This window comes from Dufourea novaeangliae, unplaced genomic scaffold (assembly GCF_001272555.1).
Source record: "Dufourea novaeangliae isolate 0120121106 unplaced genomic scaffold, ASM127255v1 scaffold447, whole genome shotgun sequence".
Lineage (NCBI taxonomy): Eukaryota > Metazoa > Arthropoda > Insecta > Hymenoptera > Halictidae > Dufourea > Dufourea novaeangliae.
The window spans coordinates 18,433-87,651 of NW_015374316.1; the positions used below are offsets into that span (position 1 = coordinate 18,433).

Genomic DNA, 69,219 nt, shown 5'->3' on the forward strand with positions numbered 1-69,219 from the left:
TTCTTTTTAACGAAACGTTGTCCCCCCACCTCGACCACGGTGTTAATTATCGTTTCATCTGCCGAATGGAACACTACATTCAACGAGAATACCTTTGTCGGTTGTACTCTCTTTCCTGAGAGAATACCGCATTCCCCGAGTACTTATCGGTGCTGCGGCGGTTGGGACGGTAAAGCACCCTTTGAACCCTTGTTCCGTCATTACGCGTAATGTAACTTAATCGTCGGAAAATCGGTCGCCGTGGAGACCGGTACAGGAGCCATCGCCGTGTTTGAAAGCGGAAGTTAAACGCGTAAGAGGATCCTGCTGTGCACGAAATAAAGACAGCAGGAGTGGGAGGACGGGTTGCGTCGCTGAAATGTATTGTACATGCAAATTGTATCAAACTTGGACACGAAATGATTTTACGAGTTTCAAACGAGTTTCCTCGCGCCCCCGAGAGCTGCTTCCCTATTCAGTGGCTTTTTTTTTTCTTACTTCACGGAGAAGTTTCTGTATTCCCTGGGACGTTGCAGCTGCATCCAGCCGCGAACAACGATTAATTCTCCCCTTTCCCTCGGACGAGAGATCGGGCCACCGTCGAAATCGTTGGTGTAGAATATATGTTAAAGCTCCGATAAAAGAGGAGCATCCGCAGAGGCGAACTCCCCGCGTGGGGATCGTTTATAACAACCGTTCTGGACACGCTGGAAACACAGACGAACGAACCGTGATTCCACTCTTTCCACGCTCCGCGGATCATTTATTAACCGAACGCCAATATCGATGCGTTTGATTTATGGACGGCGGTCTTTCTTGGACCTTTATACACCTCTGCCGAGCAGTTTCGCGATGCTAATTGGATGTACGCGGTGTCCAGCCTTGGGATTTTGCACGTTCGTGGATTTCATCCGGAAAAAGCCCGGCGGAAGAGACGAGAGAGAGAGCTTAATCCGCGCGAAATCTGAATAATCTGCAAGTAGCGGCTCGCGCTTGGCTCTCGCCATTCTTATAAAAAAAAAGTCTGAGATATCCCTTGGAAAATTCAACGCCGTCGTACCTTGCATCCCGACAGAGCCGTTTTAATTGCAACGGTATTCCATCATGATAATATCGTTTTATAATACAAACGCAAAGAGCACGCGACGAAAGACAGAGAGTTTATACATTATGGCACGATAATCAAAGAGAAACTCGGGAGGGGTTTGCAAGAGAGATGAAACATCAGGAAATGGATGAAGGATGCAAATATAGGATACACACGTTGGAGAAATATTAATATGCGTTCCCGTTTCGCAGAAGAAGGAACGTTACAGGCGTATCGAGAGCCGACATAAAAGTGAACGACGTATCGTGGCCGCGATCGATTCCGAGAGAACCGTATTTTCCATCTAATTTAACCAGAATGGGGGAGGGGGCAAAGCGATTCCCATTAAAACGATGCATTCGACAAACGTCCACTCGTTTCAAATAATCAGCCATTCCAGGCTGATTTTCGAGCGTGTTCGTTTCCGCCTCGAGCCTCTCCCTCCCCCTCGATTGTACGTCCAATCGCGATTACTAGATGGCCGATGGGAGAGACAATCGAGTTTGCGTAGCCTGTACACGCGAATCGACTGCCGTTTCCGTCGAAAGTGGGCCACCGGTAGCGAGCAAAGGCGCGCCACTTAATAAGCGAATAATTCCTCCGCGCTGCGTCGAATTCGCCGCGCCGGCTGTCTTCTTGTCGAGTCAGCGCCGAAATAGACGATAGAGAGAATACACCCGACCCCAGGCGAGTTTCATCGTTGTTCCTTTGACGAGTCACCGTCCTGCCCGGCCGTGGTTAACTTGATTTTCCTCCGGAGGAAAAGTCCGCTTCGTTTTACACAGCGGAACCGGCCAACTGCACCGTGAAACGCTTGCGTTTCGCAGTTCAGCTGCGCGCATCGCTTAATGACTCTCACGCCCGGTTTTTCCCTTCGTTCTTTTATTTTTTTTATTTTTTTTTTTAATTGCTTCACCAATTTTCCCGTGTTACGCCCCAGGAAGCTCGTCCGTTGTTTCGACCGGACCAGCGTCTAGAAACGGCCTCGTCGAACCAGTTTCGTCGTTTCGAGTATCTACACGATTTTTGATGATATTCAATTTTATCTCAAAGTACACTTACACGATGATATTTATCGCACGGTGTGGTATCGTATAATAAGCCGGTAAACAATCCCATCGATTGATCGGTGGCGTTCGCACGCGCGACTCGCGTCCGGTTTTATTTATAACCCCGACCGGTGGGAAAGTTAGAAAGCAAGTTGCAGCGGCCGGTGCCAATATCCCCGGGACTAATGACTCTGAAATGAAATTTTTTCCGTCCCGTTATAAACGAACATTTGTCCGTGTTCTGGACCTGCGAGCAGGGCTACGGGTTACTTGCAACGCCATCAGTGCGGTGTTTAGACGGCCAATACGGAATACAAACGACCGCGCCATAAATTTTCCCGGCGCCGATCTACTCGATCCACTGAACAGATCGAGAGGTTGAACCGGCGCGCGGCGATCTCGATAAATGTTCGTATGTTAATGGCAGACGGCCGGCGAGCCTCGACGCGGTGTGGCGCACGCGTCGCGATTACCTTTGAATATTTCAGCCATTCATTTGCCTGGCGAATGGCTGACCCGAATAGCGAACGCGACCGCTGTCGAATCGGCCGCCCGTCGACGTCGTCGCCACGATTTTCGGGGGAACGATTTCAGCGACCGTTGAATAAGCGAGTTCAGTTTCTCGGCTTCGCTGCAGACGCAACGGCCGCCGTTTATGCTGGAATTTATATCGTCGTCGGAGCACGAGATTCCTCCGTTTTACGGTCCTTCAAACACAACCCGGCCGGCGGTGATAGAACAAAATGGAACAACAACCTACGCCAATAATAATAACGGGTTTACGCGTTCGGTGTCGGCTCGCATTGTGGCCGCACAATACGCGAAACTGTACTCCAGGTATTTCACCGTGGCTGTCTAGCCCAGAGAATAACGAGCCTCGCCCGTCTCTTCCTCTCTTATTCTACTGTTTTCCCAGCCAACCGCCACGTCCCTTTCCGCCGTTGCTATTCCAGCCAGCTTCTCAGATTCATCCGTTTCTGTGATGCTTTTCATAAATTATTTAAATCAATTATGTTACCCGCTGCTAATTCTGCAGCAGCGCCGTCCATTTCCCACGGAATATTAATCCTGCCGACGTGAAAGGAAAGTCGTTCGGTGGAAATGCTTCTCGAGACTTTTCCAATGATTGATACTTCTCCTCATCCACTTCCAATAGAGATTCTCCTGGGCGGTTCAACGGGTCGGTGCCTGTAACAACATTCCAAACTAATGATTGTCTACGAACTACGGGAGGTTGTTTTGCAAATTTCTGCAGTCGCGAACAAGGCGTATGGTGTGCAAACAGATGGGGGCTAAGAAATTATCGCACGGTTGGGGGAAGTTAGAGTCTCTGTGGTGGTGGTCGGACGAGGGAACAAGACCAGAGGGGGGGATGGTTTTGGTGCAGCAAGTTGCATCCCTGTTCTTCAGACGAAGTACTTCTTGACCTGAACTTCCGCTCTATTATCACTCAGTAGCCTCGAGTGCAGCGAAACGTTTACTGTTCTCAAACGACGCGCGCACCTTTCTCTCCTAGGATCGAGAGCCTCCGAAAGACGAATTCCTCGACGGGCGCCGGTGGGCGAAAACTTTAGCGACCTGTACGTCGAGAGAAAAACGAGGGTCTTTGATGTGCAGAGGAGCATCTGTCGGACCGTCACCCGGTGTAGTCAGCAGTTTGACTTAACTGGAACAAGCGGCACCGAGTGGCCCTTGACCCCTTCTAACCATTTTCTCGTTGTACGATCATTCCGGAGTGGTCGTCTCGTGTTTAACGTTCTCTCGTCGTCCGTTTCTTCCGAGCCCTCTCTTCAGGACTATAGCGATTCCGTGTCGTGTCCGTCTCGAGACGAAGGGCCATCCCGTCCAAACGATCATTCAGAGGAACGAGTAGGGGACGCGTTTTGCCACTCGGGGGATAAAAAAAAATGCAAGTCTTGTTTTAAATAGGCACCGCGTAGAAAAAACTCGCGATAAACCGTGGAAATTTACGGGCCAGGCTGATTTATTTTGCACGGTGTTTAATGGTGTCAGCGCAACGGGAAAAATGTACATTGGTGGGTGGAAGGGCGAAATCTCTGCAGGCTGGCTCGCCGGCTACGCCGTGTCGGAGACGTTCCATTCCCCGACATACACCGGAAAGGAATTCCGTAATTAACCGGCTCTGAGTAATTAATGGAAACTTCTACGTCCACGGTGGGGGGATTCTCTTAAACTCCTTGGAGAATCGACGGTTTCCGGAAAATATTACCGGAATTAGGGATCGGAACGGAGCTACGCCGAAACGGGGAACAGTCGCCTCGTTTGCCCCACAGTGTTGGATTATTAATTTAATTAATTAATTTTACTCGGTTTCGTGCTTCCCTTTTATCTTTCGCGTCTAGCGATGTTGGTTTAGATTCATTTAGTGTTCGTCAACATGCTCGCGCAAACATTTGGCATTTGACTCTGAAATCCACGGTAATGTATTTATGCTATTAAAATACAGCGTCACGTTGGATCTCTTTCGAGACATCGGGTTACCTATCATGAATGCAACTACCGTTTCGAAGTGTACGCAAAGACGCAGTATCGTAGTGCACACTGTGTGCATGCACTTTGTGGTCTGCGTGCACGTCCGACAAACTCCGACAGTCTGTCTCGCAAGCGGTACACGTGTTACACGTTGTGTCAGACACTCTATTCCAAGGCGTTCCCTCAGAAACAGATCTCTGATTGTTCACCGTCCAATTACCCTGGGGATCAAAGTGCTTTTCCGCTGTCTGCGAACCTGTTTACAACTATGAAAAGTAAAAAGTTATTACGCGCTATCCCGCGGTAACTCGAGGCTTCGGTTGAAATTTAAGAAGGCTGTATTCTAATAGTTTCGCGAAAGTCCTTGGGAGGATACTTATTTGTGCCGGAAGAGAGGCCATGCTGCAGGGTTTTTAAAGAAGTTACGCTTCAATGGGAGTCCATCAGCTTCCTGAATGGGGCTGTAACAGCTTTTAGAATTCTATTAGGGTTACCAACTGTGAGACAGCGGTGAAGCTGTTTCCGCGAGGGCGTTGCCAGATTATCTCGATCACAGCGTCTTTGAAATGTTTCTTCGTTTCCGCGTGTTTCCGCGATACACGGGAAGGGCATGCACACCAGCCCTCGGTGGAAATTTTCAAAAATGTCTCCCTGAACAGAGAAGTTCCAGGACATTTTCAGCAATCGTAACTGGAAACTCTATTTTGGTCTCCGATCGAATCGCAAAGTTTCTCGGGCACGCACGTCGAACATACGGAGCGTTGTCTGTCATTTCATTACGCAGGGAGGGCTCCTTGAAGCGGTACAAAGCCCGAGAATGTTTGACGGAATTTCCTAGGGAATTCCTCGAACGTTTGACTGGGGGAACACATTTTTGCAAATTGAAAGTCACTCTAAAACACGGCGCTACGTAAGAAGAGTGAAATCGATGAAACCCTTGGCGAGATTCTCGCAGTTTCCGTGTCCTCCTTAGTAATGAATTCCAGCCCCGATAATTGTCGCGATTACATCTCGCGAATGCAGGCCACGAAATTCATCGAAACTAATTCACGTAGGATCGTACGTTATTCGCTCGCCTTGTCTCCCAGTGCATCGAATTCGACCAATTAGCCGCGGTTTCCTCCCGATAACCGTAATTCGATACACCTCCTGGATCTCATTAGATCCACTTAATTGGGCTTAGTTCGCCAGCTACGAGAATTTGTTTAGCTTCGGCGGCCCGACTGCTAGACACAACTTCCGTGGATCAATCGCGACGTTTGACTAGCACTTCCTCCGAACTTCCGTTGATCCAGTTATCGAAAGGAACGGAACGTCGTGGCGCGAGATGACGTCGGGTGATTCGCGAAGAATTGAATTAAAATCGAGAAGGGAATCGAACGGCAAGTGTCTCCCAGCGATTCTATTTGCCAGACGCGCGAAGTAGTTCTTTTCCAATCTCAAAGTATACGAAAAATACGCGAGGGACACAGAGGGTGATTGGACGGGCAATACGGTTACGAGGCACGACACGTTCGCAGCTCTATGGGCACACTCTTCGGGGTTGGAAACGAGCGATCGAACGGGGGGCGGCCGAGGCTGCGCTGAACTGAAAGTCGGACCTTCATTGGATTTAGAAAAGGGACGGCTTTGCGGCCCCAGTCTGTTCGGTAGGCCATTTAATTGTGTGACATGCGCAACGAAGAACGTTACACGTTATCCTGTTTCACTGTTCTCTGTATGAGGTCTGCTTCGTCTGACGATCCTGTCCTAGCGGCGGCCATGCATCACGATTACGCTATTCCAATACGAGAGAGGGATTGTGTTTTTCAAGAATTTACGGCGAACCAAGAGTTTCCAAAAGTCTTTCCCCGATGAAACTCCATTGTAATATCGTCCCGCTGTATTCCCGTGATCGATATTCCCGTGGAATCGTGCGCGTTTCGACTTCCCATCGGCAACTTCCTGAACGTCTTCGCATCTGCGCGTGTGCGTTTCACACGCTCTCACCCCCACCTCCCCCGCACCTCCCTTGTCTTCTATGTATTCCCGATGTTAGGAAAATATAGAGGCGCCCAGGGAAATGGAAACAGCGCGTTTGTACAGCCGCTAGAGAAGTCTCGGAATCTCATTTTCTCGCGAAATAACGCTATTCGATACGATGCTTTCTTTCCTCACGCCGCCTACTGTTTCGATCTATCCTGTCTTCTTGGTTGAACGGGTCTGCCACCTCTATAAAACGTTTATTGTCGCACCGTGGAAGGGACATTACGTCACGCTCGCGTTTCAGAAATGTTTTCAGAGCACATTTCGTTGGTCCGCTAGAGTGTCCTTTTGATTCGACGCGTTTGGTAAAGGTCTTGATTCCGCTCGAAAATGTTCGTACACGCAGCTCGATCGGAGCGGTTTCACGGTTTTGTTTGTGGAGCTTTTGTGCTCCCAACGTTTCATCGAAGTTCGAAAATACTTTTCCGATGTTTCACGCGAATCTCACGGGTCGACAACGTTCATAGAGAGCAAATACCAAGGCGATTATTTCAAAGAGCATTAAATGTTTCGGGATGGCTGAACAATCTAACCTCGTCTCGACAGATGACACTAGATGTAGAGGAGTCAGCCTCTGGCGACAAGCTGGTAGAAGTTTCTCCTGCGAGAGCTTTTTACGGTAGTTGTGGCGCTACGATTATATAAATTTTCAGGCTGGCAAACAGTTCGTTTGCCCTTTGACCAGCCTCATCCCTGAATCACAACCCAGCGATCCGACAGGATTCTGCGCCACGGGCTATGCAGTTTGGCGAAACATTCTGCCCGGAATATTACTCTCGAGAATTTTCCCCGTGCTGTAAACGTTGTTGCGTCACATAGCGAGAGAAAATTCCCCGGGAGCTGTGTACCAAAACACATAAAACACAACCACGCCTGGAACGAATCCTCGGAGAAGAGGCTCGGCACGATCGAGCAGCCTCGATCCTCGTTCAAATGAGCGGAAATATCGTGCGGACGTTTCACGGGCTTGGTCATGCGTTAAAGGTCCCGTGTTTTCATGGAAAATTTCGCTCTTTAAACGAGCTGAGAACTTGGCTCTCCTTACGCGCCAGACGGATCCTGCCGGGGGCTATTAATTATTGGAAAATTCAGAGTCGAGGACTTTGTCGAACTTGTCTCTTTTTCCGCTGGAAAAACGCGGGCATATCGAGTCTTCGTTAGTTCCATTAGGTGTTCGAACGAAAATGTCTATAAATTCCCTGTGCCAGGTGTGAGCTTAGTGCCGCGACACCAAATGGTTTTGCATCGATGAATCGCACAATGGATACATGAACTGACGCGAACACACGATAACGGTGGGAATTGTAATTGCGATTGAAGACGGTTTATCGGGATAGACGTGCTCGCCTGCTCGTCGGTCATTGTTCTCCCTCCCTTCGTGTGACCGGTTCGTGCGACGCCGATCGGCGAATTATTACGTAAATAGGGTCTGTTAGCCGTGAGAACCCGCAAATTAGTTGGACGTAAATTGCCTTCATCTTCGACCGCGTTTTCGAGGCGAACGGGCAAGCGTCGCTTTCAAGGTTTCCGCGTCATTTATTCGAACGGAATGTGGAACAGAGGTTGCTACGAACCGAAGGTAATACCCGTAGAGCTAGATGACGAACCCTTTGTTGACCGTTGACTCTCTGAATCCGTCAGGACCCGCATTCCTCTTCGTCGTTGGAATTTTTCTCGGTTGATAACAGTCGGTGAGCGCCATTCAGCTAGTAGATATGGTCAGTGCCTTTTCAAATTTAATGTTACAGTTAAAGTGTGTCAGCTTTGAACTAGTAAAGTTGCTTCGGTGATTTATCAACCGGCGAAAGAAGGATAAACTGTGATCCATTCTCTCAAAGATAAATATTTCGTCTATATTTTAGTAAAAGGTAGAATTGTTGGGCAAAAATGAGGAATACGCCGAGATGAACAATTCCATACTGATTTCAAGCGATCGTTACAAACGCGTTCGCATTAAATAACAAACGTTACTCGTAATATACGGAGATACCTATGGCTTTTGTTGCAAGCGCGACAGCATAATTCGCGTTGTACCTACAAGGGCGAGCACACAATGAGTCCGTTGAGTTTGTAATTAGCGCTATTAAACTCAAAAAGGTCGCGTAATTGAATTGGTCATTCATTATTTCACACTCAGCCCGTGCGCATTCTACATTCAGCGATCGATCAGAAATCCATGGATTAATTAATGACGCTTGTTGTTCGATAAATCTGCCGCGACCGTTGCGATACAGCAATGTTTTCTCGTGCATGTACCATATCGTTTAATAACGGGAGCGAATTTTTGCCGAATTTTGCGCGAACGAAATCAGTGGATTCGTATCGAACGAAAAAAAAAAAATTAATCAGGGTCAGTGGTATTCCGTGTCTGTTAAAAGCAAAGGGAGAGAGAGGGAAGCGAAAATGGTAGGCCGGTAAAAGTTAATTATACATCGCTCTGAGCCACTGGCTACCTGTATCGAGGATCAAAGTCAAAAACGTTCCCGCGATCTTTCCATCGGGGCGCATTCGCGAAATTTATTCGACGCAACGGTGGACAGGAACACGACCGGCAACGGATAAATTAATTAACCGTTCAATTAACTAATAGCGAAGAGTCATCGACCCCGGGTGGTGCCTTCGAAAGTTGGCTGTTGCGCCTCGGGGGCTATGTGGGGGCCCGATAGCCATTTTTGACCGGGCCGTTAAAACGAACAGCCGCGTAAGGCGTTGCCACGATGGCGGCGCCGGTTTAACGAACCTAACGGAATTATTAATGTCGAGAAAGTTTCTTATTAACGCCGCAGATGCCGCAATTTGCGTTTTAGCCGATGTGCGCGCACGGGACGGCGGTTAGTAGCTCGAAAGACCCGAACTCAGCCGGGTTCGATTATGCAAATCGGACGCCCGTGATCTTTGCCCAGACCGGCCCCCGTTACGTAAGACACGCTAAAACCATAACACCGAAGCCCCCGATGCTCGAAAGAATCGGCTTCGGTAACCCGACTTTTCATCCGCTTACGTCTAAGCGAACGTCAGGGGGCGCGGCTGCCTACATACGGAACAAGCGCCGTGTTAAGCCGATACTCGGATACACAATGTGTACATACCGGTGGTGTACCTTCTGAAGGATATCACGGGAGCATAGTAAGGCGGCGAGAATGTAAATTTTCATTAAAATCTCGGCTCACGAGCACCCACGTTCCAGCGGTTCCGCGATTCTGCCGCTGATTGCGACGAGCTCCAGGCGAGAGGCGCGTACCGTTTGATTACGGGGTAGGTGAGAGAACTCCCGGAATCTTTGTTTCTCTGCGTTCACCCAATACCAAGCATTTTGTTCTGAAATTTATTAAGCCTTGAACCGAGCATGAAGGGGCTCTAGTTCGGGATAGCTCCGTCTCGTTAGGAGTAACACACGGGCGCGGATGATCGTTATTCGATACGAAAGGCCACGGGAATACGCTTTGTCCGGGGAATAACTTCCAGGTAGGAAACGTCACGCTCGTTGGACACTCTCGGGAATTTCCGCGCGGCGAGTAAATGAGGGAGGCCGATAAAAGAGGGGTCGGAAAAGGAGAACGGGGTGGTGCCACGTAATCACCGTTACTCCCTTGTTCCCGTTGAATCGGCGAACTTCCGCGACAGAAGTTTAATAAATTAACCGGTAGGGAAACCAACGGGTTCCAAACGTATAAAACGCTTGTCACAAAAGAAGCTCCTCCCTCGACGCAACCTCCTCGAAAGTCGCAGAATCGCTTTTCAATCCGATTAATAATTTCGCCGGCGTCGCTTGTTACGTTACTGTCGAGTCTCGTTCGGGTTCATTATACAACGTCAGGTGCGGCCCGAGAGTGGATGCATCCTGCGTCGACGACGACGACGACGACGGAGCTCGGTTCTTGCGGGAGTGTCCTCCAAGCAACCGCAGTGCAGTTGCAATTTCAATGCGCTGTGCCAATTAATGCAAACTCGTGTTCGAACTACCGATGGTTCGTGTTAACAGCGACTCAGCCCGTCCCACAGAGTACTAATTATCGATATTAAAGGCCCAACGGAATCACGTGTCACCAGGAATATTTTTACTCGAATTTTAAACGTTCGTTAATCCGTCCAAACCTTTTACTGTACATTTAGATTCTCTTTCCAGTACAGATGAATTCTTCTCACGCATCCAAAATATCTTCTTGTACCCTATGCAAAGGTAAACGAGTACGCTGTTTGTGAAATTCACGAACAGATTATCCGAGACAAGGGACAGAAGGAAAACGAACGTTACTAGAGAATGGGAAATTTGTAGGTCATACTGAGACAGCCAGTGGCGAGCAAATTCGAAGCTTGCCCCGCGGCACGCGTGCATACGTTCGTTAGCAAGTTGCGCTTATGAATAATTAACCCGTGCCCGGAAAACTGTTAACCGAACAATGCCGCGGCAACTATCGAGCAAGTTTAATTATCGAACAGAGTCGCGTGGGTAGACCGTTCCTGGAAGCACGGGACGGTCTATTCCCCGATATTGCCCATTCGTGGCTGCTACGAATTCGAGCTAGATCAATTGCTAATCAGTGTCACCTTCACGGGAGACGGATGGTTCATGGAAATCGACGAAATCTATCTGACATCGATCGCTACTATATCCGTGATGCTTGCGCGCGTTTAGATTGTTACCCAAGTAGATTCAGATATTGAAGGACGGACAAAGGTTGAAAAGATATATTTGGGGCGGGTGGAACTGGACAGAGACGAAATGTTCAGGGTACTCTAGAATTTACGGTCGTCTTTGGAGAGAAACGAAGGGACACAGGGACGACGCGTGCGTGTTTCTTGTCGCAGAAAATTGTGGTGGATATTTGGATCGCAGACAGCAACGCGTGAGATTAAGGAGAATAGGTAGGAAACGGTGTCTCTGAAGAATTGTGAATCAGGAATGGAGGAACATTGAGCGAGGTGGAGGCGCGTCAAGGATGATGAACCAACGCTGAATGACCTTGAAAAAGATTTCTCTGGAGCATTGCGTACTTAAAGGCGGTAATAACCGCGGAAATCGCTGCGACGAAGAACTCATGGACCGTAAACCGTGCGCAATCCGTCGCGCGATGCCTCCGAATACGCCCGTTAACGTTTGTCCCCTTAACTGCGACGAAAGTAATCTTACGGGGCGGTCGATGTATTCCCCAACAGGAAATGAAATTACACGGGCAATGCAGAGAGACACGAGCTTCCTTTTTCTGTTGCAGAAGCGGTTCTCCCGGGAGGAGAGCAGTGGGAATGAGCGACACTCGGTTCCCCGCTAACGAACACCAGCAAGATCGTTTTCTACGCTGGTTAAATTGAATCGGAAGACCCGTTGCGCGGTGGTCGCGCGACGAGAGACGGCCCAGAAGACGACGGATAAGGGAAAACAAGATTCTCATCCCCTGTTGCTGGAACTTTTTCGTTTCGCTGTAATCCGCTCGCGACACCCGGTGGCGGGGGTGAAAAATCACCGACGAGGTCCCGGTCAGAAGTTACGAAGCCTCCTCGGTTCGTTCTGCTCGGAACTGGTTCCGATAACTGCTCGCCCCTAGCTGATCCGTGTTCCGTCTCTTCGGAGCACGATTACAGAAACAGTCCAAAGACGTATCCTCGTGTACTCCAGTAAATTCCGTTCAAAGTTCATCGAAGGACACGCGCGTTATACCAGGAGTTTACGGGCCAAAAGTCAATCCGTCGCGCGTCGGTGTGAACTCGAGAGACAGAGAGAACCGCGAATGGTCGTTATTAATTGGCCGATAGGATGCCCGTGAATCCAATTAACCGACCGTCTTTGAGGGGACTGCCTTGAGTGGCCATTCGCTCGAAGCAAATTACCCTTCCTGTTCGCGTGTTCCGGTTTCAGGGATCAGCTTTCGGAAGAGATGCGAGGCACCAGCGCGCCGGTTCCGCGTCCCGATCCCAACGAACTCGATTTCAGGTCCGTCGACTTTGTGCTCGAGGCTGTCTGGATCCCTGTACCAGGAGGTTGTTCCGGGGCGAACCGGTGTCTAATCAGTGCGGAGTAAATCTAAATTGAATAGTAATTGCGAATCGGACGGGGCCGGTGGTACGTGTCTCTCTCACCTAGCCGCAAACCGGCCCAGAGATCGATGCGTCTGAGCCTGAGCGTTCACCGTCCGATAGGTCCGGAATAGTACGGCGTGTTGCGGTTACACCGGTCACGAATCTTCCTAGGGGGTGATATGCGAAGCTAGGAGGACGATGACGAGCGAGCTGAACGTGACCAAGGTCGAGAGTTCGACCGGTACGATGAATTTCGTATCAACGATATCATCGTCCCTGTCGCCGCCCAGCGCGGTCGCAGCCGCGATCAGCGCTGGCACAGCGATTCCGACTAATCCGTCCACGATAGTAACGATTGGAACCGCAACGGTAACCAGCACCGCTAAACCCGACCATCACATCTACAACGCGACTGGCTACCTCGCGGAACACGACGAACTCGATCACAGTAAGTAATAAGAGCCTGTGAATACGGTTAATGCGCGTTATACCGGTCAAAGCCGGCCTTAATGGGACTGCATTAGTGCCTTCCTAGTCCCTGAAACGCCACTCGCCCAATCATCCTCGGCTGTATCTCTAGCCTACTTATACTCCAAAGCTTCCCCAGGCCCCTCTTTTCGTTCCTTTCGTTAGTGCCATCCTTTTCAGTCACCGACGAGTGGGAAAGTCCCTTTGATATACCATCGATTGAAAATTGCGTTTGGAATTATACGACTGCCACGGAATAAAACACGATCACTGTCGGGCGAGATGATTCAACGAGTCCGCTCGAAAACAGTCCCACAGTTTGTGCGTCGTCGGTGGCGAACCCCACGATTCGATTGAATTAGCCGAGCTGTTCAATTTTTCCAACAGCGGCGTTTATTTTCCTCGCATCGATTTTTCATGCGGAATATGCCCACGGCCCCCCGGATATCCGTTTCCAAGTTGGCACTTATTTACCGGTCCCGTTCCGAAGGTCGAACCTCTTTCAGCGAAGCACTCGAGGGCACCCCATTTCGTCGAGTGTCAAGAGGATTTTCGGAATCGGTCTAAATGTTGTCCGTTCATCCCCTCGTACTCTCTCACGATCTGCTGACCCATGCTATCCACGGATTTCCAGATTTTCTTTAGTTTTCCTTTCCACGGTAACGCGCAAAACCGCCCCTAGCATCGCTTAATCCTTTCCAGTTCCTCTAAATTTATTACTGGATCGTTTCTCGACTTGTGTCCCCCATTGGAAAAATACCCTTCCGGATGCCACGTTCGTCGACAATTCTTCTATGGATCTCGCTGGAAATTGAAGGATTAAAATGTTCGGAAGTTGGTCGTCCGTTGTTTCTCCGGCACTCGACCAGGAGTATTGATTTTTAACTTATACGAGGACTGTTCTCTTTTTTGTTCTTTATTTCTTATTCTCAATGGAATCTACAATTTTTTTATACAGGCGTAAATTCATCGAAGCTACTTTATCGAGCAGCAGTAAACAGAGTTAGGAATTAACGCGATTCCCCTCGATCGCGTTTAACTCACGCCGCTAATAACGTTTCGGTACGTGGACTTTTTACGGGATACGTTTCGATCGGACGATAACCCGCTATCAGGAGCCAGGGCTGCTGCGCTGAGCGCACATCCCCCTTCTCGTCTCGACCGAACAAAATCTTCCCATCTTCGTCCTTGTTCGACCGGTCGACTGCGACACCGACGGAATACTAATCGTAACGCTGCGGTGTACCAAAGTCGGATCGATACCATCCGCGCGCTACAACCGTGATATACGACGAAATTCAGTCCCACCCCCCGATTGAAGCTTTTTGTCGTTAGATATTCATGCTCTTCGCGAGCCACTCGCATCGCCGGCTTTTTTGCAATATTTATGAGCGCGATCTATCATGCATGGAATGAAGGAGAGATGGGAAAAGGTGTTCGGGCGATCGAGCACCGGTTTCTTTTTTTTTTTTAAACGTAACCGTTCGGCATAGTTTCAGAATAGTTTGCTATGTTGGCAACCAGATCTGGAAAATCGCGAGTATTTTTAATCGAACGTCCCGTGAATGTATTTAGCTCACCTTCTTCACCTGGATCTCCATCTTTTCTTAACGGACGACTGGTTAGTCGCTCGAAGCTGGAAATACCAAGTAGATCGATCACTTTGACCGATGCCATCTGACAGTTTTTCGAACAGTTTTGCTCTTCGACTCGACCATAACGTTCGACAGCAGTTTCAGAATATCCATCTTTGCCTTGATTGCGAACGGTCTGCCGAGCTTCCTCAAGCAACGAGCAACGCTCATCGAGAAGGATTCAATGTGATCGGATTCGGTCTCGCAGGAATTGGTACTCGATCGTGTGCCGGGTAATCCACAGATTCTAAATTCGCGGCACTTCTCCTGTTACACGAATGAATTTCAAACGCGTGGTTTTAGATATTTATAAGCTCGGTGCAATTAACCCTTTCGTTTCGTGGATAATCTCGGGGGATGAGGTAATTGGTTCTCTGTATTTCCGATGGGCTCGTGAAACCAATCTCTGTAGCAAATTAAGTCCCGCCAGAAAGGGTTAATGCACCGTTTGAATCTTTGATCGACCTGTCGTGTCCCTGTTAATTCGCCGGGGGTGGAGACGACCCCATGGCGTTTCAGCTTTTCGTGGCAGGAATTGGTACTATCGCTGACAGTGAGACCGACGCTGATGGAAGAAAATCTGTCCAACTCGTTCGTCGAGCATGTTCGAGGGTGAGTTTTCACCTCCGGCAACGAAACCGCTAGGGAGCTGATCGAATTCTGGCTGCCGAAGGCTCGTCCAAAGGGCAACAAACCTCTATCGTAGTGGTCTACGATGTTCATCTTCGACACGGGGCAGTCGGAATAGTAGCAATTGGAAGGTTCTCGACATGGATCCTCGTCCGTTTCCTTCGAATCGACGATTCCTTGGTCGATGTTCTACAGGGCCACGGGAAAATCGGATTTAACGGCGAACCGTAAATTTCACAAGAGGGGAAGGGGCAGGATAATAGCGCGGAAATTGCACGGAATAGGAAATCTATTTTTAAATATGCACGGTCGGCGTTTACGCTGTGCACTTTTATGCACAGGGCTCCGGGCCAAAAGTGCTCGTATATCGTCGTTTCGGTGGTCGTACGTTAACTTAAAAAATTCTCTTGTCTCCTTGCCGCGCGGCTGGGATACGGTTACGATTATGAGCTACCATCGGGAGTCTACTTACCCCCCTCTAGACCAAACCCGCTATAAAAACGTTCGTAACTCCAGCCAGTTTCGGTATTGGACCTCGTTCGAGAGCGGAGGCACCACCGTTGTAATCGGAGAGCCAAAATCGTTTCATAAATTGCAACGACGAGGGAATCGCGTAACGAGAAGCTACAGAAAGGTTATTGGGGGGAAACCGTCGAGCACCGTCGATGCTAATGGCGTAACGAATTTATCGATACGAACGTGTAATTCGATCGCCTCGTCGTAGTCCAGGTACGGGTAGAGGAATCGATGCAGATCGTAGAACCAGGGTAACGAGATGTCGTGGCAAACGCCGCTCGACTCGGCCTCCAGCAGCTTTTTCAGTTCGGCGACGTACAACCGTCGCATTTCCCGAATTTTCAAGATGATCCTAATCAGAGTCAACCCCGGCAACGCCATTGCCTCGCAGATCTGGCTGTAAGCGCGATGCCTGCGCTTGATGTCGAGATAATGTTGCGTGTCCTTCTTCCACAGACAGATCGATTTTCTGTATAGGGACACCAGCTTCAGGAAATGACAATTAATCCATTGCTCCTCCTCCAACGCCTTCCTCTCCGCCAAACACTCGCTCATTTTAGTTTCGAACGTTAAATCTACACGTTTATCATAATTTTGGTGATCGATAAAATTAAGGGCGTTGCTAATTTAGTTCCTTCCGAACACATCGTCGAGATAGGATGAAAGTTGTAGGTTCGGTTGGGTTGTAGGCTGGAAGATTGAGGTTACTGCTTGAAACATTATGTTGATTTTTTTGTGGCAGATGACAAGAAACGGGGTTAAGCGAGATGCTGAAATAGGTCGGAATTACTTGGATAAATTTAAACGAATTTCATCGTGTTATCTCCTTAAAGGGTGCTTCGTGGTAATCGGGAGAGCATGCGAGCGAGTCGCACGCCGCGAGGATACATATGTTTATTCATTATATTCGTTTGTATAGTTCGTGTATTTTGTTTGGTGGCCAACTACGTGGCCGTGGCAATGACCTGAGTGGAATTTCAGAGTGGTGGGCTCGCTATCCAGTTCATTATTCTCGCTACCCATTCAATTTAGTCACCGTACGAATTTATTATTCTATAGCCTGCGAAGCATGAAATTTTGAAAGTAACACCCCTCGCGTTTTCCAGGTATACTCGCTGGTTTCTCAGACATACAGACCGTTTTTCTAGCGTGCATCTCGACGTTGCTGCCGCTGATCGTCGCTCTGGGAATTGCCTTCGGCGTCAGGTAAGACGAATACAGTTACCTTGGCGACGTATGCATGTGTCCTGAAAAACGCCACAAATTTCCACCTCTGTGCTCCACTAGAAACCGTATGTTTCTGTTTTATACCTAGAAAAATCTTTCTTTTCACACGGGAAGAATAAAAATAGAACCATTGAAATCATTTTTATTAATGTTGCTCTTTCTACATAGATACGTAGGCGTGCTTCTTAAATCTATAAGTTACTTCCCATCCCGATAGTTTACGACACATTTCTCTCTGTTTCGTCGCGCCATCGCGGGCACGCGAATTCGCCGTTAAACATCAGAAACAAGATTCGTCTCTAACCGCGCAAAGAACAGCTCGAAAGACCGTTAAGTCAGCGAATAAGTTAACGGTACCAGAACAGTCGCGTTATAACTGCGAACATGGACGACACGCACGCTGTTGCTTCGCGAAAGGGAAAGCCGGGGACGTTGATTAATGGAGCAATTAAAGACTAAGACAGCCCCTTGCGCGACTCGATCACCGTCGAACTCGCGACAATAACGCCCACGTTTGCTGGAAACTCGCGGGTTGATCGATTGTTGTCTCAGATCATAATCACCAATTTCTCAGATCGTCTCAATCGGCCTAAATTCGTGTAATTCGTATAATCCGCTCTTTTTTGCAACAAAGACTAGGGGCTAACCCCCGGAAGATCCTTTCTATCGTAGAAACGTGGAAAAATGTGTCTGAACTTGCAGGACACAAAAGGCTTTCACCCTGAAATTGCCGGTGAGAATATAAAATTCAGATTTTTCCCCGATCCCTTGATCCAGAGAAATTAACTCCGGCCTGAGTGCCCGGCTCGTTAATTCCGGCCTTACCGTAAAAACCTGTAGTGGCTCGTGGATTCGTGCCACTGGCAGGGGACTCGCAAATTTTCGTCGTAACCAATGGAAGAGCCCAAGTAATCCCGCGTTATTGCTGAAATTGCGGTGGTCGGTAGAGGATTACGTCTGTTCGTAAGGGGTGGTGCAGCGGCAATTTATTCGATAGTTGTTGAACCACGCGCGAAAGTATCTGAAATTATTCGCCGGGATCGACGAAAGACGAGCTCGGAATGGACGGGACGGGTTTCCGCGATTTCCCGGTGAAATAAATTGGCGTCCTTGCACTGAGACGCCGTGGAACGCTGGTTCGCGAGACGCGTCGACTGTAACCGCGCACGCTAGAAACTACTACTAATTTAAACGGAGTCGTGTGTCGGCGATTCGTTGAAAGCCGAGCTCGTGTCGCGAAGGGGCGATTCATTTTTAACTATTTCAATTTCCCGGCGTTTCGGCGAGCTCAGAGGGCCGCTGTAAAGAATTACCTTTTGTGGCCTGGCAACTTCCACCGCCGTTTTATTCTCTACTTTATTTTCTCGCACGGTAAAAAGGAGCAACGCGCAATTGTTAGAAAGTTCTTATAAATAGCGGTGTTCCTCTTTGACCGCGCTACTATGCCGCCATGGATCGTTACTGTAATCACGATGAATGCTTTCGTCGTTAAAGTTTCGAGGATCGGTGTATATCCCCGGTCCCGTAGCTACCAGACGCAAATAGAACGTTTTGTTCTGTCTTGTAGGCACGTGTGGAGGAAATATCGGAACAGACGAGACAGCTCGAGTGGATTGCCCTGGTACAGAAGTGTCTGCTCTCGAGACAATACCGCCGAATCCTTGCATCATCGGCCCCACTCGGGAAGCACGACCATACAGTCCGCCACGAGGATTCTCTCGGCCCAAGATGTGAGTACATTTTCACCCTATCGGAAATGCAAACAGAGAGACAGAAATTTTTTCGAACAGGAGGATTTATACTAGAAGAATGCCACACTAGAGAGAAAGAGAGACAGATCGTCAGGGTTTAGGTCAGTGAACAGGCTGCTCAAGGAGAGGTATGCCCCTGACGTGTTCGGAAATCGATTTTCCGTCGATAATTCGGTCGCGGCCAATGTTAATTCTGACTGGGTATCGCGCATAAATAAAACACACACACTCACACACACATCGGGCCCAGCTCCTCGCAAAATCGAGCCGTGTTTTCGAGCGTGTAAAACGGAATTCTCGCGCTCCAGTTGCCGCGCGAGCTCCCTGGTTCGGGGCTCTCGTGACTTCGCGCGCTCGCTCGTTCTCCTCGACGAGTCTCGACAACAAAACCAGCTCGCGCGCGCCTATTTTGCTTTTCTTTTTCTTTTCCTTTTTTCTTCTTTTTACACCGATGCGGGCTCGTTTTCGCGGTTGGGACTGCGACAAATACAGCGTTAAATCGTCCAAGGTCTCCGGTCGGCTGTCTGAAAAGAGGCGTATACAAAAAGAAAAAGACTCGTATTCGCTGAAAATCCGCTTACTCGCCGTTCCGTAGAATTCTCGGTCGCGACGCCTCCGTTGGGATTGCAGCCCCCCGCGCTGCGTTCGCACGTTCTTAATCCCCCCCCCAGCCTTCGCGTATCAAAATCCTCTTCCTCGTCCCGATCCCCATCCCTCTATCCCGTACCAGGGAATTACTTTCACGCGGGACATCGCCGAAAGTGGCAAGTTCGCGTGACGTTTTTCCAAACGCGTCGGCCTGAAACTAACGAGCAGGACCACGGGACAGTGGGTGGAGGTGGAACGTCGGGGAAAAAGATAATGGACAACAGTCCCCTCCCCAACCCCTGAATCGCTTGTCCGATGAATGGACGCGACACGCTGCAACAATGCACCCTCGACACTGTTTTTCCATTATGCGGCATTACCAGCGGGCTCGGGGACATTTTTCACCTTTTATTTGCTTGGATTTTTGCCGACGTGAATTCGTTTTTTTTTCATCCCCACCCATCCTGTCTAACTTATTCATCGATCGCGAACGGAGCGGATAAAAAGTGAGTTCGGTGTTACTCCGAAATCCCTTCCGGTTCGTCCTTATTATTCCGGTTGAACCAGCGCGCGACTATGCCAGAACTTTGCGCCGCGGACCACGCAATTATTCCCGGTTTAGCTCGCGGTCTGGTATCTCTGCGAAAACACTTGTTCAGGGGAACGCCACAGTGGTCTTCGACGTGAGTAAATCCGTGGTTGAAGGGAATCTCAGTCTTCCAACGTTCACATTCTTCGTCGTTACGCGATTCCGGGCGGTTTGAACGAAGCTTCTTTGAATTTCAGATGAACTAACCGCCAGGCTCATAAGTATATTTGAGTAACGTGGCGGAGCGACGAAGGTCTGAAGTAAAAAATCAGACTGCGCCCAAGTGCAGCGGATTCTTCGTACCGCTTCGTTAGGTGGGTTTCCATCTCTCAGGCGTCTGCTGTCTGGTTGAGTCACACCGTTCTCTCTGATTCTGCTCGGCCAACGATCACGCTAGGACGAGATAAATCTGTACGAGAGAGGAAATTCTTTTCGAATATTTCCTTGAAATTATTACAAATGCAAATTCTCTTATCATCGGACATTTCGATGAAAATTTAAGTACGTTATGCGAAGTCGTAACATCAATGGCAGCTGTAACACGGAGAAAAAGAGAGATAAAGGAAGACAGGATTGCATCAGCGTCTATCGACCTCAGCTCACACGAGTTCCGTTGCTTCGTTTCGAATCTATCGAGCTGTTATCGGACCCCGATCGAACATGCAAAACCGAAAGCGGACGGACGGGCTGGCAGGCACGATCGGAGCCAAAATTTACAACGGTACGAACGGCTTCAGGTACGGGTTTTAACGATGAACGTGTTGCTCCGTGGTCACTGCTAGCGCCTGCTGTCCCTGCATCGACTTCAAACCGAACAATGTAGGTCAAACGAACGACTCGCAGCCAAGGGGCCGCCTCGAGTCGCTGAACACACGGCGCGAGTTCAACTTTACGACCGCGTTCCGCCCTTTTACGATGACTTTTCATCCTCGCAACACGCCTCCCACCATCTCTTTCTCTCTCTTCCACGGCTTCAAACATTCATGCCCGGGTGTGTATATACGTACTACCCTTTTTCTTCTCCGACAACGAACGAGGACTTCGACTCGACGCTATCCGTGGGTTCAACCAGGGATGCTGCATCGTTGAGAAATTTTAATCATAAATATGGACGCGTTACTGATATTTCGTGTCGACTCGTATAAATTTACCGTAAAAAACACGAGTACTAATTACGAAGCATTTGCAACTCTTGGGCTTGAAGTGGATCTAGACAACGTCGATGTTAAAAGACTCGTAGCGACGCTCTAAAATAAAGTCCCGTGGAAACTCTCTTTTTTGAAAAATATGTAGCCTGAACGAAGGAGGGGGAATTTTTATTCGTCGGCGAACTTTGATCGCGTTCAAAGGGGTCGGTTTGTAAAAAAGAACGAACGACTCGTCGAAAAAGGGATGTGAACGCGAACCAATTTTGGTAAATGACGTTAACTGCTCGTTACTGTTTTTCGGGAAAACGCACGTGGAGACGTGTGTTTCGCGTGAAATCAACAGATCCAGCGGTGGGTGAAAGAATTGGGAAAGAGGGGGAAGGTAAGAGGAATTGAAAATAGAAAACGGTTGACGTTGTTTCCCTTTTTTATTTCAATATCGAACAACGGAGCATGGTTGATCGTTTGTGACGCAGATGGCGTGGATCACGCCCGAGCTCCATGGATTTCCACCGAAAAAACTCACGATACGCTGGGCGAGGGATCTATTAATTCTATCGGGCCGTTCGGTGACACGGTACACTGTTCGTTCCCCGACTCGGTGCAACGCAAGGTTCAAGTCGGGCTGAAAATACCAAGAGCGATCGTTCTGGCGGCACTGACCTGATTTTAATTTCACGCGTGCTCGATAGCAGTCACCGGACGCTTAGACGGGTCCGCTCTTCGCTCACCTCGACTCGCTGATTTCCTCTCGCGCTCGTGTCGCGGCTTAATCGTAGGAACGTTCCACCGAGCGGAATCTAAAGCCGAGCCTCATCGTTTTCTGCGCGACTACGTATCAGATCCAGTTCAAACATTTCCTTCCTCTTTCGAAGCAACTACCACGTTAACGAGGAAATATCGTTGCCCGAAGGGAACGTGGTATGGTGGCGCGTCAAGTAGAAAATTTACGATTTAATGAAAAGGAATAAACAACGAGAACGATGCCGTGGCAGTCAAAAAATTCGTGAACTTTCGGACCACTTGTCGGCCAAAGTAAAGAGACCCGAAGCAAACGAGCGGCGTCGGTGTTCTTGATTTTTCATTCCGTTCGGTGCACGGGACGCAGAGGCATGGGTTGCGCTGTGCACTCCGGGGTCAAGGAAAATGCGGACCACCGGCTGAAATGGGAATTACCCCCGGTCGACGTCGGTTTTTCGCAGCGTCAGTGTTCTCCCCCGACACGAAGCGGTCCTCTCCGCTTTACGAGCGCACCTGGACGAACAACGGGAACGTTGCCGCGGGCGAGCAAAGAAAAAGAGAAGATAGAAAGGGTTCTCCGGCCGAGAGGTGTCTCTCGTTTAAACAGCGAGGGATGGTTTTTGAAGGAAATTAAATTACTGTGGACAGAGGAGAGGGGGCAGGAAGCGTTACGTACGCAACGAAAAGGTGCGTTTCAGGAACGAGCATTAATTCATCGCGTTGTCCCTTTCGACTCATCCACCTTTTTTTTTCCTACGTTCACGACGTCCCCCGACGTGGTTGCAGGTAAAAATTTTTGCAACTCTTCCGACACGCCATCGATGCGTGTTTCGAAGCGTTCGGCTGCCCAACGGTCGAGACACGAAAAATGGGGACCGGTAATTAAAGAAGCGGACCGATGACAAGATACGGAGCTTCGTCATGATGGGTAATTCTACCTTTTCGACGTCCTGTCACAATCCAGCGAATGAAAAATTGTTGGCTTCGGTTCGAAATGAAAAATTGTAACTGCAGCCTGGAATCGTCAGGTTAAAAGGGTATGAGGCAAAGTGTGCAGCAGCCTGTTTTCCTCGAAAGAGGGTGCAGAGTTTCTTACTTTTAAACCGCGAGCACGAAAGGACACCGTTCCACGATTCGTACGCGGCCGCGGCGGGACCACAAAAGTTGTGCGGCACAGCAAAGCGCACTTTGTCCGCCCCTTTTGCCACCGTTTGCCCGCCCAGCAGAAACCCGTAGGGCATAAGGGCGGCTCGCGCATTGGCGTCGCTTGAGTAGTTGGCCAGGGGTTTTCAGTGATTTTAACTCGACGACCGAAGAAGTAGAAGAAGAAGAAGAAGAAGAAGAAGAAGAAGAAGAAGAAGAACGGCTCTGCACGGGAACGAAGGAAGTGTGCTCTCCCTTTGTCGATGCGGTCCGTGCCAATATTTGCCCCGGCACTTGGCGTTCGTTCGCTAAACGATTGGAATTTGCTCTTTCTAAACCTGCAAAGAGAGAAGGAGGGGGCGGGGAACAAGCAACGGGAATAAACCGCATCGCGTTCGGAAATATTATCGTGACTGGAGGAGACGTGGAGAAGAGTGCGTAGCCAAAGCAGACCAAAGAGACATGTAGCAAACGAGACCGCAAATCGAAATAGGATAACGAGGCTTTGCAGAAAATGCAGTCCCACCGACGGATCATCTAGTTGATCGCGGACAATGCGTGCCAGATGGCGAAAGAGGTGCACCGCACCCATCCCAATTTTTTTTTTTTTTGTCGTGAGCCGTGCTGCACCCATTCGAGTGCTCGAGTTACTAAGTAGACAGCTTGTACGCTCATTATCTATCCGGGGCTGGTTTTTTGGTAATCGGAAACCTGGAACCTGAGGTTAGACGAGAGATCGCGTGCAATAGGCGTGCAGAGCGGCGGGTATACGTGTGCTCACGACCGAGCATTTCGACCCGTTGCAACAGAGACCGCGTGTTTCGGCATGCCCCCACGGTAAATTGCATAAGCCTCGTCGTCGGGGGCGTTAATTCGTCCGTCCTTTGTCCTTGGATTTCGTCTGTCGTGGCGCAACGCATAATTGTCCGTAAACCGTACAGCCCCGATAATCCCGGTAGCCCGTTTTAATACCGCTAAATGTTCATTAAACGCGGGTCTAAGCGGCCACTCTACTGTGGTCCCGGATTTTCGCGATCTCCCTTTGTCCACTTTACACAAGTTTCGGTCTGTTCGTTCGATTTAAGGTGAATTACAACTTCTCGTCACGTCTATGACTAATGATCGGTCGAAAATGGACGATGGATTCGCTGTCTGTGGTGTGATGATTTCCCCAATCTGTCAGTGCTTCTGGGACTTCGGGAACGAGGGATAGGTTACCGTACGGTTCAAATTCCTATACGATTTGCATGCTGCTAGAAACTCGAACGCTGTTCCGGAGACGATCGATCACGCGACACGCATCCCATTGAATCATCCGTTTGCTCGGAGTCGTTCGATAACGAAGGATTACTGTAACGTTGGTTCTAAGATTAGATTTCGTGTAATCCGTAAAGAACAGTGATACCTGAAGTGCAGTAGAAAACCAACGATTTCCTTTTGGAAAAGGAACTGCAAGATTTTCGTCTCATCAGCTTTAAGGTATCGATCCAGTAGATTCGTGCTCGCATTAACGCAGCGACTCGATAGAGGTGATTCTAAACCCCAAGACAATGTATCTACCTAAGCATTCCAGAGAATACCTCGGTAGATGCATGTCGGCCATTAAGTTCCCGTTTGATAGTTTAATCACGACCTCCCGGTGTGTCTCAGTCTTCCATGTTCTACCTATTTTAACCCTTTAAGCGATATTCCGTAATTTCGGACCTGCAAACGGTTCTCGAGGGAGCACACTAGCCCCGATAGCGTTTCGCGTGTATTACCACTGTACTCTGTACACCGTCAAAGCGATGAAAAGTCACCCCCAAATCAACGATACAGTCTTGTTCGTGGCTAACTGTAAACTCTAAATCTCCTGATGGTGACTTACCACTTTGCATACGTCAACAGATAAAAGATAATATAGCGGTGTACTATAGGTATACAGGACATTTATATGCACATCGTCTATGTACCGTCTCCGATCTCTTTTTACGCGACCCAAACACCATGCTACCGTTTCATCTCCCTGTCACGCTTATCGGCTTATATTACCTGAAACGCGTTTCACTTTTCACACTCACCAGACTCCGAGACGGTCGTTACCGATATACACTATTGAACGATCGATTAATTCGAGGATAATCACGCTCCAAATGCACATCCAATCACCACAGATCACATTAAGATAAGGGATCAGCCCCACTTCGAAGCACTCCTAGATTATTCCAGTATTTTTTCACTGGAACATCCTCTCGTAGAGTAAATTCACGCGCGAACCCCGGATAATTCCGAGGACCGGAGTTGTCGGGGGTGTTTCCCAGGCGCGGCGGGGCGTCGGCTGAAATGGCGCGATTACCGAGATTTCGGGACGTGCTACGATAAAAGATTAGATCTCTCGGACGTGCAACGGCGATGTACGCATGCGCGCACGGTAGACGTGAAAGGGTTCTTTCGGTTCTACCGACCCCCGTGGTGGTAGGTGTTCGGGACTGCACTTTAATCTCGCAAATGATGCGAGGACACGGTTCGCTACCCACGACAGCCCCGAGGATCCGGGAGAGAAAGAACACCGAGGACGTCTCTCGAAGGATCTGCGCCCTGGCTTTTGACTTGTTTATCGGAATGGCCCGCTTTAGACGGAACGATTTTTCGTGTGTGTGTGTGTGTATGTGGACGGAAATTGGAGCGCCCCTAGGTCTCGAAGAGTGTGCTGTGTTCAAGCGGATTGAATTCCGGGGAAGACGGAGAAGAGGAGTCTCGAGTGGAGAAATCCGAAATCGTTTAAACTCCTCGACGGTAAAACGCGACCGAAGAGAAACCGATAGAACGAACAACAAATTTCTAGAGGATGAACCGCGCAAGGGTGCGTGAAAGCCTGCCCGTTGATCGTCCGCGCATATTCTCGATCTCGACGCGTTCGATCGCGATCCACCTCCGACGGCTCGTGATTGTATCGCCACGTCAACTACGTGCGAGACAATACACGGAGGCTGCCGCGTGACACACGTGCGAGTTATGTTAACAATGCGCGCATACGTACGCCTGGCGATCCAATTTTCCACGTGCTCCGGGAGTGTACCGCCACCGGGTGTAAGCGGTTTACGGGGGTTCGGGCCTGTCATAGCGTGACCACCTGTCTAAATGCAATTGCGGATCACCGGCGGTGCACCGACACAGTCCGTTGAATAATTTTACGATCGTCGGGGATGGGCACACAGACACACACTCAGACACAACGGGTTTATAAAGCTCGCGAGCCTCCCGGCTGCTGGGAACGTACGATTCGGTATTGCGGGTTTGCCGACCAGAGTGGCGGAATATTAACGAAACCACAGATCCGACAGATTTTAAAATATTCACGTGAAGAAATTGACCTATTGAAATGGACGGTTTTTTTTTTGGTATATTCCGAGAGGTCTTCTTTTTATAGGATGAAGGGATACGATCGTTCGGAGCACAGCATGACAAAGTTTCGCGAGAAGAAAGATGAGGTACTCGGTTTCCTTCGGTAAGACAGAATTTTGGACACTTTGTCCGCCGCAGAAGCCCAGTATCCGGAAAGTTTGTACGCGTTATGAATTGCCCGTCAATCGCGAGCGAACACCCACCCGTTTCAACCTCGAAAATTATAATGCGACAACGACGGGGGTGGCGTACCTTTCGCGATAAATCATACACGTAAATGGTTGCCTCGCGCTCGCGCCGAACCCGTAAATCTCTCTAGGTTTAATCGATTCGCGCGAAAATTTCTTCGCGGGTAACGATCACGCGATAAATCGTGACGACGCGATACAGTCCAGGAAAAAAAAAACGAAAAGTATACCGTGGACGATAAAGATTTATACGGTACAATTGTGGGTGTAAATAATCGCGGACGTTGCACGACCCACCGACCCGCACTTCGTCACCGTTAACACACTGGGCTTCGTCGATGGGCGACAGTCATTTTCCCCGGAACGATACGTCGCGGAAGATCGACGAGAGTAGAGGAGGATCCTTCGTTGATACGACGAATTCAATTTCCTTCCGGTGGCTCGCCATAAGGGGACGATCTCCTTGCCGTTTTCTGGAGTGGTAATGGCGCGTGCCGAATTCCGGACATGGTAATTGAATTTCCACTGAAATCCGATCGTCGCTGCGCGGCGATGGCGAAGCCATCTCGATCTGGGGGGCTAGGGGTGGAGTCGCGTCGACACCACCGAGAATCATCCCGCGTTTTCAATAGCTCCACTTTTGATCGGGCTTAATCGGAAGCCGTGTTTTTCGAACGGAATCCCTTCCAACCGCGTCGCCGCTTCGATTTCGTTCGACCAAGGCTGGCTGGGTGTGTAGTACCGTTCACGGAGATTGCGTCGATATTCATGGTGATCCGGTCGGCGAAGTTAAATAATGCCGTGAAAATCTTGGTCGGCGATGCAACGCGGCGACGAAATTCCATTTAACCGATTCCAGTTCCCCGACGGCTCGTTCACGGCACTCCCGTCCTCTCCTGCCGAATTTTCCCTGGATTGTACCGCTTTTCCAACGCGCGATGGAATCGAATTTTGGTTCGCGGAATCTTATCCTGTGTACGGGGTTTCGAATACGAAAAACGCGATCAGGACCGGTCGGCTTCGAGTACCTGGTCCACTGTCACCGATCGATTTTCCACGACGATTTTCCGCCGCGATCCTCGGCTACGGCGATCCAACTAGTTTTCCAGCAATAGTAAGCGCGAGGCTTGTCTATGTCGGCCGCTAGTTGCTCGCGTAGTACTCGAGGGTGGGGGGTTGACGCGCGCCTTCTTAAAGCTTTGCGGTTTTTTCAAAAGCGGCGCGTCGCCCCCACTCCTGTCGAACGTTGCCCCCACCGCCAATCATTTTGCCTCGTTCCTCGCTCGGTACGTGCTATTTTCCTCTCGTTCTCTTCGGCGCATTCGCTCGCGACGCGATTCGTTCGTCTCTGTTTATCGTGCCTTATCTGTCTCTGTCTCTCTCTCTCTCTTTCTCTCTTTCTACGGTTTCCTCTTTCTTCGTTCCACCACCTCTCTACAGGCTGACGTTTTACGTCTTCCCTCCCCGCCTGGCCCCCTCCCTCACACATCCTCTGCACACGCCTCTAGCATGCCTCTTTTTCCGACGGGGTCGCCTGCATCGGCTGCATCGGCTGCATCAGGGGCCCCGGCTATGCACTGGCTCGCGGCGAATCTCGACCTTTACCAGCCGCCAATGGATTCAATCGTTTTCTATCCAATCGAATTTCCATGACCTGAAATTCTGTGTTTCAAGAACGACGAGGTATTTTTGCGGAAATTTACGACACGCACGCACAGCCAGCGTTATTGCCGTATGGATTTCGCGAGGAATCGCGCAAGCCTGTGTTCTTTACGAGCATGAATAATTTATGTCCTAGCTGCGAGAGGCAAAGTTGTCGCGCGCGCAAGGCTTAGCCGATCGGTTTTAAGCTCCCCCGTTCGTTCGCGCGCATATTGCCAATTATTCCGCGCAACGGATGGAGGCAAAATTTTCAACTCGGACATTCTAAAGTTCTGAAGAACTAACCGAAGAACTATGTTTGCAAAATCTCCGGGAAAGAGAACAACGAACCGGATGAAGATACAGTTTCTGGTATCATCGGGTCGTTAAAGTGGTTCCTTTGAGTTTTTTTTTTCTCACGAAACTTGTCCAAGAAGTTTTCGGTGTTGTCACGCGGCGATTACGATTTCCGTCTTGTTTGAGTTGCGATTTCAGCCGCGTCTGACGGTTAACGGAAGCTGGCTGCTTCAGGAGGGCGAGCCTTGCGCGCCCGAGTAACTGTAATGTAAATAAGGGTAATTATTTCCGCTATCAAAGAACGCTTCCGCGGCGGAATAACGCGTATAATCCAACAGTGTTCGAGAATTACAACGACGACGATTAATCGTTAGCGGAAAATGAAGTGGCACGATTCCTTCTGACGCTTATCCGCCTCGAACGACGTCGAGTTATCGCGCCAGATTTCCGTCTACGGACAAACTACGTCGACGGTAGAGACGTAAACTTGTAGGAAACGGGGAGATGCATCCTGTTCCTGGATCGATAGGAAAACACTTGCCAGTCTGCCACGTGTTTTACGACAATGTCTGGTTGCGTGCCAACACGGGGATGTCTCAATTTTCATTGAGAATACCCCCGAACGATCGGGTCCAACTTCTGAAATTGCCTATTCCGCCGAGTCTCGGGCTTTCTTTCCGTCGTGTATCCCCGACATCAAAATGGAGAACCGTGGTCCCAAGAACGCGCGCGGATTCGGGCGGTTCCTTTCGCGAGACATAAAAATCAGGCTACGGCGAAACGAACGAGCGAGCAAGCGAGCGAGCACAGGCTGGGAGTGAGATGCACTTGGCTGCAAGCGGGGAGAACTAGCTGGTCGCGGCGCTAATGCGCCTGCTAACCTTACTTTCGCATTGCTAGACTCAATTCATGCCAAGGCTGACTGGGTGCGTTGCCCTCCATTGCCCCTATACTGCCGTCATTGGCGGCCTCCTCTTGCCCCTCAGGAGCCCTGCCAGTCGCCGTTGCCCGCTGCCACGCCGCCCACCGACAGTTTCTTGCCCCCTTGTTCCCCGCTTTATCCCCTCGTCGTTTAGCTCCAGCTAGGCGACTTCGTCTTCGGTTCCAACTTCGACATTGGCTCCAGCTGCGGCTACGGTGTTCTGTCTCTCGTCGATAGGAAACTCGTTATTATCCCACTGCAGTTTTTTTTCTCGTTCATATTTCCAAAGCACGCGGCAGTTTTTAGCGACCTACATTATATTTAAATTCGATGATTTCCATGTACTTGCGAACAGGTTCCTTGGAATACCTGGATGATTGTTGGTGGACCGTGAGAGATCCAAGTGGTGTTACAGACATTGGCGACCGACCGACTTGCGTTGCAATTACCGTAGACTCGAATCGACTGCTCACGGCCAAAGTGACCCAATTTCTTGGGCATCGCGTTCCACCGTCGCCGACTAAAAATCGCCCGACGGTGCCACCGTCGTTGCTTTTCTGTTTGAACGTCGCTCGAGACATATTTGGCTACCAGATTGCCCGATGGCAAGCAAGGAGAACGATCGCGATTGATAGGCAAACGTTGCCTCCGCGACGGAAATAGAATTCGGAGGAACTGTTTTTGGATCGAATACGGGAAAGCTATTTCCGTTTGCATATCTCCATGGCCGGTCGGCCTCACTCTTATTATTGTTTCGTCGGGCGTTTAAAGTGCTACAACACGAGGCTTTGCGGAATCTTGGCTTTCCGATCGATAGCAGGAAAACGGACGATCCCTCGATTCGATGGAGAAACAAAACTCCTGGTCGCAGTTATAGAATATTTTCAGCAACTCCGACGCAAATCGTGGACGACTCGTCTGACTAGTTAAAAACTTTCCACGTCCGCGATAGAACGCAATTCCATTATCAGTGACGAGGATTGCAAGCATGTATTTGATCGCTGATAACGCAACGTCGGCTCAGTTTGTGACTCTAGACGCTGTTCTCGCCCACTATTTCGAGCGAGAAACTCTCTCGATCCACAAACGTGCTTCACTATTCTGCTCTCGACCCCGCCCATAGTAGCGCTGCCTATTATTAAAATCCTCGGGCACCGCATAAACTCCCCCAGAAATAAAACTGCAGCATCGCGGTCGACGCGTTGCTATTCTAACCGACTGAAAGAATCGTCGGTATTTACGGATCAGCTTACCTCTCTGGATAGATGGATGGTACAGGTTGCAACAAACCGGCATCGATTCCGAACAACGTGAATCATCGATCTGGATCTCGATGGAGTCAATCATCGTACGGGCGATTTAAGTCTGAAAATCTGTGCGGGGGAGCTTTCGAAATGTCCGAGGATAGAAGACACGAGTTAATTGGCCCGCGATCGGTGTTGGTTCTGTATTTGCATTACCAACGAACACGTCGTCGAACGCAACGCTTATTTATAACTTTTTCATCCGGCGAGTTCTCTTATCTGGCGTCTTGCCATCGGTTCTCTCTTTCTCTGTCCTCGTAGATGCTTCTCGTTGCAACTGCACAGCACGTTGATCACGCCCCAACACACGATGCCAATGCTTGTTCATGTCTAGATGTTCGCGATCGGTCGAAGATCGAATGAACTTGAAATTTTCACTTCTAGCTGGGACACGGTTTGATCCGATAAACGGTGCCCTTATTGCAAAAAGCGACTCGCGAGTGGTCGAGAGAGTTCGATCATGTTGGCGAAGCAACGAGGAAAAGGGCACGGCGGATCGGAATGGTGCAAAAAGCGGATTCATCCTGTCGATCGTGGCCAATGGATTTTCTCGCTGTAACGAGCCGATTTGCAACACACTCGAGAGATTCGTACGAACCGCGACAGGAAACTGTGGAGGCCGTGACGTTCCGTGCAGTTCGTGTCTGAGAGGTGCGAAGCTGTAATTACTGCACGGGATTATGTAACAAGTTCTTTCCTTCTGAAATACTTTTTATTCTTCGTTCAGCTTCATTGGAATACTCCTGTATCTTGAAAGCTGCACGCGATCTGAAGTTTCTTTCGCGATAAGAAGCAAAGGCATCCTTCGTGTTCGAGTGTGTTTTAAAGATTTCCGCGGTTACATCGCGCAACCTGGAACGATACACAAGATAGGGCCTCGTGCAAATCGCCGATACTCATTGCCGATTCGTGTTGCGCTGCTCTCTTTCGCGAAGGATGCAACTCAGCACGAGCTGCCGGCGTTCCCGTACACCTGTTTACACGAGCGAAACCGCGCGTTGATATTAAAAGAACTTAACGTGGCATGGATGGGGCGGCGAAAGTTCCTACGAAAAGGGACGGCTATTCCGCCACAGGAATCAACACCGTTTTCCATTCCGCTCGTCTTCCTTTCGGGTGCAACCGCCACACGTCATCGAGGACACTTCCGGGCATGGAACTAGCTACATATTTCCGAGAGCCGGTGTCTGGGTGACACGAACACGCGGTCTTACGGCTGACTGGTGACACGACCCCTTTTCGATAATCTTTTAAATTGCTCGACACACTTGCCGCGCGTATCGTCGCGTGGAAAGTGCAGCGTCGTGCCCTTGCATCTTCCAAGACACACGCCTATGCTTGTGTGTATTGTATATATGTATATACGTTCGACGTGATTCACGAGGAAAGCTATGCGGGGCCCCCAGTCAAAATTCTACACTGGTCCCGTCCATTGTTCACGGTTCGGTATAATTAGAATACGAAATCCGTATTGGCAGCGTTATGATTTCCCAACGAGGAGCCACGAGACACTCGGGAGTTCGTCTTCGAAACGTGGTCTCGATCGGACGACAAATTGGAAGTGGTTTCGCTACCTCGAGTATCGTCGTGGTCAGACGGCCGGCTCTCTGGATTGCCATTCGAAACGTAGGTAAATGCAAGACGATCGATCCTTAGATCGTGTTGCAGCCTCGTTCCCCGATAGCTTCTCCCCCCTCTCTCCACGTTCCGCGGGTATCGCGACTCTGTTATTGTGTTTCCTATTCTCGGTAGGTTTCTCCTTCGTTTCCAATATCACAGCCGAGCTTTGTGCCCCCGACTTCCGTCGAGTGGAAACCAATAAGTGCATCGGGGAGTGGAACTCTCGTCGAGCTCTTTGTTCTACTCGCACACGGTGAAATTCCATTTCTATCTTGAAACACGGATTCGGGAGAGCGTGTAACTCGATACCATCAAGGGCCTGCCCTCCCGAACTTTGTCCGGGCTCTGTGTACTGATATATTTTCCGAGGGATGTTTCGTAAAAGCGAAAACGAATTTTCCAATTACGCTACCAGGTCTCTGACGGCCTAGTGCCTCTCTACGCTGTAAAGATCTGAAGTTAAAAGCGAGTATAAACGACACGGTGTGGTAAACAGACCGTTCGATGTAGCCAAGAGTATTTACTCGTCGGTTGTGCTACCAGAGTTTATCCCCGAAGACACGGTTGGTCGGTTCATCGAATTCGCTGAAACACGCATGCTCTGTGTCGGAATCGAAGCAGACCGCGAGCTTGGTGTTCGCGAGAGAGAACGCGACGCAGTTACTCTCAGCGCGCGATTACACGATTCTTCGAGTTCGTCCATCGGGGACTCTGTTCATTCGTCTGTACATCTGTCCATCCGTATGTCCGGCTGACCACCCGTCCGTCCGTTCGTCCGGTTCGCTCGCGTTGCCTCGTTCGTGGGGTAGCTGACCTAACGGAAGGGGTCGTTGCACTCGGTTGGGCCCGCTTTCATCCCCTCCACTTCTCTGGTTCCTCTGGTCAGCCTCGCGGAAGCGCCTTTTTCCTCCTTAGTCTTCTTCGGTTCTGTTCTTCCTTCCTTTCTTCTTCCTCTTCTTGCGCCGTTCGACGTCGGAGAGAGGGCCGTTTCTTCGATCCCCTCTCGAGCATCACCGCGGTCCTATCCGTCGTACGTGTGTTGTCGAGCCAACCTACTCCAACCCCCGAACCGCCGCGTAGCCGGGTCCAAAAGAAATTATAGTTATTTACCGACGGCCCTCTTGGATAGTCGGTTATTTCGCGGTAGTTGTTCCCTCTCTTGTAGGCATAACTCGACTTGGGAACCGAGAGACAACTTCTTTGCTCGGTCCAGCGGAGGGATGAGATCCAGGATAGAACGAGTCGGTCGTACCACGAGAGACGGAGACGGTTAGACGAACGGAGGAGGTGAAGTAAAGAGGAGAACCTGAAGAGGATCGGGGAGAGGGAATGGAAGGGAAGAGGGGAGGGCTGGTAATGCCAGTGATGTTGCTGCTGTTGCTGCCGCTTCCACCGATGCCAGCGCCGATGTCGAGGAATGAGGAATCCTCTTTTTCTTTCCCTTCGTTTTGCCTTTGACAGGGGATTCGCGATAAGTATCGCATACGATTCTCCTATCTCCCTGAACGATCTCGTGAAAATTATGATTCCCCGGCCAGAATTTCTTCAGTCCTCCTCGTACACTCTCCCCCGATCGTCTTCTTCTTCTTCTCTTCTCGATCGTGTTCGATAATGTGTCGCGTGACCCCTGAATATAACAACGCTAGCGCTCGGTAAACGATCAAATTTGTCGCGCGAAGAAAGCAGATCGCTCGGTTCCTATGGACTCTCGGTGGACGCGTCGAGGAGCAGCGCTGCAGCTGGCTGTCTCGTATCCGAAAGAAGAAGGAACGAATCGAGGACTCGGTACGCAATAAAAGCACTCTGAGGGCGATTGCAACGACTTCTAGATCGTGGTTCGTTCGGTTTCGTGATACTCGCCGCAGGAGTCAATGCCTTCTCAGTGGCGAAACGGGAGAGAGAAAAGGAGGGGGTGATAGAATAAGGAGAGGCGTGGAGAGTGAGGTTCGCCGAGTCGGGACGGGACGGACCGGGCCAGGCACGCTGGCCGCCAGGGGAAGGGAAAAAGAGGCCCAAGGAAATCACGCTGTTTCGACGGGATTCACGAAGCATGCATGACGGAAATGCAGCGCGGTGCGCGCGAGCGCGCGGTCGTGCAGCGGTGGCACGAAACCTGGGCCAAGACAAAAAGTTTCTCCTCTCCGCAGGGGAGGAAGAGAAAGGAGGAAGCGCGCATAGAATGGAGAACGAGAGAGGGAAGAAATCTGCCTGGTCGAAGGGGGGCATCGACCAACAGCACACAGATTCGAATCCCGCCAGGAGGGAGGGAGGAGAAAAAGTTTTGGCAGAGTGTTGTGTGTACGTTTGTGTGTGTATGTACGCGAGCTCGCGGGCTCCCACTTCGAGGAGCCGTGACCGGCTAGGTATCTTCGTGCAATCGTGATTATAGCCTTCTCGTATATTTATTGCGGCGTCGGTCCACGTGGTGTGTGCCCCCTCGCGATTCCCATTTCACGCGCTCTCGGGCGAACCGCCGCGGCCACACAAAACCCGCTGGAAACACGGAAGACACGATCGGTGCGGTCGCTAGCCCGTCGATTGCCAAAATTCGTCGAATCGATTGCGTACTACCGCGCCTAAACCGTTCGTTTGCGCCTCTCTCGCTCTAACTCGGGCCTCCCCCGGACTAAATCTGCTCTCTTCAGGTAGATTAGACGGGGGGCATCTATTGTTCGGTTACACTAACGGTCCCACCGAGAGACCGTAATAATATATAATCCTGGTATGTTACCAAATACCGAGGCGAAAGAGATTATTCTCCCGCAAAATGGAAAGCTCGCGTCCCGCTATCGATCCGACCGCGCGCGCGCAACCCGCGCCGGACGTAACGGGTCGCCGCGGACTATTCGCTATTATTCCGTTTGCGAATTTAGGTTTTTAGCACGAAATGGCTGCGACTCCGCTTATCGGATGACGTAGCGGCCACGAACGCTGATAAGGCCGGTTGTTTGCTGTGCGTTCCGCGAGGCGTTCCAGACTATGATAGAGATTAGGCTTATCGCGACTACGAGCCACAAGGAAGTCTCTGTCCATTTGCTGGTACTATGTCAATATTATTTCAATGACCAGCGTCGTGCAAACACTGGAGAAGCTTCGAAATTGCGACGCATCCATCGAAGATGATGGGGCTGCCTTTGGAGAGCAGACATCGCGATCGAAACAAGCAAACTTATTAGTTAATTTCCTATCTTCAAATTTACCCAGAGACCCGTTTCATTGTAGGATTTCTGGGCTTTGTATATTCGCGTGAAACGCTTTCGTTTTCGAAAATTCGCCTCGTTCGAACTGAATGGACGAGTTACGATAACTTGTAGCGGGTGAATGATTTTATTTCAGGGGGCCAGGGTTCCGCGGATTACCCCGCAAACTAATCGTGGCCATTTGCATGCGCCGCGCTGGTATACGAAACTCGGGGTCAGGTATCGCGGAAGGGTCACGGAAATTTATTTCTGAGCGAGGCGGCGACTGCGGGCGGCGGGACGAAATAATTTGTCGAGGGCCGATATCGTCCGGAAGCCGAGGGAAAATCGGACCTCGCGATGGTCCAACGTACCAACCAATAAACGGGCTTTCATTCACGCCGCTTTGAACGACCGTGTCCGCGTTCCTTTCGTTTTGAGACTTAAATTATTAATGTCAGTTGCTTTGGGCACTCATGCAACATTTATGGGAGGCGGCGGTTCGAGGAAACCACGGACGAGAGATTCGCCGATTCGCCGTGAGCGAATTCGCTTGACCTTTATAATAAAAGCGGCCCGAAATAAATCTAGTAGCGGATTCAGCGAGCGCCGCTCATTATAGTTCGACGATACGCTTCTCCTCCTTTTTTTCCATGAACGTGTAGCGACATCGTATCGTCGGTGTTTCAACCAATCAGAACAGTTTCCCCGATTCCTTTGGGGACTCGACTAACATGGACATTTGAAAGATTTTTGCAGAGGAAGGTACGAGACACGGCGAATCGTTTTGCCTCGATTCAAATTAGACGCTACGCTCGAGAATTGATTTGGCAAAAAAAAAGGATACTCTCATCGGACAAATCGTTCGCCACTAAGCCAAAACCTCCGTGCAATGACCGTAGCTCTGCCAGTGGTAGCAGCCGCCGCTCGATACCGTGAACAGATTTGTTTAATTGAATCACAGGATTCAATCGACGACCCGCAGGACCGGCTGCAATATTTCGATGGAAACTGTGTGTGGACCGGACGCGGCGGCGGCGGGCGCCTCATTTGTTTCCACGCTTTTCAATTTCCTTCCGAGCGAATTCCCGCGGCGACCGGGTGAGATCCGAATCACCGAGCGAGAGAAACTGGCTTAATACGTTTACAAGAACCCTCGATGAATATCAATCTCTGTTGAGCCACCACTCGTCGCGCGTCGACGCGTGAAAAGCTTCGAGTGCGCTCGAACCCGATATTTTGCCGAATTATACTCGACACGGCGACAGACTTCGAAATCTTTCGAACGTATCGATGCGACAGCCACCCGCGACCTGTGTCAGAAACAAACGACACGCGGATAACAGAGGCGGAACTAGACTGTTGGTTCAAGCGGAAACCTCTCGACGTTTTTCCATTCTTGCCTCGTTCTGTCCGTGGAATTCAACTTTTTACACTCGGTGTTCGCGGCCAGTGACCGTTCCGTGCTTTACGACGTCGTTCGGTCGTCTGGCATGCTTCTCGTCACATTATCGAGAGTTTTGCAATAATTGGAATTCTTGTCGGATTGTTGCGGCCATTTTTCGTTTTAGTTCGCACATCATCTGATGATGCTGCCTGCTGAATGTTCGATTGTTTCCGAAATTTGTAAGCAAGGAACAAATGTTTAATGACGCGAGGGTATCTAGAACAGCAGTAAAAGTTGCGTGCTTCTGCAATTAAGAGCTGTTCGGAAGGTGAACGATTGCGGGAGCAACGGCTGAAAATTTAATTTAAAAACTCATTTCGATGCGGCGACCAGTCGCGTTCTCTCCCGGCGTGGCAATTCTCAGATTAGCGCCTCTGTTTCTGCTTCTCCGGCCGGTCGGACTTCTATTTTTCATTAGTTCTCGCATAAATTCCTTCGGGTCGTCCTCCTTTCTGGCAACAATCTTCATCTGCCCCCTCCCCCCGCTGCTCTACCACCTGGCCAGGCATGAATTATCCGTCGTTATCTTTCGCTGCTGGCGGAAAAACTTCTTCGTGCCTGGCGTTAATTGTAAGCTGAAACGACGAATTAAAATAAAAATATACATATATTATCGGGGCTCGTTGCTCGCTCGGAAACAAAGTTTCCGTCTGAAAGATTATTTCTGTCTATTTTCTCAAGACTTTCCGGCCGAAAAAGGAAGTCCACGATTACGGGCCGGACAATAAGGAAGATGTCAAGGGGAACGACGGAGGGATATCGAAGGGGGTTAAAAACGGTTTCCCCTCGGCCAGGAATCGGAGATTCAGCCGGCCCGGCAAAAGGACATAATGCCGTGGACGGTGTAAAGCTGGCGCGGCGGTAGTATCGCGCCGGGCCATCTTTGGGCTTTTGTCTCGGTGACCTCTCCGACGCAGATTGCTTTTGGGTATTATACGAGAGACGTGGGCATAATACTCGCGCGCGCACTACCTGGCCGTTGGCCGCGGCACTACACTATTCCTGTACTAACGGTATATACGTCGCAGCACCGTGTACTCGCATAACGGGCGACTGGTTTATGGCCGGCCCACTAAGAGGGAAGCTAAGTTCCTCTCTAGCCCGAGCTCTAGCCGGTTCTACTAACGAGGCCTCTAGAAAGCCAGATTGCGATTTGATACGTCGCTAAAAAAAGACACCGGAGCCACGATGAAATCCGCAGCTAGGCCACGCTGGATCTTTCCAAGGACAATTCCGGCATGAGGTCATGGCTTAATTATTCACGCTCGCATCGCCATATTTTATCGACCAAGTTGCCGGGCGTTTTGCGAGATGCCTGCTCTTCTTCGGCCTCACGGACAAACTTTAACGCCGCCGCGAGTTTCTCCCCGAATAATACATGCCCGGCCAAGATGGACGATGACGAGGAGGAGAGAACTTGCTCCTACGGGAACTTCCGAAAGTGCCGCCCGACGAATGGGACCCACTGCGGTGCTTCCTCGAGGAAATGGTCCGCGTCCCTGTTCCTTATTATCGACGACCTCGTCGATTCATCCAGGAGCTTGTCCGTGAACGGACTTACACCGGAAAACTTTCGAGCACCGACGACACGGAGCATTGGCCGTGAAAACTTAGAGAAATCTGATCCTTGTTTTCTTGCTCGGATACTACTAGCTGGAAAAGCCTCTAATCCGAACATCTTTTCACGACACGCAAGACCAAGAGAGGAGAAGAGTGCGAAAAAGGCAGTTCTTAGGGGATTAAGTCTATCCCTAGAGCTGTGTACTTTTGGAGCGAGTTCGTACGGTGGATCAGGGTACCTCGATACGATCTCGTTGGTAATTTCCTTGGACGTTTTTTTTTTTACAACTCTTTCTCTTGCACAATGACAATTCAAGATCGTATTGCTCGGCGAAACGCTACCAGAAAATAAATATAGTTTCGTTGATCGCGAACACGTCAACGGTACGTCCCACGATATTCCAAGTTCCCGTTGGAATTCAGGTTAGACGATAATGGAGGCGGAGGAGGAGGGCAAAGGATTCACGAAGAAGAACGTTGGCTGTTGCGGAGCCGAGAGGTCATTGTCTCGGTTTGGACCTTGGTCATGAATAACGACGAGACCCAGGTCTGGTTCGGTATCATCAAAGCATTTGGCGCTTCAATATCTGACTTTCTAACTTTCTAACGTTCCATTAGGAATCACGGTCATTGGCCTCGGAAACATTAGGCGTCCTTGGTCCATGGTTCAAAAAACTGGTCAAGTTCGAGCAGCGGCCTCGATACGTTTATGACTTGAACGCGCATTAGAACCGGAATAGAACGGGCCCAGTCTACGTAAGTTGGCAAAAGGCGGCCAAGATCAACGAAAGGACGAGTGTTCACGATAGACGGACAACAGGGACCAGACGGTTTAATTTCCTGCTTCCTGGTTCCGAGTACCATCGATGAGAAATGTCCCTGATCGCGACGAGGAATCCACTTCGTTGCATCGAAATTCTACGCAGCGAGCTTCGCGATGTTTTTTAAGACTTCTCACACGGCCTGCGAATACTTTTTTGCTGCAAAAAATAATTGTTTTTAACGATGTGGGAAATATTTTTCGGATTTGCCTGGAACCGGTTATCGACGTTCGATTACTGGATCTCGGTCGTACGGTTTCAGATTTCTTCTCTTGCGCAATTTTCTGCCCGCAATGGTGGCGAACATTTCGATCGAGAAACGTTGCCTTCGAAGGCTAGACAAAGGATCGACGGATTTAGAGGCGAGTGCGTCGAAGTGTGCACCATCTGGTCCGTGGCTGGAGTCTGCAGTTTAATGCGAGTCCCGGTCAAACTCTCCCTGGCAAGGAGCAATTAGCACCGAAACATCCTCGTGCATCGCGTAAATTCGTTTTTAATCGGCGTCCCGGGATTGACCGCACAACGATTTTATTTCGCGCGCTCGCGACACGATAGGTCGGCCTTTGAAACGTCGAGATGAATAATTACGTTCTCACAATAATGGTAATGGGAACAACCTGGCCCGCTATTTCCGTCCGTTTGTTTACCTCTTTATTTCTGACTACAAACCGGTCGCCCGCGGACGTTTCTTCGCGCTTTTTAAAATTCAAAGCCAAACCCCTGGCCTCTCGGGTCTTTTGTTCCTCTCCGCGTTATCTAGTTGCTTTTTCGGTGTGCTCAGCCTCGATTCTTATTCGTTTCGGAAATTTATGGGGACACGGGAATCGAGCTTGATCTCGAACGAACATACGCTTATACGATCGTCACAAATCAGATTCGCCTTGATTAATTGAGCGAAACGTGTGTGACCCACGAACGAATTTCAGATATTCCGAGGCAGCTCTTCATCGTCTGGGTGAGAAGGAACACAGCCGGTGTAGGGGGAATCGCTCTTGAATGCGCGGAAAGAATAGGTCCTTCATATTTCACGCGTCACGAAGATGGAACGCGGGTGACTGGGAACCAATACCGAGGGTGAGGGAAAAATAGAAGAATCCGCTGACAGAATGGACACCGATTTCTAAAGCGGTCCAACATTTTTCCTATATTTCCCGGAAAGGAAAAACGTCGAGGATAACGTCGAATTATAATATGTGCAAAGTACAGCCGGGAATTTCCCGTGCACGGTTCGAAGAGCCACGGAAACGAGAGAGAGAATAAAAGGGAACGTTGGAACGTGGGCTTGGCTATTTCGTTTGATATTCCTACGACCGAGAGAATCCAGTTGGCATTTAAAGTTTACCATCGCGAGGCCACATTTGCAGCCGCTTAGGCTTTGCTTAGACACTTATGTAATATTCAGAAACCGGTGTGCGAGACCGAACGTTACGGCAGTTGCGCAACCAAGCCGGAATAATAAGGATCCTTGATCGTTCTAACGAGCCTAGGCCCCGAGCGCGACCGTCTGCGACCCTGCCATTAGAAAGCAAAAGTTAAGGCTACCGACTCATTCTAGTCAATCAAGATTATTTCCTCCCGAGACGGCCTTGATTCTGTTTTCTGCCGGTCTATTACCGCGAACCACACTAGCGAAACGAACGTGCCTGCAATATCTCCTTTTGCCGACGACTACACGGAAAACGAAGCATTTCGGAGAAGTACCGCGTGGAATTTTGGCTGCTATATCGGTTTGGAAATATTAGCAGGATAGCCAGGCTTTTAGCAAATAGCTAATCAGATTAATGCGGCCGACTTTGACGACGCGATAGGATTGGCTGCCCACCATGCCCCACCCTGGTGGTGTTTCAACGACAGGTCAATTATTTAATTGGCGGTGACGCGCTCGTGATTCCGATTAGAAATTACGACCAAACAAGTCTCTCGGCTTACGCCGTTGCTCACCTTCCATGCCACCAAAGTCCGTCAAGATTTCATCGTCTGGAAACGTTAACGATATCGGTAAAAAAGGCACCATACATCGCCTTAGTACGAACTAATCTTCTCCGCCTGGTAACAAAAACTCAGACATTCTAGCGTCTGTCGTACGATGGCTGAACGCTTTCATCGTCTCTCGCGTTACGTCTTCCCTGACCATTTGAATAATTCGCAAATCGTTGTCCTTGGACAATGATATCTTCGACCGTCCAGGAACGAACGATTGTCTTCGGTTGAATAGATTCTCGTATATTCGTGAAACTCAAGATTCGCGGAACCTTGACGGTTGAAAAAAATCTTCCGTCTAATTGCAAGTGTCCTCCAAAGTCGCTTGACCGTCTGCAACCTCTAACGGCATAGACGAGAGAGGGAAAAAAACCTAGTCGTTAAATAAAGATCGTTATCCTTGAACGTCTAGCGAGTCGGTGCTGGAAGGGAGCGACAACTCTCGACGAGCCTGCTAATGCGATCGCGATAGACGCGATCTTCGAGCCACCTTGGGTGTCTCCGACCACACATCCACCCACGTAGCTTCTAGAATCGTTTATTCTTCCGTCTGTTTCGTCCGCGAGTCAACCGACACTTTTCTGCAAAAAACAAGGGAAACAATCTTCTCGGTTTCTTCGCGAGCGAAAATATTTATGTCTCTCAACGTTTCTGTTTCCGTTCGTTTTCTACATTCCAAGACGGGTAGTCCTCTTTAGAATCGTGTTCGAGGTAGCAAAATATTTGCTGAAATTCTGATGACGCGGTGATGCAGGGGCCGCAGCAGCAAACAACGTTAGGAGAAATTCGAAAGTAGAATGATGCATCGGAAGGCAGACGATCATGGTCAGCCGGTCCGTAAGCAGCTATAAGCAGCGAACCAGTCTTTTTGTAGGCGTAACGTAAACAGTTCGCAGACTAAGCAATCGAACCGCACCAACAGTAGCAGCGTCTAATCTTGCGGTTACTCGCGCCGCGACCTCGTCTGTACTCTCTCGTGAACCCATCGTCTATGTTATTTCAAAGGAACTCTATCGCAACGCCGTTTCCGCTAATGACGGAAACGCGTTTCGTGGCCTCGAACGCGCAGATAAGACGGACGAGAATAAATTAGCGAATAACTATAACCGAGTCGACTGCGTCGTTTCCCCTGCTCGATCGTTCCGTCGAAACGTCTAACTTTAGCGTCCAAGTGCATATGCGTCACGGTCAGCCGTGACTCAATCTATTTTTCCCTGGTTTCAATTGACTCATTGTTTGGGACAGACTGCATGAAACGCGCGAGAAATTAAGCCACTTAAGGCGCGGCGATCGGTCGGAAACCAGGCCACCCGAATTTACGATCCTCGAGAAATCACGCGTCTCAGCTAAAAAAATTTGATGCTCCTCGATTGGTATGTGGGACGCGTACAAAATAGAAGTTTCGCGACAAGAAATCGTGGTCGTTGAAATTATATTTAATATCGTATGAGCACGCAATATCTGGGCAGCGCGAGAAAAAAAGAAAAGAATGAAAGAGTCACGCAAACGGTTTGAGGAACAAGGAAATCCTGAAATGGTGTGCAAAAGCGTGTTAGCACACTTGCATACCAGCTAAACTCGCCTGATCAGATACCGGGAAATTCCGCTTAATCCACTTTGACCAAAACAGCCGAAACTTTCCTATCGCGTGGGTTACCAAATCGAAACTTCAATAGAGGTATCTGCACCGTAAACAGTTTATTGATTTCGCGGACACGGTGATAAATTACGGAACCACGACGGCGGCCGGTATGAAAGCACATTAACAACGATTGTCGGCCCTGAAAAGTCCGCGGTGTTCAAGCCTGACTGGGTGCATATTTTTAAAACGACCGGCTACTGGCGTAAACGTCATTAGATCGCGTCACGATCTATGACTCAATTTCTCTTTCGAGGCCCGCTTGACTCAGGCTCGGGTCTGGCTTTGCTAGGCACAACCTTCGCAGTGTCACTAACCTATGTTACCGTGTAAACGGCCATGCAGACACGTCTAACGCGTTCCCGTCCACTGGAAGAGGAACGCTTCGGGCGCGTTAATTCGTAATGTATTCCAAACACACGGGCAGCCAGACTTCCGTTTGATATTTCGTATCCTTGAACTAGCATCGGGCAACCTTCAGACGCGTCTGCGTACCCAGAGATCACTTGTCCTATGAATAGATCCCTGCGTTCCGAGGGAATCGTTGGGGCTGGAACGTAGAACGAAAATATTTGATGTGGGTACTGCTGTTCTAAATCGAGACAGCGATAACTTTGTAGCAATTGAACGTTTGCTCTTGGAATTATTCAGACCGAAATATTCGCAATATCGCGGCGATTGTATCTAGTTATTGCTGGAAACATTCCAGCGTGACTATGAAACTTGATCGGTGTTAATACTAAAAAAGAATTGTAAATGAATAACTTTTGGCTAACGTATGCTCGTGGTTGAATTGTAATTTTTGTCCAGCGTCGTGCGCCGACAGTTTCACAGTCGAGCCGACTGCGAATTATTTGCAACGGACGGTAGCCGGGGTCTGTGACCAGCGGTCAATGACGAGGATTAGACTCAAGGCCGAATTAGAGCGACTGTGTAGTCCGTCTCTGCTTGACGTGTGTTTCGTCGAAAACTCGAGACTATCCGGCCGACGTTGCAACCGTCTGTTACACCGAACACTCTCGAAGGAAATCTATTTCTGCGGTCTTTGGCGTACGATTTCTTTCGTTTACTCGCGACCTTCCCCGGTGAATTCGAAGCCAGCGGTCGTGACCAGTCACCGTGAGTGGCGATCGATGGATCGATCGCACGAGCTGTTGCGTAACGCGAAACCGCAGGATTTCTGAATACACGAATGCACGCTGTTTACAGCCTACGCGATCGTGTTTACCGCGTGAATTCATTCACCCGTTCGAATGCCTCCGGTGTTCGACTATTTTCATTCTTCGAATCGGCGCACTGTTGAACGTCGCGCTCCCGTACACTCGTGAAATACCCTGGGTGGTCTGCGGAGAGACAGAGAGCGAGAGAGAAAGAGAAGCATTAAAAGAAATCACGACGACGCGAAGTGCAGCGTTTCGAACGGTTCGATTCCCTGGAATCCGGTCGGCCAGAAACGCCGGGGGACCTCGAATCCTGGAAACGCGGCAATGCATTTTTTCTCGTCTAAGAGGACGAAGAAAGAGACGAAGAAGAACAAAAAGACGAGGTTACCCGCGTGATTTCCGGCTCTCTGTCGTCGTTCCCCCAATTTCTCCGTTGGGAAAAAAATCGCAGAGTCTTGAGGCGGCGAGAGATCGCGTGGTCTTCTCCGAGCTGACGCGGAGTCGACGATTCGCGCCAAAGGTGAAAGGCCCGGTATATGGGACACCGGCTGGGCCAGAACTCGTCTACGTGGTATCCTTTTCTTGACGATACGTCCGCAGGACGCGGTGGAAGGGGCGGATAGGCGGCACGAGGAGGCCCGGGGAACGATCTTAGCCGAACCTTTTATGGGGAAGGCGAACGACCACCGAGAAATCGCTTGACTATGTTCCTTTTTTCGACTTGGCCGTTCGAGTGCTCTAACGAATGATGGGATGGGACCGATCATCACGAGGCCACGGATCCTCCTGATGTCCTCGATTCCCTTCGACATGGCCCCACGAACAACGTTTCAGCATGTTTCCGGTTACGCCCGGCCCGTTCGCGGACTACTTCGTCTAAATTCTAGTCGGATTGAAATACAAAAGTTGTAGTTGGATGTCTTACGACGGGCTCCTCTCAGCTAGGCTTAATGCCACTGTAAATTCCGAATTTCTTGAACGGTCGAGAGGTAATTTGCATCCCACGCTGCTTAGTGAAACGGCTCTTATGTATTTCCAGTTTAATAAGTCCACGAAGCGGGGAAAATTTCAGAGCTCATCGTCGATGCATCTCCAGCGAGTTAATATTATCCTCTTACTTTAAGTACAAGCTTCTGCTGAAATGGGTGTGTAAATGTTGACGTCATGTATCAAAGGAGATTCTCTTCTATTCTTCGAGAGATTAGCAAGAATTCCGATCGATCTAATTCCCAACAGCCTCTTTGGGAGTCAGCTCGATCGCTTCCTCGTTCAGACGGTACCCGACTCGAGCGGATTCACTGAGAATCGTCGACTAGTTGTCTCGAACGCGAACGGTTTCATCATCATCCATGCAAAAAAAGATTCTCGATGATGCCAGGACATCGTTACTAAGCCGTCGCTACGCCGGTGTGTGAGCGATCTAACAGAAAAGGAACGGAGAAACGCAACCGTAGGAGCAATGCCCCTTGGGTCAGGGTCAGTACCCTTTGGCACAAGCCACTCGAACCACAGCCACGCACATACACGCACGCGGGACTTGCTCGCTCGCTCGCTCGCTCGTTCGCGCGACTGCACACGCACACCTGCGGGCCCCCAGTTTTCGGCGCCGATAGCCGAAAACGCCCGAAAGGATGCGTTAGAAGCCGCCATCTTCTTCAGCGGACTCCACCGTGCCAGTCACGAATAGAGGCTTCACTCTGTCGTGTCTAACACAGTTATCGAACTAGAGACCAAGGGCAGGGAATTTTAGGCTCACCTTTTATCCCTTCTTCCATATGATTCCTGTTCCCATTTGGGATATGAATTTTAAGAGAAATTCGCGCGTTCCTCCGGACGATAATAACCGGCCCCTCGAAGAGCAAAATCGTGACCAGCCGTTCCACTTAGGGACGGACGAGTGGTTCCGCGTGATCTTGTTATGCAAAGAAGTACCTAGGCGACGTTTCTACTTCGACCAGCTGTAGGCCCGACGCGATTTGAAATTGTAATCGTAACGCTGCCGGTTCGTATTACCGTTTCCAACGACCAGCTCTCTCTCTCTCTCTCTCTCTCTCTCTCTCTCTCTCTCTCTGTCTTTCGGTCCCTTTGACATTCTTCTCGGTTCTATTCGTGATTCAGAGATCGGCTAGACCAAGCAGGTACATCTGAATAGACTAGGACAACCTTGACCAACCGGTCTAGGAATCTATGTCTAGACTACGTCTAGCCAAGCGGAGCGTGACTAACGACTATCGCTCTTTCTATCGTTCTTCTCGAGGTCGCGTCTAGAACTTCCGATCCCAGTGAAGGCACTTGCTATTCGCTCGAATCCGCTCGACCGGTTGTACCGTCCGGGTTTCAGGTGGACAGACAACGACGAACGGAAGCGAATGAGTCAATTAATGTTGCGGTTCGCAAGCACATGTAAATCTTCGTTGTTTAATTATCGCATTATACGATGCTCGCGAATGGGTCGTGGCACTGTAACGAAAATTTCGGCGTACCCAACCACTCGACGCCAGGCGTAATAAGAACCGCCCCATGGACGAAGCACACACGGATCGATGTCGAGCATGCGTTTATCGTTTTCCAGCGTAGCTCTCGCCCGATTGTCCGAGGTCTCGTTTGCGTTCCCAATTAATTATTATCAGACCGACAATTACGGCATCGCGCGACCTGCAATTTAATACAGCTCGGCACCTATTACATAATTACAATTTAAATCTAATTCCCTGGCACCGTTTGGGTTCCCATTGTATCCACGCTTGCTAATCGATAACTGTTCGCCGGTAATGAAAGCAGAGACGAAGGATACGTATCTTTCCACGCGAAAGAACATTTGTACCTTTCTATTCAATCATGGAACGCATTATTTAGAACCGATAACTATTTCACCGCGATTAAAACGAAAACTATGGGTCGCCGATGGACGAACTCTTACCGTACGAAATGAAACATATAATCAGGTTTAATCGTATTAAGCCAGGACCCGATGAACGGTGGCAATTAAGATGGTACGTGCCCCGTTCGGTGCTGTTCGAAGAGGAATCAGGTTCCTCGAACTCGCGACTACTCCCGCGGGCAAGGGTCGTCCTCGTAACGTCGTATCATCGATACGCGTGTCGATGAAATTGTAGCGAGAATTTCGCGAGTAAATTGCAGAGTAATCCGGCTACTTTCTTGCCGAAGGAGGTTTCATCGTAAATTGCCGCTCGATTCGGCTGAGTTCGATTCGGCTTATAGGCGCTAACTTTCTTACGCTAACTGCGTGCACGTCGGCCGACAGATGGCCCGATTCCACCGTGGTAATTAGGGTGGTAGCGATTTCTCATAATGACGGATCCCCTTCCGATCGTTACGAAATCCCGTCGATTCAGCTTGGGTCAGGGGATCGTAATCGAATTTCTGTAGCTGCGATCTGCCTCCCCCCTCTCGAAGACGCTTAGCCGCCGTGAGAAAGTAAATAGTCTGATAATTTAGCTCCTGTGGTATCCTGTTTAGCACCTAACAACGAAGACATGTATAGCCATTCTGGCGACCTCGAACAGAGCCAGTTGATTTCCGTACCAACACAAGCTTAATGATTGTCTTCGCAAGGGGGCGACAACCCTCTGACCTCCTTGCAAACGGGTTAAAACGGTGTTCCCATTTAATACTGCTTCGACTACCATCTTCCAGCGGACTCGATCCACCAATTATTTAAATGAAAGAACCTCTTTTCACCGAGAAATAGTTCCCGTCGAGCGTCGTCTCGTATTAAACTCGTGGAATTTCTTCGATCGACCGGCTGTATCGAAGTCTCAGGAACGTTCCGTGTACCGCGTATCGATATATACACGTTCCACGGAAATTCTAGCGAAGAGTGATAAACGGAACAGATAAGAATTCCGTGGTATGTGGGGCGAGGTGGAACGCGCGCGTTTCCTGTGTGCGAAGAGGTACATTAGTTACTGGCGTATTCCGGTTGAATCGGCGATTCGTTAGTTCTCGAAGGAGCTCGATCGGTTGCCAGAAACTGCTGAATTCTGGACCATGCATTAGGATTAGACTCGTTAGTCAGTACTAGGCCTTCGTGAGCGTCCTAATCGGAATAAAGGAGAGTCGTTAAGAGCGGACCAGAGAGGCCGGAAATTATTTCCCTCTCGATGTCGCCCCTTTAACGAACGCTCGAGAAAACGTGCCCCGCGCTCGATACCCAGCCTCCTCGTTCACCCTTTCTAAATCGGTGAGACGATCGTCGGCAGGCAGAGGAGGCAATGAACCAATCAAGCCTTCGATCGCGGAGAGGGTTGAGAACGGGGTCGCGCAACCCTCCTTGGTGCGACGCCCGCGAGGACCATCGGCCTCGAGATAAAAGCGATTTTTCCGTGTTTGTTGGGACGCAGGATGTGCAATTTCCGAGGATATGTATCTGTCTACAAAGAAACACAGCTCTAATACGTGAAATCTTTTTCGTACCAAGGAGTTTCATCCTCAAGTGGGAACAGCGATTTCTGATTTGAAAATAGAGGCTTCCCCACGTCTTTTGATATGCACAGAGAAAACTAGAGACCAGAGATGTCGGCGACTCCGTAGCTGAAAATCTACGGGAAAACGGGAGACGTCCCGTCGTCGGAAGCCCATGTCAAGGTGTTCTTAAAGGGAATATAAATGCTTCTCCGTACCGCTTCGAATCTTCTCTTTCTACCGGGGGCTGAGCTGGTTTAAATTTTCAGGACATTCGCCGGAGTGCTCGTTGAATCTGGCAAACAGACCGATAAAAATTGCTACCAGAGAAAGCTTGCCGATATATACGGGTAATATAATGGTAAGGAAAGCGTGTCTATTCTTTGCGAAAAGATTAGACGGAGATAAGCCACTCCTCGTTCGGCTCGATAAAACGATCAACGGTTTCGCGAGTCGAAGTCGTATTGCATGTCCTCTGATATTACATTCTTCGACTGTCTCGTTCTTATCGGACGTCGTACTTTGCCACGTCACCCGTCGCCCACTATCCAGCGTTGCTGTCGAACTAGAAGGTGTCAACGTGTCGAACGTGGAATTGAATGCAAAAAAAAAGAAAGAGCAGACCGCAAGGTTTCCCGCGGTTGGTACGGTTTTCCGGTTGATTTGCGCGCGGCTACGCGAGAACGGAAATGATGAATTTCTGCTCGGAGGGTTGCCCGAAGGAGAGGAACTTGGAAGCGCGCGCTAGTTCCGTTTCGCTGTCAATTTCCTGGACAGATAACTCTCCCCTTCCGTTATTCGGCATCTCCTCCGGGAATCGTGGCTACCAGATGCTGCGCGCGCGCGCGTATCCGTCAACGATATTACAAACGTTTCCTAGGCTTTTCGAGGCCGATTCGAGATCTCGTACACGTTGACCCAGTTTTCTGTTTCGTAACGAGGCGAAAAGTTTCCCGGCGGAATAACCAAAGGGAATCGAAGTTCGCGCGATTTCACGCCGGAAACACAGCCTGTCGCGGTACGTTTATTCAAAGGCGTCGTCCCGTTACGAAATTTTCCCCTTAAATTCGTGTGTATCTCCGACGAATTAGTTGGCCGCTATCCACCGAAACGTCAAATGAGCCTCCGTAAATTCCCAGATTAAGGTGCTTTAATCGCAACGAACGCTCGTGGAAGAAGTCGGAGCCCCGCAACTTCGTAACTCCTTCTGCCCACGAGAATTACGTGTTCGCTTGAAATCACGGATTCTTACGACCGGTTATCTCTCTCTCTCTCCCTCCCTCTCTCTTTCAGAAACAGCTGGATACGTTTCACGCTCGAGCGAGCGAGTACCCATCCTTGATGTTCCTTCGCTAATGTTGCTGTTGCGATAGAGATTGATTAATGACACCGAGAGAAACGATTTCGAACGGACACTCGATCAGCATTTCTTTTGATTCTAGCTGGTGAACGGCCTCGACGGGTCCAGGTACATCTGCGAGACCGAAGTGATGGAGGAAGTGAACGTGGCGAACGCTGCCCCGGTCGAATACACTCCTCCGCCAACGAATCACACGAACAAAAATTCGAATGGGAACATCATCACCCTCACCCTCAAGAACAACCATCTTATCGTGGAGACTGAAGAAAGAGCGGTGAGTATATCGGGGAATGATCGAAGAGAATATTCAATCTATATGTTGATCGTATTCGTGAATACATAATATGGATTTATTAGAACGGGCGTGAACTATTTCGAGGTGGATGAACTATCGGGGGTGGGACGGGATGAGACGATTTTGTTACCGGACAAAAGGACTTCTCCCACGGATCCAATTAAATGAAATTCGTCGATAATTGGAAGCCCCGGTTCATTAGCGATTCGCGAGATAGGGAAGAAGCGAAAGAGACGACGGGGGCATTTCGTGATCAGAGTAATAACTGAAACGTCGGTTAGTCCGCTTGGAAGATAAAGTTTTGCTGTAGCGAGGGTCCAAAAGAGCCGTTAATTAGGTTCGACCAAGAGGGAGAGAGAGAAGTAAAAGGGAACGGACACGATGCCGGATAAAAGTTCGTACCCGGGCCACAGAGATGAACCTTTGTATCTCTTTCTCCTGAAAGAGGGAGGTTCGTCGCCCAGTGTCGGAAAATCGATCGTAACGGACAACGGCAACGTTTCCGTTTTAGGCAGAGGGGGCGTAAACTTTCACGGTGGTTTAATTGTCAGCTGAAACGAGAGCCTGCTCCCTGAGCGGAATTTAACAAACGTCGATCGCTCGTTTCGTGCTGGAATTCTCGAGCCTCCGCGACGTCCAGCGCGAACAAAAGTGTTCGGTTGTCACCGTTGCAACGAGGGTGGTCGGTATAATCGGCACGGTAGGTACAATAAGGGCGCAACAGGTGTGGAAAGGTCGTCGAATCGACAAATCGGGTCGAGAAAAGGTGGACAGATTGCGACTAATTAACTGACGCACACCGGATCCGTTTCTATCCAGATTCACACTTATTTCGATAAGAGTGGTTATTGTGGGGATCGTGTTCACGCGAGCTAGACGCACCGTCACTGTTGCTTTCACGCGATACGGTCCGTTTCTATGGTTTTTTCTCGAGGAATTTTCCGTGAAAACTGTCGACACTGTAGCAGCTAGGCGAACATCGCGCCGGATTAATATCTCTCTTTTGTCCGTACGAGATTCACGCAGCTGGGTCGGCCACTGGTTCCCCCTTTGACAGGGATAACAGGTTCTCAATTATCGGGACTGTACGGCCCTGTAAGGTCGAAGGTTACCAGGCAATTTCGCCTCCGCCTATCGTCCTACTTACCAGCCGTGGCTTATCCGTGGAAACTCATCTTGCCGGGGATTCTCGAAATCCATTGGCTTACCAGTTCTTTTCCTCGATTCTTCCTCTACGCCAGAATCTCGTGAAATTCCATTGAAACGAACGAGTCGTAATAACTATTCCAATTAATGTAGTTGAAAGCCTCGTTCCTTTTTATTTCGGATTGACGCGTGAACATATGGATAATGAAACGTACCCTAAATCCTCGGACACGATCGAACAACGGACGGCCGTGGATCCCCGATCTGTAGTATCACTAAATCCAAGGTAAGTCCGACGTGGCCGGAAAACGGGGAGCAAGTCCGTTAATCGACAGATAAACCGAACGAACTTGCCCGAGATGGGAGAGACTCGTACATAAGGAGCTGACTGCCCGTGCTTCCGCAATGATAAAACGCGATATGACCAGAAGAAAAGGAGGAGATTATCACAGGGGAAGCTTGTCGGGAGGTTATCGACGATAAACCGCGATCGCATCGCTTAATTTTCACCGTAGGAATGCTCGAGGAGAACGAGTTTTGGGGCTGACTTTGAAGTTTTAGTAGAAACAGCCCGTCTGTGATCAGACAACGTATAGAATCTTTGCTATTTTAGTTACTTTGGGGATACCAGCGATTCAGTCTGTACAAGGGGGTTACAGAAATTGATTCAGGACTATTATTTGGAGAAATTCACATGTAAGGTAGATAAACAAATTTACTATGACGTCTTTTCGCACGACAAGCTTCTCGGTCGCTTCTCTCTAGACGGAATGCAAAACCCGCGCATTACGCTTGTTTAAGAGGAGAACAGACGGAAAAGGACAAAGAACCGAGGAGGAGCCGATGGGGTGGATGCCCGGGATGCTTCGACGTAATACCTGGCTCGACGCCAAGTCGCGGTGTTCACCCTCGGTCGCGTGGAATACCCTCAGAATTCGAGAAATACTCACTCTATCGAGGCCACGAGTGCTTCTTTCGAATGAAGAGCGCTCGGTCGAAGGCCATTCAGTTCGGTGTTTCCCTCCCATCGGTGCGGTTGTTTCACCGTCGAGGCAAATGAAAGGAAGAAATTAACCCCTCACGGTTCAAGGGGTTTCCTTTGCCTTTCGAATATAATAACGCGAGTCAGGCACCACCGGTGATCGTAAAAAGGGACCGGTATGAAATAGCGAAGATTCACCGACGAAGTATTCCTCTTCTTCTTCTTTGAAATTCATGCCCGCGATCTAGGTCAATTCTTCCGGCGAGCTCTGCAAAAATTGTCCCGTAAAAGAAAACGCCCCGTTTCCCTGAGTCGCCCAAGAATTGCAAATGCATCCCCGGCGAGTCGGTAGAGTGCAACGGGGCTACGTTGTCGCGCTATTTCAGCTTTATTCGGCAAATTAACTTTCTTGTACATACTCACGTGTGTGTGTGTGTGTGTACACCTCGCCGAATGATTCCTCCGTCGTTGCATAGTTCACACGATAATGCAACGTTGCACGCTGCTTTCTCAAGCAACACGTTCGTCGTTTCAGCGTCGGTTTAACAAACTTCCCATGTAGCTGTAGAACGTTACTCTTGGACAGAAGTTATAAAAAATTCGGGTTATTTCAGGTTATTAACTATCAGTCGGTATAAATAGCCGTTAGAAGGGGGTACGGACCGAGCGCGTCATCCGTTTAGTAGAGCATCCGGGATCAGTAACGCGTGATCGGTAATCTCGTACCCTATTATGGATCGATTAATTTATTACGTGGAAGATTAAATTCTCGGCGAAGCGTTCCCCATCTGGTCTCGATAAGCAAACATATTTATCCGTGTAGCATCATGACATCGTCGACGATAGCTACCCGTATATATGCTTTTAATCTGCTGCGACCGGTATCGTTTCTTTCTTCCCTGTACTCCGCCTCTCCCCCACATTTGCATTTCAATTCTGTCGGTCCTTGTTCCATCCATTTTACGGAGAAACGGCGGACCCGGCGAAATTGGTCGGAAGACTGCGAAGTATAATTTTTAATAATGGTCAATGCTGAATACAAAGGCGTAACGGAAAACCAGAGTTGCGGGAAGTCGGAAATTCAGAGAGAAGCGAGTTACCCTCGAGTTCGCTGCGATTCCCAGTCACTCGGAAGCCGGAAGTTGGGGCCAAGTCCCTAAATTATGGCTGTTACCAGCGACTTGGCCTTTCGAAAATGGTCCCACCCGCTTGAAATTCCACCTTCCTACCAGAGATTTCCAGCTAGACTCCTAAAGTGGAACGAATGACTACGTTGTCAGATTTTCCTTTTCACCTGGCAGCCTTCTCTCGCACCTTTCCAAACAGCTCCCTCTATACGTGCCTTGTCCTACCCTTTATCTCGATCCAGCTGTACGCTTTTCCGTGTCCGTCGTCATAGAAAGATCTACGAAGCGTCTCCGGTGGCCGATTCGTTACCTACCGTGGATGGTTCGACTAGAAAAACTCGAATTCCGTACAGAGTCGGCACTTTTCGACGTCCCGTGAAAAACTGCAAAGCTCGCAGCAGCGATTATACGACGCCTCGGGGATACAGTTTTCTTGAGGAATCTAGAAATAGGAGCCACTTTGCTACCCCTTTTACCGTTACACCGTTCCTTTCTCGTTCCAAGAATGAGGACAAAGGTGCTATTCGTTCGACCGATTCCTTCTTTTTGCCGAACAACGTGCTGTGACTTCCCGCAAGTTTTTCGAACAAGAATACCAGTGAATCACGACGTGCATGCTTCGGAAACTAACGAGCGTACATCGAAGTTAATGTTATTTTCGTAAATAGAAACGACATCGTTCCAAACAACAACCCTCCTCGGTTTTGGAATCGTTTCGCATCCGGCTGCGTATCGTAACACCAGCTTCTCTTCAGACAATTTGTACTTTAGTAGGCCCCGCAAATCTGAAGCAACTGCTTTACTTTCCTTGTTTTGGTTGAAAAGTGGAATTCCAAGCTGACGCTCCCGATAACTCAAGCCGCGTGAACGACGTACCCGCAGAGAAACGTTTTGCACGTGAAGTCGGGGTCGCAGACGAAACAGAGATAAACGCGTCGGAATACGAAAGCTGGGGAACAATAGCGAGAACTAATTCTGTGGTTCGTTGAGTCGAGTAACTTCCATCGTGGTCGCGTTTGTACACCCTACGGCTGGTGGGTGGGTTGGCGAGGGTAAACTAGAAACATCGGCCAGGAAATCCATAGAGTGGAAATTAATTTCCTAGTTTCGATGTAGCGCTTTGTTCGGTATGAAACACGTTTGCTTTCATCAGTTGACGATGATGTTTGACAACCTGGCTCACGCTTCGGGATAGATGAACCGTGCTGATACACTTGTATTGATCCACCGTAAAATAGAGAATCGTCTCTTAAGATGTACGCTTTACGGAACAAAATCTTCCTAATGACACACACACAGTTTCCTCCGTCCGTACTTTAAACTCTTCATTCGGTATGTGCCGTTCAAAGTCGACTGAACGATGTTGATTAATGTCTCCGGTGGATTTTTTACAGTTCCCTCTGTAATAAACGTTTCTTTCGTCGAGCATAAAAGCGTATTCTCGGCGGCTGACGAGAGAACCACGGAAAGAAGTTAATGAACCTGACGGTTTTGTGTTTTAGGTGACGATGGAGGATAATAAAACTCGCAGGTATCAAGATAACGGGTGCTCGTTCGTGGTGGAGGTGCAGCCCAGCTATCAGAACGATGACACCGAGGCTAATAAAGGATCCTCCGACGACGTGACTGCGGGGGTCACCGACCAACAGGCGTTGGTACATAGAGAAGAAATCCCGGAGGATCGATCACCGGGTACAGAAACATTTTGACAAACTCTCCCGGCTTCCGCCGCCGCATTCTCGTCTGACGGACAAACCTATTAATTTAGCTGAAACCGTATCGTTACGCTGCAGGCTTCGAGAACACGAGACTGTTCGGAAGCACGAACACCGGACTGTCCCAGTCGGATCTCTCGATCTCCAGCCAGGGCTCGGTTAATCCGAGCTATCGTTATGGAAATCAAGTCGAGTACGATGCGGGCCATCTGGGTTATCCGATGTACGGGGGTAGTTACGAGTCCGATACGCTGTCCCGGAAACTGGAGGGAGGGTCCAAGTGGGTGGAATTCGATAAGTCGCCGGACACCGAGAAGACGTTGCTGAACGTGTCGAAAACGTCGAGCATGGAGAAGGACGCGGACGAGAGTGTGAGTAAATCACTGAGAATACAGATACCCTCCACAAATCCTGGTCTTGTCCAAACGCAATAGTATAATCGAGCTAAATTATTTCAGCCGTCAATGGTGGGAAAACAGAACAATCTGGACGCTTCGCAGGGATCAGGGGGATCGATGGATCAGCAGGATTCAACGGACGCGAGCCTTTCTACGGACACAGTCCGTTCGAATCCTAATCTTCAGGTGAACGGCGCCACCCCGAACAAGCTGGAGATCATGGAGCAGAAGGCCCTCAGCAACGACTTTGGTAAATCGGAGAACAAGCCCGTGATAACGGGGGCGTTGCTGAAGGACGATGTGCAGGAGGACACTTTCCAGGAGCAGCAACGGAAGCTCGGCAACGGGACCTTGACACCGGAGCACAAGGAGGAAAAGGCGAAGGATCAGAAACCGGAAGGCAGCACGTTTGTGCCGAGTCACAAGCGTAGCGGGAGTATCCCGCCGCGACTGATCGAAGAGACTTTGGAACTCGATCGGAAAAAAACGTTGGACATTTACAGTCAGATCAAGACCAGCACCAAGAGTATACTACCCGGGCTAAGCCCCAAGTTCGAGCTTCTTCAGAACGAAGTGAGTCCCATCGAGGAGAAGGAAAGTTAATGGAGATGGCTCATTTTCCCTTCGTGATCCGTCTCAGGTCCAAGCACGACATCGAACGATCGAAACGAGCATCGATTATTAGACGCACCCCCTCGAGGACTCCATCGGGAGAAAGTGACTCTCGAGGCGTCTAGATCCTCGCTTCGATAATTTTCTACGGGAACTTGAAAGTCCTTGGGGGCAATTGTTTATCCCTCGGAATATTCATACGGAGCCAAATCAAAATCCTGAATCAGGAGGTCCCGGTTTCGTGTTCAACGGAATCGGTTCTTACTCGACGAAACAGCCGTAACTCATTGTAGATATCCCATCGACGCCACAATCCACGGACGTGTTCCTTTTTCTCCTGGTAAACGTTCGTGGATATTACCACTTGCTGTGTGGAGCTCGCCAGAAACATTCACGGTATCAGGATCAAGGGAAACATCCAATTCCGACGGCCGACCTAGCGTTTCCGGTCACTCTTTCGCTCGAAGACCTCCGTGAAGAAACAGGATGGAGAGATAGCCGAGATTGCCCGCGACAAAACGATCGGGGGTGAAGAAAAATCAATGGATCGATTCCAGCAGCGAAAGGTAATACTGACCAGGATAAATTGGTGGTATCCAGGGGAGGGTGTTTTCGTAGCTCGGTGTTGGGTGAGGATTCAAAGCGCTCGGAATTGACAATATATCCTAATGACTATCCGCATTTCCCAACCCTTAACTCATCCCATTTCACAAGCTTCTCTCTCTCTCTCTCTCTCACACACACCCCTCTGCCCGTACCCTCCTTCGACCCTCTCTCTCCACCTCACTATTCCGAGGATTCGTGTGGCAGTCAACTCGGTTCGGCCGCTGAATTTACCAAAGCGAGGATATACGAACCGCGGAGAACAATCGGCGACTAACGAACTCAACGCGCCGCTGCGGATTCCGCGTCCGTGGTTCTGTGTGCGCAGCGACCGCAACCGCGCGCACTCGTATCGCGCGAAACACGATGCACACGGGGCCTCGATTGTTTGTCGAGAGGGACTGGAGTCAGGCACGCGTGTACCCTCTGTCCCGCGAGAAAAAGTCTGGGACTCGTTTGAAATTTAGAGAACTCGGGATAAGAGGGAAATTGCGGGGCTGGGTTGGATAACCGGAAGAGAACGGGCTAGAGAGTAGGGACGAAATCAACTAGCCGCTCGAGGATAATTCCCTCCGCCCTCGATCTCGCCAACCACCACACCTAATACGTACTTTTGTCACGGGGCTTTCTTTGTACAAGAAAACTGGAAGCATTGTAGGTTTGCCCAAAGAAAAAAAAAAAAAGAGTAGAAAGTGTGACCTTGAGATGCTGGATGATTTTGCTCTAACTAGATCGTGTAGGATGAGCTAAACGCTAGGTAAGACGAAGGCTAATTGTTTAGAATGTTGGTGGTGAGTAGTTGTTAATGCAACGCCGTCCTGGGGTCGCTAGTGACCTGCATGATTTGTATCCGGAATCTGAAGTGGAATGATCGATTTGTACGCAGACGACGAATATAGGATTCCTATGGATAAGTAACGGTATCCGAACAAAGGGGAAATCGTACCCCTATACTTCCTTTTTCTTCGACTCTTTTCTTGCGAATAGGATCTTCCCGAAGGAGAACCCATTTTCCCCTAAAGGTTTCTGAAAACGAGTCTTTACAGTTTAAGGATCGTTCGAAGGAGTCTTCAAGCGAATTTGTAATCCTTTTAGCGTGGACGGATGTGCATCGATACGTAGGTAATGTGCGTAACGAGAGATGATCGTGATACGATGCGGATATGTTTACCGAATTTTGTAAGTGGTTGTAGGGATCGTAAGCGAGTGATTTCCTTCGATTAATACAGTTTTACAAAACGAACCAGATTTACTAAGAATTTTCTATTGTCCGAGAGATTGTAGGTACGAATTAGCCGATAATTAAGCATCGTAATTGAAACGCTATTAAGTGTCCAGACCGATAGAACGTAAGATATCGGACCGATGCTCTCGAGATTCGGTCGATCGATGCGGTGGACCATCGTAAACCGTTGGTGGCATCCTCCGAATCTCGAGGGCCACGGTCGTTTAGCGGCTCGATCTAAGATTTAACTTCGAGATAATCAGAACCAGTAAACGATTTTAGGTATAACAGGTAATCCGTAAGACCATACGTGAAACGCGAGATTCGCGTCTCGAGGAAGTCGAACAGAGAGGCTTAAGATTAACGCTACCAAAGTGGATTCTAGTGCCAAAATAGTTCCTTAAGGTTTCTCGAGAGCAACTCGACGAACGTATGCCGAACGACTATACTCTTGATAATTACTTATTACTTGTACGTTTCGTGCAGATGCTGCGTTACCAATATTTCAGATTTTATACGCTTCCGTTGATTAGTGCGAACGTTTGTTGTTGATATGGTGCTATTGCGTGTGAATCCACGGGGGGCCGCGGAGACAGGATGTCCCTCCGCTCCTCGTTCGTCGCTCGTCATCGGCTCTGACGAGCCACGACCGATTCGGTGAGAATTCAACGTCCTTCCGATTGTATCCTGAAGAAAAACAACTCGGGTCGACAACGAGTATATTAGCAAGAGACGCGCAGTCTCCCATTTCGCGTGAAACCATTATCGAGACCGAGCCGACGAATGCGATCACCATAAACACACACACACACACATACATTCATCGAAAAGTATTTTCATCGACGTACGATGACAAATTGTAGCGCAATTTAGCGATTAAGTAGTCACACAGTAAGTAAGAATCTAGCTGTACACACACACATATACACATACACACACACACAAACAATCCCCCCGTACCGAATCAATTCATTTTCGACTCACGCGCGTTCCCCACGTTCAAGTCACGCTCCCGCTTTTACACCGCTAACGAAGTAAGTCTAGCTCCCAGGTTTAGCGATTCTCGTGTGGCTGTCAATAGATGGTATTAGAGGTCTAATTGTGGACAAGTATAAATTTTATATAAGACCTGAATGTCTCGCGTATTTCTAGAAATATTTCTCACCAAAGTAGCTGGTCGCGTAGGGGTCGATCGGTCGACCATATTAGGTCGTTCTCGCGTCGATTCAGGTTGCTCTAAAAGAATCTTTCTTTAAAATCGAGATCACTTTGAGAACAGAATTGTCCTGATCGATGTACCGAGAGAACGCTCTGTGATCGACGCGAGAACCGAATTACACTTAGTAAGGGGAAACCATTCTCTGTTCTTTGACGTAACGCTCTGGTATTCTATCGCATCGTGCATCACAAACTCGTAAGGACACATTAGAGATAATGACTCGTAGAGGCTCGTCGAGGTAAGACTCAATTAACGATTAAGGCAGACGCGGAGATCCCTCGAAGGGATCCCTGGCACACGACCGTTCCATATGATCAATTAAATTCGAATCGTAGTTATTAAGCGAACGAGACGGCAAGGAAAACAGACAGTTTAAACTTGGGCTTAGATGACGTCGAGCTTTCGTTCACACCGATTACGTTTTCTCTCTCTCTTGTTTTGGCTATGTTTCAGCGACACCCCTCCCCCTTCGTTCGTCCTTTCGCTCCTCCCATGCCTAGAAGATCCAAACGCATCACCATCCGAAAGTAACTTTGTCCATCGTGCTGGAATAGTTGTGTACACTCGCGCAGGTCTTTTTAGAAGGAATGTGTGGACATTCATTTTTCGCTAAGGTACCACGGTGTATATGTCAATTTATTTTGCAAAATAAACCATTGGACACGAGCTCTGTTGTACAGTCGTGAGTTCCCACGAGACTCTCAACTATCCACTTAAGTTTAGATTAACTGTGCTCTTTCTTTTTCTTTAGAAATATTTTCATTCCCGTTACGATCTATTTTTTTTATTGATTTGCACACGTTTCGTAAGAATTAACTACAGTGGATAAGTTCATGTCGGTAACGCGACTCGACCAATATGTCGGTCCTAGAGGGTGCGCACCCCTATAGAGTTGATGACCATCAACCAAGCAAGTCGAACCACCCTCTAACGCCCTCGGTAGGATACGCCATCTAGAAACGACGAGTCGAGGGTTGAAACCACACAGCTTCTCTGGTAAAATATTTCAGGAGGGTGAATGAAAGAGGGATGATGGAAATGCGAGGGTGGTGACGCCAACAGGCAGTTCGTGGAAACGCGAAATATCGCTGAATTATACATGCGCGTTTTTAATTCGGTAATCAATAGTAAAAACCGCTAATACATCCCCACCATTTTTCCGCTATTCCGGATTCGCCAATGCCCAACTACCCGGCAACCCTTTGCGATTTCGCGTGGGTGGAGCCGCTGTTTGGCGGCTCCCTATTTTCACGATCGACCCGTCGGATTTCGAACCCGGGATTTCTTTTTAGGTTTTTTCTCCGCCCCCCTCCCACTCCACCCACCCCTCGTGCGCGAAACGAGATAACGAACGAGACACGAATTATACAAAATTAACTTCGTTCCGGTAAAATGAATACCTGAAAAAAAGGAAATACACTTTGAGCAATGGGGTTGCCCGGCACGGCGTGTGAATTACGAGCACAAAGATCAGCGACGATATTATTTTATGATTTTTTCGTTTTCCTTTTGCAATCGACACCTTTTTTCTTTCGAAGTCTGTTCGCGTATATTGGATAACGTAACCAGACGACGGAACAATGGCGGTGTATCTACAGATGCGGATCTATGGTACTTTGATCCTTCGAAGAAACGTGTCGCGAATAACGCCCAAAGTCGTCGGAGTACGAAGACATTTTTGTTTCTTTGAATAAAACGGAGGGGGACAGTGACAAAGATTCCAAAGGACCGAAATCGGTGGACGGCGAAGCATCGGCAGGCGGGCTTTATATTCGATAATTTTTCCAAGGTGAAGCCAATTACGTCGTGAAAGACGCGAACCGATGCGGGACGGGAGTGGCTCGTAGGCAGAGGCACGCACGTCGCTCAGGCGAACGTTTGCGCGACCATAATTACTGTTTATTAAAGACGATTGCAAAAACCGGGCAGGTGCTCGACCCAGGAGCAAGACAGCGAGGGGAGGAGAGAGAGAAAGAAAGAGAGAGAAACCGTGGTTAAACCCTCGAAACTCTGTATACCTGTATCTACACGTGTTCTCGCGGTTTTATTGTATCCCGGGCAGGGCCCTCGCGCTAATTTCCTTGCCTCTTTGCGATTTCGTTTTCGCTGAGGCGGCTCGTCGAGAGCCCGTGTAGCCCAGGCACGAGTTATTCGTTAGTAGCCGCGAGAGTTACAGAATCTGACACACAGGATCGATCGAGTCAGTGTTTAGGTCTTGTTAGAACGATTATTTTCGTTTTGCTCCATCTACTCGCAGAAGCAAAAAGGTTAGCTCTTAATTTACAATCCATGTTGGAAAGAAAATCGTGTCACAGAGCATACTCAGCTTCCGTGTGCATTTGTACGGGCGTGTGCTCGCGGAAAAATCAGTTGGTTAACGAGCAACGACCAACATCTCTCCTTCTCTCTCTCTCTCTTGGTCGTTCGAACGACGAACTCGCGACGAACTTTCACATCGACGTCCCACCATCCCGCGAGGCTAATGCGCCCGCGAGCCGCGAATGGAGCGGACCGGGACTGCCCACCGAGGCGCGGTACCGTGCTCTTGGCCAATTATTTTTACCCGTGGAATCGAATTATCGGGGCTGCGCCGATTAACGCGGATTTAATCGCGCCACTCGTGTCGTCGTTTCGCCACCGGTGACGAAGGAGGACGGAGAACGCGTGGGGGTTGGCGAGGGGAGGTGGGGGGCAGGGTGGCTGGGAACCGAGTAGAACCGAGATGGAAAGAAACCGTGGTCCCCCCCGGCGCGGATAGGAAAATAGAAGGGAAAAAGGGGGTGGCGAAGGGCGGTAGCGTCATACCTACGCGTGGGTGACAAGAGAGCGAGAGGCTGAAGAGGAGGTTAAGGGTGAGCGGACGGGAGAGAGGGCCGTTGGAAGAGTGAAAGAGAAACGGAGCCCCGTGAGAAAGAGAAAGACGAAAAGCTGGGGGCGGTTGGGGGCAGAGAAGGGTGCGCTTGAGCGTCGGTACAGATACGGCATTATGAAAACACGAATGTACTTTTAAATCAATACCACCATCGCATTGTGGGGAGCGCGCTGGTGGGGGCGGCACGCTCGCATCCCGGAATACAGGAGACGAGAGAGAAAGAGAAAGGGACGGAGAAAGGGAACGAGAAAAGGAAGGCTGTAGGGGGGTGGTCGGTCGGTGGCGCTGCCGCGAGAATCAGCGGAAAGAGGGAGAAAGAGAAATAGCGCGGCGGGAGGGGTTGTCGTAAGAGGATGGGCACAGGGGGTAACCAGGAGGTAGCCGCGAGGGTGCCGGAGAAACGATTCAGCCGGGTGAAAAGTATATGAGCACCGGTTACCGTCGTTGCTCAGCCTCGTAACGAGAACATCGCGACGATGGCGTTGCACTCGCCGCGAGAATGGCTTTTGACAGCGCCGATCCGTCCTGGTCTGACGACGCTTGTTCGAGGCGTCGCTGCCGCGGGACGGTCTCGTCCGTTAATCGTCGGTTCCGTCGCGTTCGGTCGTTCGTTCGAGCGAAACTGCGGGGGAGGAAACGCAAGCGGGCGGAATCGGAGAGGGATATCGTACTCCTACCTACCTCGTATCCAGCCGACCGGTGGATGAAACAAGAGTAATTGGGACGCGGAGCCGATGGCACTCGAATCGATTAATCCGGTCAGCTGAATTTTGAACGATGCGCGACAGAGAAAGTACTGCAGGGGGGGGAGATGATTAAAAAAAATAGAGAGCGAACAGGAATAAAAAAAAATAGCCGTGTAAAAAATGAAACGAAAAAAAAAGCCGAACGTCGAAAGTTGCTTTCCGCCACGCTGAACGGGGCCAAACGCGAAACAAATTCTGCCGGGACAGTGGAATATTTATTTTCAATAATATCAATGCTTCGAGCGGGGCAACTCCCGACAGCGACGCGTACCCCCGTACCCTTTCGCGACTGTTTTAATGCATCGACGACCGGCCAATTTATACACACGACGCGGAATTAGAGTTTACGTTAATTATTTTAATTGGTTTTGCTAATTAAGTGGGACCATTACCAGTAGGACTGGACGATGGTCGCAAAACGGACATATTATTTGCTAAACACATTATCGTCGTCGATTGGCACGCCGAGTGTCGAGTTTGGTTGTGGGAAGGCCCGGGATCCACCGGACTAGTCTCGGTCGATGATTAATTACGTTGATTAGGAACACGTTCGAACGGAAAGAATCGTTTCCACCCTTCTAGGATACCTCTCGACGAGTAGTGCGGAAGAGAAACTCATCGATCGAGAGATCGTTCCGAAGCGCGAATGCTGTCGTGGCCGACATTCGAAAGACACCTGATCGGAATCGAACGAAGGGATCTCTCGTTTTCCTACCACCCCCCCTCTCGAGGGCGATCCCCTTGTTTACAAACAGGACACCACGCAAGGTCACCGATCTTGAGGGAACAGAATGACTGTCGTTCAACCGGTGTGTCCTCTCTCTCTTTCCACCCCTTGGCCAAATTCCTTCGCTCGACCGGAGCAGAAGGGTGTAGCCTGTTCGCCGGATGTGTCGGCCGGAGGGGGTGGGTTTTCCGATACGTAACCACCGACGGTGGCATCGCTGGCAACCCCATCGGTTGGTCGCCTTCCTCTCTCTCAGCTTCTTATCCGATAGCAGCGGCGGTGGCGACGCTCCCTTTTCTCGTCTTCGTACCGGTAAACATATGTAAGCCTGTGGAGCCCACCACAGACAGACGCGCACGCTTACGCACGGACAACCGCGCTCAGGCTCTCTGCACACCTACACAAATACACACCCGCACGTGGAAAGGATGATGAAAGCGTGCTCGGCCACCTGTATGCTTTAACCGTGGATCGAACCTTACCTGTTACTCGTCCGCCGCGGCGAGGTAGTCGGCCCGAGGCCCCTCGACCGGGGGATTTCCGTTTCCGGTTAAAGACACCGTTCACCCCGATTATTCTCCCGCGCCCGCGGATCCGTTCTTTTTTTTCTCTTATTACCGTGTGACACATGCCCGCGAATACACGTTCAGCGATCTTTTTTTGGACATTCGCTGTTCCTATTTCTGTCGCTGGAGTCATTCCTCAATGGACATATCTATACGTGTTCTATTGTATACTGGAAGTTTGGAGAGCGCCCAACACACTTGGTAGCAAACGGAGAATCAAGACTGTCCCGATCGGGCACAGAGAGAGAGAGAGAGATTGTGTGTGTGTGTGTACGTTACGGGGACCGAGAAGAATGATTTGACTAACAAATCGGATCACCGGGCGTAACCCATGGAAAACGTTTCGATTTAACGAATGGTTCGCCGTTGCGCGGGAACAACAGGTACACACCGATTATCCTTCCGTGATTCCGGGGTCGTTTCGCGGATCCGGAATCGAGGCGGCGTGTTCTCGCTTGGATCGCGTGTACGCGGTAATATTCTCCGTTCTATCGCGCTCCGGTACAACTGGATTATATCCGGCTGCCGTCCTGTGGGTGACCGATGGAAAAAGCTTTTGAACGACATTTTTCCAAAAAAGAAGGTTGATCGACGCAACGGGAGGAAGATAGAGACAAACAGGTGATTCGGAGATGTAGAGAAAATCGCATCGATACACACACCCGGCACTAGTTCGAAACGATTTTCAGGCGTTCTAGAGATTGATGCGACGGTTGATGAGGGTGGCGGTGTTCCTGGCAGGGTCCCCGGGCACGTGGTGCTACTATTGATTTTAATTTTAGTGAAAGAGGTGGAAAAATTAGAAGGGTGGCACGAGGAGGGCTGACACACGGTAGGAAGGAAACGGGAGGGTGAGCGGGAGCGAACTAGCAGGCTAGAGACAAGAGACACGAAGGGAGGAGAACGAAGAGGCGAGCAATGACACGAGCTAGAAGAGGAGAGGACGCGTGACCGCATGAGAGACGGAACGATAGAATGAGAGAGAGAAAGAGAGAGACGGGAAGTCGGGCGAGAGAGCACCGCTGAACAGTTTCGCTTTCATTTCCCTCTTTAGCCGAAGGCAAAGGTAGAGTCGGTTCGAGGGTGGGAGGGATTCTCGGTGCCCGAGGGAAGGCAAGGCAAGGCAAGCCAAGGCAAAGCAAGAGGGTGAAATCGTATCACGGAGAGGGATGAGAGGGTTAGAGCGCGACGGAGAGAGAAAAATTATGGGCGAAAAGACACCCGGGGAGTCGGTTAGAAAAAGAGATGCCGATGCTAAAAGGAGGGTGGTACTATTGAATGAGAGGGTGGGACGGGGCAGGGCTCGCGAAAAAGGAGAACATACCCTCGACTGTGTAAAACACAGAGGTCCGCGTTGCCACACCGAGTTCGCGTTTAAAAAACGGCCTGTTTCTCTCTCTTTCCTGCTCTCTTTCTGTCTTCACTCGATCTCTACCCCCTTGGTCCTTTTCGAATCTTCTCGGTACCCTTACCCCTTTCACCCCCTACACGCGATTCCATTCGTCAGCAACCGAGTACGACCTCCGCGATAATTCTCGCCGCTCCGGTTGCTCGGCCTCCGCGCGCGCGAGTTTCCTTTCTTCGTTTTTTTTCCCTCTATTTTCCATCCGCAACCGACGCCGCGTGTGCGGCACGCCGCGGATCACGGACAAATGCGTGCTTTACGGGTGCATACGCGTACATGGTTCCATGTGGAGAAACACGAGTGAGTGAGAGAGGGAGTGGGAAGGGAGAGAAGAAGGTGAGAGCGCGAGAGGGTAAAGGATGAGTTCCTTTGTGGCCGCCTAGATTAAAGGCAGACGCTGATGGGCCGTCAAAGGAAACTATTAGCGTAGAAGGTAATGCAATATTTTTTCCCTCCCCACAGGGCTGGATTTCTCCGGGATTGTAACGACGCTTTGCTCTCTCGAGAAGAGAAACATCGACGGGGGTGACGCGAAGTCTATTGGCCGTAGGAGCGCGACGAGCTCACCGATCGGTTCTCAGACGGTATGGAGTTCGCCGTGACCGGAGAAATTTATCTCGACGGAACTCATCTACCAGCCCCCCGCCTGGTTAGCTATTTATTATTAATGTCCGATTAATAACGGCGTTACGCATTGGAACTCGTTCGAACGAACGAACGAATGAACGAACGAGTCGCGGCGGATAATTAATATCATTACGCCCTGCGAAACACAAAGAGCGGAGTTACGACATTTAATTAACAATATTACGAATCGGAAGTCAGGTATGATCGAGAGGAAGAGGGAGGAGGGTTGGAAAACGGGAGTACAACCAGCGTGTCGAGAGGGCGGAGGGGCAGAGGGAGGGAAAGAAGAGCGGCAAAAAATTGACTTTGCCAAAAGCCGGCATCGGTCGTGATCGTTCTCATTGGCCAGCAGCGAAAAAATCCCATCGAATCAGCGGACGAGGTGAGATTTGCAATTAAAACGCGGGATGGTATACCACGGGGTGGCGGCAGAGGGTGGCCGTGAGGGTGGAGGAGGGCTGCGGGGGCCGTTAAGCGGGAAGGGGTAGGCGGATACCGCCGACCGAAAGGGCGCAATAAATGTACGCATTGCGCAGAATTAGTTGATTAAAATATAAAAGAAGAGAGGTGGGGATGGAGGAGGGTTCGGCAGGGGCGCGAGGTGTGGCGCGGGCGGAAGAGGCAGAGGGGTGAGGAGGGAATGGTTGGGGGTGTGGGGGGAGGTTGGGTGGCGGATAGGCGCCAGAAGGAGAAATCTCTTTTCCCCTCTCGGTTTTGCTCCTCTTCTCTCCGGACCAGGAGGGCAGAGGCGAGGCGAGGGTGGAACGCGACCGAGAGAAAGAGAGAAAGAACAAGACTAGGCGGGAGAGCGCAGCAGCCCGGGAAAAGAAATAATCTGCGAGCTGTATTGACGTTTCTAGTCTAACTCTGATTGAATTATGCATGAGCACACCGGAGATGCCGACAGAGCTGCCCTTCTCTTTTCCTCCCTGCGTGCATAATTTGCCCTCCCTGCGTGTACGTAAATATAGTGCGCGCCGCCGTACCTACGCGTACGCAGGATCAACTAGAAAATAAAAAAAAAAGTAGGGGGGATTGCGAGCGGCGGACGAGCGTCATACCCATGGAAATAAACGAAATGCCTTTGAACGTTATTTTTAGTCCGGCTAATGATCGATTCCGCCCCGCGAATCTCACGTACACAACTCTGTCCATTTTCGTGTGGGCTACGTGTATGTGTATATATATGTATATATAATTTATACGAGCACAGATCGGCAATCATCGTGCACGTCGAGCGCAACAATACGCGTCGCGCGACATTCGTTATCGACGGTTGCCACCCACTGTCAGTCTGTTATCGTGGAACGATCAAAATCGTAGTTTCCATTCGGCCAATTCTTTTTTCTTCTTCTTCGCTTCGAACGATGAATTATGGTGACACGCGGAAGGTTGCGGTCTCTTTGATTTACGGGGCGTAAGCGCGTTCAATCGAAATCGCGGTAAGATCGACGCCGCCGCTCCGAGAGGATGATCCACGCTGGTTGGTTACCCGACACGCGCGCGTCAGTACGCGTGTCTTTGAAAATACCAGAGGGAATAACCGCGCCGATATGAGCAACCGACGAATGCTACGCGTGCTCGCGTGATGCCAGTTGAAAAAAGAAAAAAAAAAACGCGTTGAGACCTCTTGGCTACCCCTGGCAACGTCATCGCCTGCGTACGCCACCCCTTCAACGTTCTTTCCGCCGTGGCAACCTCGAGTAACACGTTTTTTTTAACGCTTCCCCGACCAATTCACTGGAACAGCCTGTACAAGCTTAGAATCTTACGAAGGCAGCCTCTCCTCCTGTTTCAAGTGGCTTGTATTCAGTTTCGCCGCGAGTCATACGCGATCGTCTGTGCTAGTAAACACGTCCTTTGAAGGTAAGAACGGCCACGATTCACGGTAGATAAACAACGACGACAGGGGACACGTGTTCGAGAATATATTTTCCTTCCTGAAAGTGGTTCGATCACTCGCAACTCTTTTTCTAGGCGCTCGTCCACCACGAAACACGCGGTTTCCTTCGTGCACGCAGGAAAGGAAGCCCCGAGGTTTCTCTATTAATAGAAAAAACCAGGCCAGGGGAGAACGCAACACTCAGCGGGCAACGGCGCGTGCAAGAAGGGAAGGGTAGAAAAGCGGTGTACCGCTCACGACTATCGGGGAAGGGTTGCTTGCGACGCGCGTGTATTCCGTTGCGTAAAGAAACGCGCGAAAATCTTGATGGATCGTGTCATCGACACCGTCTAACCGAATGCGCCGATGGTTCTCCTCGTTTTACCTGTATCCTAGTCGGAATCCGTGCCAGGTAACGCACGATTACGCGGCGTATTTCCTCGCGAAATGCCAGTGTAGGTTTTCGGCCCCATGTTCGGCCAGAACGTGGGGAACATTCTATTTCACGGTGTTACAAACCGAATAAAATGATTCGTAGCTGCTGCAGAATCGAATACAACGATTCGTTCAGCGAATACGTCAGATTAACAGGATATTTCAGATTTTCGGAACGACGACGCGTATCGGTTCGACGTTTATCGCGTAGATATTGCTTCCATATCGACTAAAACGTAATTGATAGTCGTTTTCCTTCGTTTAATTTATTAATCGAACATTTACGACAAGTTTGGACGGCTTGTTCGGATCGGGGGGTTGCAACCGATGAGCGGCAAAGGGCCACGGGCGGCGGGGGGGATGCAATTATCATAGAGACAGAAGGACCACTCCTCCTGCGTTTGTTTAAATGTCGAGATAATTATGAAATGCATTTCGTTGCCACGGGAAAATAACGATAGGTATATACTTTCCTACGGTAATGCGACTAATTATTATAAATGGTCGTGTTAATTTATAAACGAAATTCATCGAATTACGCGACGTACGGCTGGGTGGGATTGGGGGCGGGAAGGGTGACGCGAGAACTGAAACCAGCACCAGATAGGGGCGACCGGGGGGGGG

At 49.7% G+C, this 69,219-nt stretch overlaps 1 protein-coding gene across 1 annotated transcript; it reads left to right on the top strand.

The window, feature by feature from the left end:
• The first annotated feature begins 12,834 nt into the window (after positions 1-12,834).
• Positions 12,835-56,318, top strand: LOC107192856. Its single transcript, XM_015582198.1, has 7 exons — positions 12,835-13,096; positions 17,003-17,102; positions 18,691-18,853; positions 50,096-50,287; positions 55,066-55,255; positions 55,357-55,649; positions 55,737-56,318. The coding sequence occupies exons 1-7, from the start codon at positions 12,847-12,849 to the stop codon at positions 56,277-56,279; spliced, it is 1,731 nt and encodes a 576-aa protein (XP_015437684.1). The 5' UTR covers positions 12,835-12,846; the 3' UTR covers positions 56,280-56,318.
• Positions 56,319-69,219: the final 12,901 nt, after the last annotated feature.

Coding starts and splice junctions, on each gene's coding strand:
- LOC107192856 (XM_015582198.1), top strand. CDS start 12,847: ATGACGAGCGAGCTGAACGTGACCAAGGTCGAGAGTTCGACCGGTACG. Junction 13,097..17,002: donor ACACGACGAACTCGATCACA/GTAAGTAATAAG, acceptor CGCGTTTTCCAG/GTATACTCGCTGGTTTCTCA. Junction 18,854..50,095: donor GGATTCTCTCGGCCCAAGAT/GTGAGTACATTT, acceptor TTTTGATTCTAG/CTGGTGAACGGCCTCGACGG.